General features: G+C 46.9%; 2 protein-coding genes across 2 annotated transcripts; both read right to left on the bottom strand.

Annotated features, from left to right (window-relative positions):
* Nucleotides 1–34,026: 34,026 nt before the first annotated feature.
* Nucleotides 34,027–34,455, bottom strand: LOC142772277 (uncharacterized). The gene has a single exon (XM_075874475.1). It carries the CDS (start codon nucleotides 34,453–34,455, stop codon nucleotides 34,027–34,029), a length of 429 nt encoding a protein of 142 aa, XP_075730590.1.
* A 3,911-nt stretch (nucleotides 34,456–38,366) lies between these two features.
* On the bottom strand, nucleotides 38,367–40,514 carry LOC142772276 (ABC transporter G family member 23-like). The gene has a single exon (XM_075874474.1). It carries the CDS (start codon nucleotides 40,449–40,451, stop codon nucleotides 38,367–38,369), a length of 2,085 nt encoding a protein of 694 aa, XP_075730589.1. The 5' UTR covers nucleotides 40,452–40,514.
* Between the last annotated feature and the right edge of the window lie 31,575 nt (nucleotides 40,515–72,089).

Here is a 72,089-nt window from a genome sequence, read left to right as displayed (position 1 = left end):
TTTATTATAATTGGTGGAGGTGCGGGGTCTTCTTACAATCCTGGAGTTGCGAAGCCGGATTCTACCTGCTGTCATGACCACTGCATCTGCCACAAGCTCTCCTCCTAAGGCTTCCCAGGCCATCGTGTGCTCCGACGCGGTCCGTCAGCGGGATCCTCCCATTATCAGCGGCACTGACGATCACGACGTCGACGACTGGCTGGCTACTTACGAACTCCTGAGTGTCTTGAACAAATGGGACGAAGCCACGAGACTGGCCACTGTCGGCATTTACCTCAGTGGCGTCGCCCACTTATGGCTTCGGAACCATGAGACCGACGTTCCCACCTGGACAGCATTCAAGGCAAAGTTCAGCGAAGTCTTTGGTCGTCCTTCTGTCCGCAAACTTCGTGCGGAGCAGCGCCTTGAGTCGAGATCTCAACTGCCTGGTGAGAACTTTACAAGTTACATAGAAGACGTCATTGACTTGTGCAAATGCGTCGATGTGAACATTACAGAGGTGGACCGCATCAAGCATATTTTTAAGGGTATTGACGAGGACGCTTTCCAGATGCTCATTTCAGAAAGCCCTGCTACTGTCGCCCAAGTTACCGAGCTCTGCCAAAGCTATGATGAGCTCCGCCGGCAACGTCTCGTCACCCGCCGTGCTGTCCCACACCAGGAATCGATGTACGGCTTAACTTCCTCGCAAGACCCCGTCCTCCTCTCGCAGATCAAAGATTTCGTGCTCGAAGAAGTTGCCCGCCAACTCTCGCTCATCTCTGGCCTACCGGAGCGCAGTGCACCGCTTAGCCCTACTCTACGGACTATTATACGAGATCAAGTGTCGGAGGTCCTTCATCCGCAGCTGGGGCCACCAGTCAATGCACCATTGTCGTACGCCGAAGAAGCAGCACGACCACGACCACAGACGTTCCAAGCGCCGCCTCCACTGCCTGCTCCTGTTTATGCCGCCCAGCTGCCACGACCTCCAGTTCGCCGAGTCCCTAATCCATGGCGCACTGCCGACAACCGCCCGATCTGCTTTTCATGTGGTCTACCTGGGCACGTCGCACGTCTGTGCCGCCGCCGCCCACTCCACTCACGTGAAAACCTACGTCCGTATGAGAACGATTACACGTACACTCAATACACCCCAGACCCCGAATTGTACGCTCCTTGTCCAAGCCACCGACCAGCTCCTGATCGCCGATCTCCTTCTACACGTCGACGCTCGCCCTCCCAGATGCGCCGACGCCCCCCTACCATCGACGCGTAAAACTAAATGACGCAGTTCCCGAGGCAAGAACTGCGTCCTCGTCGCAAAGCACAAGCCCTCTTCGTTCGCAGCCGAATGTAAATAATGCCGTTCTTGAAGGTGTACCCGTACTTGCCCTTATTGATACTGGTGCCGCAATTTCTGTCATCGCCGAAAAAGTTTGCCGTTCAATTTGAAAAGTGACAACGCCTTACTTGGGTTCATGTCTTCATACTGCAACTGCACAGCCTGTGCAGCCTGTGGCTGCGTGTACTGCCAGACTTGTAATTCAAGGAGTGCCCTACACAGTGCAGTTCGTAGTACTCCCGCACTGTTCTCACGACATCATTTTAGGTTGGGATTTTCTCTCCCATCACCAAGCCGTCGTTGATTGCGCCCGTGCCGAAGTCGCCTTTTGTCCCCTTGGTGATGCGCTACCAGTGCACAATTGCCCTTCCGACGCGAAGTTGGTCATTAGTGACGACACCCAAATCCCTCCACGCGCTACTGTCTTCGCACCTGTGTCGTGTTCCACCGTCGTCGACGCTACCGCATTCTTCACGCCTTCCGCTGCTTTCGTTCATCGCCACCTATCACCGCTCCCAACCGCTCTCGTTATTCTTCAAGGTGGTGCGACCAACGTGCCTGTGAAAAATCTATTCCCATTCACGATTACGCTACTTCGAGGCGAATGTATTTGTTCGATTGAATCATTCGAAACCATCGCTACACTTGACGTTCCTGATGAATCATCGGAAGTCAGCGCCCTCTCCTGTAGTTCCGTGAATCACCCTTCCACTACCGACATTTTCAACCGTGTCATCGACGAAGGCCTAAACCCACAACAGAGGTGTGAGCTTTTGAGCCTCCTTGACAAGTTTCGACCATCTTTTGGATAGTCACAGCGCTACTTTAGGTCGTATGCCACCAGATCGACACAGGTAATCACCCACCACTAGGGCCGTGTTTCGCTGACTGAACGCCGTATCATCGATGAACAAGTAGGTGACATGCTGAAGCGAGGCGTCGTTCAACTGTGAAACAGTCCTTGGGCGTCGCCGGTTGTTTTAGTTAAAAAGAAGGATGGCAAGATACGCTTTTGCGTAGATTATCGTCGCCTAAACAAAATAACACAAAAGGATGTTTATCCTTTGCCTCGAATCGATGACGCCCTTGACTCTTTACAAGGGGCAGAGTTCTTTTCCTCCCTTGATATACGCTCTGGGTACTGGCAAGTGCCCATGAATCCAGATGATAGGCCAAAAACTGCCTTTGTTACACCAGACGGCTTATACGAACTTAACGTGATGCCATTCGGGCTATGCAATGCGCCGGCAACATTTGAGCGCATGATGAACACTATCCTACGAGGCCTCAAATGGAACACGAGTTTGTGCTACTTAGACGATGTAGTGGTATTCTCGCCCGATTTTCCCACGCACCTTCGTCGCTTGGAACAGGTTCCACGCTGCCTCTCTGCAGCAGGCCTCCAACTCAACTTGAAGAAGTGTCACTTTAGAGCGCGCAAGCTCACCATTCTCGGACACGTCGTGTCGAAGGATGGCGTTCTTCCTGACCCCGCTAAGCTACGTGCTGTTCGCGAGTTCCCGAGGCCCGTGTCTCTCAAGCAGCTGCGTAGTTTCATTGGGCTTTGCTCATACTTCCGCCGCTTCGTCCGGGATTTCGCCTCGATCATGGCGCCTCCGACAGACCTACTTCCGGGAGACCGCAATATATCTGCGTGGTCTCCAGCTTGCGACAGTGCCTTTGCGAAGCTCCGTGAACTGCTTACAACACCACCCATACTGCGTCATTTCGATTCAAGCGCTCCCACTGAAATTCACACAGATGCTAGTGGTGTCTGTCTTGGCGCTGTACTCGCCCAACGAAAGCCTAGTTACCAAGAATATGCTGTTGCGTACCCGAGCCGCACTCTTACAAGACAGAAGCAAATTATTCGGCAACTGAGAAAGAATGCCTAGCGATTATCTGGGACATTACAAAATTTCGGCCTTATCTGTACGGCCGCCCTTTCGATGTTGTTACCGACCACCACGCGCTCTGCTGGTTATCCTCCTTCAAAGATCCCTCAGGACGCTTGGCACGATGGGCTTCACGGCTCCAAGAGTACGACATCCGCGTCATTTATGGCTCAGGCCAGAAGCACGCCGATGCCGACGCTCTTTCGCGTTCGCCTGTTTCTACTGATATTGCGAGTATCTCTATCCAAGACAACTTCCTTCCACTATCAGGACCCATCAACATGGCTGCGGAGCAGCGCAAAGATTCGTGTATTGCGTCTCTGATGGATTACCTATCTGAAACACTCACCCACCCGCCATCTCGAGCGCTACACCGACAAGCCTCTCACTTGGCCATCCGTGATGGAATACTTTATCACCGCAACTACTACCCTGACGGTCGCAAATGGCTACTCGTCATACCCAGGCATCTCCGCGCCAGCATATGTGCTGCTTTTCATGCCGATCCGCAGTGTGCGCACGCCGGTTTGTTTAAAACCTACGCCAGGCTACGTTTTTGGTTTTATTGGCGCGGCATGTACACATTCGTTCAAAAGTACATTTGATCTTGCACAGAGTGCCAATGCCGCAAGCACGATCCTAGCCGTCCTCCTGCACCAATGCAGCCGTTACCGTGCCCAGTGCGACCATTCGACCGGGTTGGAATAGACCTTTATGGTCCTCTACCATATACATCAGCTGGGAATCGCTGGATTATTGTAGCGATCGACCATCTCACGAGATATGCAGAAACGGCCGCTCTACCAGCCGCGACGGCACATGACGTTGCGTCTTTCCTGCTGCAACGTTTTGTTCTGCGTCACGGCGCTCCACGTGAACTTTTGAGCGACCGAGGCCGCGTTTTTCTCGCGGATGTTATTCGACAACTTCTTGCAGAATGCCATGTGATTCACCGCTGTACTACCGCATATCGCCCACAAACAAATGGCTTGACCGAGCGTTTCAACCGTACTCTTGGTGGCGTGCTTTCTGTGTATGTCGCCTCCGACCACACCAACTAGGATCTTATCCTTCCTTACGTAACGTACGCTTACAACACGGCACCTCAAGCGCCGACAGGCTTTTCTACATTCTTTTTGCTTTATGGTCGAGAACCATCATCTCCAATTGACACTATTTTCCCATACCGACCCGACTCATCCGAAGGCACACCAGTTTCCGAAGCCACACGGTATGCGGAAGAATGTCGGCAATTAGCTCGCACCCTTACAACACAAAAACAAGGGCTACAGAAATTTCGTCACGACGATGGATGGTCCAACTACCAATTTTCGCCCAACTCTCTTGTTTGGCTGTGGGTGCCCCCCAGTGCTGCTCCTGGTACCTCTACAAAGTTTGTCAGCAGGCACCATGGACCTTATCGCGTCATAGAACAAACTTCCGCTGTTCACTACCTCATCGAACCCCTCACGGCCACTGTGGACCTGCGTCGCCGAGGCCGCGAAATCGTACATATGGATCGCCTCAAACCATATCACGAACCACTTGTCCTCACGACACCTTAGAACACTTACTTGGCACCATCTTCAGCGAGGGGGGAATATGTAATGATGAATGTAGTGGGTCATGCAAATCTCGGAAAACACATTGTCAGTGCTAAGCACGAGACGCTCGGCCCGGACTGTCGCTGATTTCGCTAGCTAGGCCTACACTCCTACCTGGTCTCGGATAACAGTTTTGACTGTCTCCGTTCTTTATAATACATCTATCTAGTGACAAGTACCACCATCTAGCATCTCTTCATCTTATACAAGTACCGCCATCCAGTAAACATTCCAAGTACTAAATGAAAGGTGGCACGGCCAGACTAGAGACAACCGCTTACGGCCTGCGCTTCGTGTCTAGTTCCCACCTTTCACCACCACTAGTTCATGGCACTGTGGCCCAACCATTGCTAAACCGTGCTAAAACCAAGGAGGTTAAGCCCTGCGAGTAAACATGACAGCCCTTTCTGGTCAGATAGTGCTCACAGTGCGTCCTTCTGATGGAAGCTTTGTTTAGTAAGCATCAAACTCAAGGCCAATTTCTTTAGAGAGTAAGTCACCTATATTTGTCTCTGTACGTTTCTTCATCAGAAACAACAATTAATTTTTCATTTATGATTAACGTGCACAGGATTCTTCCTCAATTCAAAAGAGTGCGCGCATACCACTTTTCTAGTCCGGCCATGAAGGTGGCTACTTACTACTATGACTACTGTTACTACATATATCGCGGACACACGACCCACGGCTTAAGGAGCTTCGCCCCTAATAGCTCAGTCATGAATCACACTGTGGCACAAGCACATATTTCTGCCCTTTTCTTATTCCCTCTCCCACCACCCTTCTCCCACCGCCCGTGCGGAGCTTTCAGTGGACTCAGTGGTACGAAACAGCAAAACGCGCGAAGCCTGCGACTAATCCCACTCACACAACTCGTGCTTCAGAGATTTTGAAAGTTTTCGCGGCAGTCTCATGATGAGCCAATAGGCTCTTTCAATAAAATCATTCGATTATTATTTGAAAAAAGTGTTGCAGGGCCTCTTTTCGAATGTGTTCAAAAGTCGTACACTTTCGGGACGATCCGAAAGTGTAGGACAATTTGTGACAAAAGGTAATGTGACTACTCTTTAAAGAAAAAAGGATGTACGTCATGATCTCATAAGCAATACAGATATAGGAATGGTTCATTATCTTTCAAAAACACATATATTTAGTACTTTTGTAAGCCGTGGTCATGCAGAAAAAAACATGAATAGCTTGCTTTCACTACAGACCCTAAATTTCATACACAAGTAGCTTTGAAATCAATCAAATATATAATCAATCTCCCCACCAATTGATCAAAAGGTCCATCAATGGACGACTATTTCGATTTGATTGAATGATATGTGAGATTTATTGTCCCAAAACTACCGTATTATTATCAAAGATACCGTATTGAAGGGCTTCGCAAATTTCGACCTCCATATGTTGTTTTTACGTCCACCCAACTTTGAGACGACGAGCCTAAAGCTTTTCTGCTTCCATCGAAAACGCAGCCGCCACAGCCGGGATTTGATTCCGGGATCACTACTTTGTCTTCAATGAAAAGTACCTTTTATTTATCACCCGCTTAACTTCCAGTGATAGCAAAATATACGCAGAAATAGCAAAAAATAAAAAGCTCTGGCCACCGAACTGTTCGAAATCCACTTTGTGAGCAAAAAGAAGTTCTTTATTGTCAGACCACTCCGCAAAACGATTTCGCGGTGAATGTCTTAGATTTTACGACGCCTTCACGTGTTTCTATAGCGGCTTGCGACTGACCAGAGTGCTATAGACCAAACCGCAGTTACCATTCAAAGAAGTTTAATCAAGGAGCGCAGTCCTTTGTGTAGAATATTGGGTGAATATAAAACGAAAGTTTTTTCGACGGTGCAGAAAAGGCGCTGCCGAATTCTATCTTGCCGCATTTCAATCGGAACTTTTTTTCATTTGCAGCAAAATACGAGGCACGTGATTTGTGAAGAATTGCGTTAGCGGAGACGAAAACTTTTTTTAAAAAATCCCTAATGTCAACTCGTGCAGAAGCGCGCCGCAGCGTGCCGGACTCTTACTTGAGCAAACGCTGCTATCGCAAGTAATTTCCATTTTCTTGAAAAATGAGATATATCTTTGTTTAGAAAAGTGCAACAAATATTATAAATCCATCGCAATCGTGAATAGCAATTGTTTTCTTCGGTATGTCGCAATAACATGGTTAGTAAACGGCACATAGCATTCGCGAACTGTAGAATCCATTGACAATAAAACCGAAAAGCTGTTTGCAATGTGTTACTGAACGAGGAATAAGCACGAGAGAAAGTTTCTTTTCCCACTCCGTAAGGACAAAGGAAATTTTGTGACGTGCTTTTGTGAAGGCTTTGTGTAGTGCACACAATATTGGTCATATAATATTACAGCGAAAGCTGTTATGGGATCACAATTCAGGTCGCGCGTGACACCGTAGTTGTCCGCCGCCACCGCCGGTGTCCGTGATTACTATCGCACGAAATAAAAAAAAACTGGGTAAGTAAAAAGCACCAAGGACACAGCGGGATACTCAAGCGTGGGTCCGCTGCGTGCCAGCCCAGTATTGTACTACTGAGCCATGCTGGTGCTTGCGATTTGTTCGAAAACTTGCCTTAGACAGACTTGATGTCGGGAAAGGAATCAAGTTAGTAGGAGTAATAAAGTGTTTATAACAACTAAGGAACAACCAGGCATCACACGATGCGGATAGCGTAACGAGTAGGTCGTCTAATGTTCCAGCCCATTCCAAAAGGTTGTGCTTGTTCACCTAGTAACTGTAGCACATACCCACGCTTTAGCGATATCAGTTGATTATTGCCATTAGTTCATGATTATTTCTTTTACTATGTATTTAAGAACCTTTCCGTTAACCCGGTGTTGAAAAGTTCTTGCCTTCTTACTGCCTGCATTGAGCGCTTTATTCTGAGGATGAAAAAGCCACATGAAGTGCATGAACGAATCCAAACCCGGACCCGTGAAGTGCTCCGCACCTAAACCAAGTTCTGATAACCGTATTTGAATGTTGCACTGCTAATACTGAAACCAAATGTTCAACCTCTACCAAAACAGCCATACACTCCTACGGCTGGCGCGTACAAACTGACACCAGAGGAGATATTACGACAATGCCAATGCCGTGTCCGTGTCTGCATTGCTACCTTAATTTACCCCACATCGGTAACAATAACTTGATTCTCAGTCGTTATACAAGGAAGCGGCATGTGTGCGTCCTACGCGTTGTCATGGAGTGGCAAAAATTTAATGTTTTTTTCGCCCACTTTTGAGGAATACTATCTGGCGCTCCTGTTGCATTTGCTGTACTCTACTGCATCGAGCGCATAAGCTATGGCAGGCGGCATTTCGAGACTTTCTTCTCTGGCGCACTACATAAATGAAAAAAAAATAGCAGAAGAGCTTAACATCTTCGTGTGAATGTGGGCGTGAATGCGAAATACAATAGCCGAGAAACGCGTCTCACGAGACGAGCGAATAGACGACAATATGTAGAAGTGCACTCAGTGACCGCGGCAGAGAATACAGAACCAAATATGGCATCCGACGTACTAGGCAACGCCGAAGCCCACGCGACCGGAAAACTTCCGCCTTTATTAACGCCAGTCTATAACATTGGGGCAAGAAAGCGCTCCTTGTCCTTCGCGGGTTGACGAGTCTGTCCTCGACAGGCCCAATGATTTGGGCTTGGCCCCTCGAGGCACTGGCTTGCCTGGTCGGCGATTCTGCGAACTGCTCTAAGAAAACGAACATATACGAGGAAAGCGGGATGATTGCGACCTCCGCGCTACGCACAATACAAACTGCACATTGTGTGGCCTTGAAGAGACCGTCGAATAAGCATTCTGTATATTTCGATAAAGGTAATGTGGTTGAATGAGCGCATTCCTACTAGAAATACCTCAAGCATATAAAAAAGCTTTGGTTGATAAAATTCTTGTATTGAAAGTGAATAAACACAACGCTGCTCAACGGAGGATAATCATAATAAGCCGAAATGAGTAAAAGGTCAACCAATGTTAGCCAGCATCAGCCATAGTTTACTGGCCACTCTACTGTACGACGAAGAAGTGTCTATTTCATAGAACGCTTGTACCCTTGTCTCAAATTTTCTATTTGTTTATCCGCGAATTCTGGGAGCTGCTGCTCCCTCTTTGCAAGAATGGATGAAGAAGCCTCTCAGGATTTTCGAGGTGGACAACCGCTACGTCTGGCAGCGGCTAGGAAACGTGGGACCACCTCAAGTGGCACAGACAGCGAGGCAACGAGCTCTATTCCGACGGTTTCGAGTCATCGGATGACTACTACACAGTCGTCATGAGCCGCAATGCAAAACGAAGACTGCTACGAACGTCGTCGATGACGAGTATATCCACCGTGCACGCTACCGCGCAGCGTTGGCCACACACTATATTCTTTATGGCTGTGGACCCTTCAGCCAACCTACAACGGCTTAACAGGCAAGTCCTCTCTGCATACCTCGAAGAACTCGCTCCAAATGAAATTAAAGACGTCAGGATCAACTCACGGAAGAATCATCTGGCAGTTGATGTTCTACACCGTAGTGCACTGCAAAGCCTACAAAACATCTCGGAAATCGACAGAGCCACAGTTAAATCAGTGATCCCCACTGACTGTAAGGGCAGTGTTGGCGTCATTTATGACGTGGACATTTCCATTCCCGCTGACGATTTTCCAATCTTGATAAAGACAACTACAGACGACATCTTCACCAAGCACATCACAAAGCTTGGTCAGTCACGATGCCTGAAGATTGTTTTTGAAGGAGACAGTCTTCCCCCCCACGTCAAAGTTGGCCACGTTCGCCATCAGGTTCGTCCATACATACCGAAGCCCCTACAATGCTTCAGATGCTTCAAGATGGGACATGTCAAAGGAGTATGTACTAGCAATGTCGTGTGCCCGCGGTGTGCCGAACCTCATTCAGAAGACACCTGCCACGCAACTGCGTTCAAATGTTCCAATTGCCACGGCGCTCAAAAAGCGTCGTATAAAGATTGCCCACGAGTGAGAAATGAACGCGCGGTGCTGAAACGCATGGTGCGCGACAATTGAACGCACAGGGAAGCCGCTGCTTCTGTCAGGCGATGTCGGCGCCACCACAGAAGATCATCACGCAACGTGGCATCTGTCGATAGAGACCCGTCATCTCAAGCAAGAAGAACTGGCCCCCCGTCGTCAAGCTCTGCGAAGACGGATACACCGGAAACGGAATCAGGGTTACGACACCCACCTCGTGAAGAGTGGCCATCACTTCCACGAACACAGCCTGTTTCAGAGGTGCATCGATCCCCGCCAACCTCCACGCCATCACGAACCACTGATGAAAAGACAACTGAGGATCGCCAGGTCATCAACATGTTGCAGACCCTTATGAGTGCAATGCGCATGCTCCTAAGCAACTTGAACACCCCATAAGCACAGAGCGCATTTCAAGTGCTGGACACTTTGAGTCCGGTGCTTGCCACTCTAAGGTAAAGCAATGGCCCGCAACATGTTATCCTTTTGCGATGAGGTCAAGAACGCATCTGTCCTTCAGTGGAATGCCAGACGACTTAGGGCGCGTATGTCCGAGTTCCGGCAATATGTATTCACGAACCAGTTCTCCATAATTCTGATTTGTGAACCGAACCTGTCAGCCCAGATGAGACTGTCTGGATATGAGTACTTTATGTCTTCTACCCACGGAGAGTGCAGCAAGGTCATTGTGTTCATACGGCGCGAGTTAACTTATGTTCATCACCCTGTATCCCCTGACGAAGAAAACCAGTACGTTTGCCGAACAGTAAAAAACAAGAAGACCACATTCACCATCATCGGAGCCTACTTACATCCATCAAGTCGTCTAGACCGAGAATGCTTGCGCCGAATTTCGAATTCGACTCTCCAGCCATGGGTGATAACTGGTGACTTCAATGCCCACCACTACTTATGGGGAAGCTCCAGGGTCAACACTGGAGGTAGACAGTTAGTGTCTTTCGCTTCTGAATGTGAACTTATCCTCGTGAATGACGGCAGCCCTACTTATCTGCGCGGATCGGCCTATAGCAGTTGCCTGGACCTCACTTTCATCTCACGCTCGTTCACACGCAGAGTGCACTGGTTTTCGGATTTGGAAACAAGGGGTAGTGACCACATCCCAACATACCTGAAGATTAACGGCTTTCCAGGTCTCAAGTCCTCCAGAGCCGTCCAGCGCATCGATTGGCAAAAAATACAAGTTAATCATGGAAGAATATGTTGGCGCCTCACCTTTCAACCTAGAGGATGCAATAAAGAGTGCCCTACCGTCAACGACGCGTTCGCTTCCGGTGAGCTCATCTCGCACTGATATGGACATTGATCCCGAGAAACTCCGAGCGATTCGTCGTCGTGCAGAACGACGTTATAGACGCACGAGGTCACTTGATGATCTCAGAGTGGCCAGACGCACACAAAAGAAAATACAGCGTCACATGGACAAGCTGGACAAGCAACAATGGGTATCTTTTTGCGAGTCTTTGGATCTCAGAAAGCCTCTGTCACTAATCTGGAGAACTGTCCAGGGTCTTCGTGCAACCATTACTCAGCGCTGCCCATTAAAATCTCTGGCACTTCACTTACGCTGCAAAGAGATTGATGTTGCAGATTCCTTCTGTCGAAGGATTGCCTGCGGCTCAAATTCAACTGGGACAAAGACGCCCGACTTTTTCTGTATCATCACGTGATCCCCGAATGGAGATTTTGTTTTCAATGGACGAACTAAAGGCTGCGCTTGCTTTGTGTAGACGTTCTTCAGCGCCAGGACCTGACGGCATCTCTTACCGCGCTCTGTGTCACCTAGGAGATCAAGCTCGGCAGGCACTCTTGCAGCTGTACAATGACTCCTGGCAAACTCGCATGGTTCCACAGGAATGGAAGTCGAGTCGCCTGATTCCACTTCTCAAATCCGGCAAGTCACCCTTGGGCATTTCCTCTTACCGCCCGATTGCCCTCGCGAGCTGTGTGGGAAAAGTTATGGAAAAGATGATTTTAACGTGTCTGGAATGGTACTTAGAGTACTACGAAATATATCCAGATGCCATGTCCGGGTTCAGACGAGGCCGCTCGCCAATTGATAATGTAGTTGACTTGGTGACATATGTAGAACACCAGAAGGCTTGCAAACGGTTATCTGCTGCTCTGTTTCTTGACGTTAAAGGGGCCTACGACAATGTCACCCACGAAGCCATTCTCAGCGCACTAGAAGGAGTGGGACTCGGTGGCAGGATATATACGTGGGTTCAGAGCTACCTACAGAATAGATCATTTCACGTGCAGACAGAGAATGGCCCAACACCCGAGTATTACTGCAGCCGAGGAGTCCCACAAGGCGAAGTGCTAAGCCCGACGCTGTTCAACCTAACACTCATTGAACTAGTTGGCAAGCAACCAAGCAGTGTACGACTTTCCATTTATGCTGATGACATCTGTGTGTGGACATCAGGTGTCACTCGACTTCAACTTCGCGCTCGACTTCAGAAGGCAGCATCAGTGACATCGTACCACTTACGCAAACAAGGGCTTGAAATTGCAAGTGAAAAGTGTGCAGTCGTGGCCTTCACCAGAAAACCAATGTCCGCTTACGGCATATCAATTAACGGGCAGTCGGTGTCATGCAGCCGGAGTCACAGGTTCTTGGGAATCATAATCGACAGAAACCTGTCTTGGACACCCCACGTAAGCTACGTGAAAAAGCGGCTGACTGCCATTTGTCACTTATTCAGGTTTCTTGCTGGGAAAAGTTGGGGAATGTCTGTCGAGTCTATGTTACAGCTGTACAAGGCATTATTTACTGGATTCCTGCGGTATAGCCTACCTGTTATATCGAACACGTGCAAAACGAACCTGCGCACAATCCAGAATATTCAAGCCCAAGCGCTTAGGATATGCCTTGGTTTATGCCGCTGCGCATCGACAGCTGAAACAATTGCCATTGCACAAGACTACTCGATCGTGACGCACATCACCATTGAAACGATGCGTACGTACCTGAGGCAACATGCTAAGAATCCTTCCCACCACTTGGCAACCCTCGCTACTGAGAGGCCCCGCACGAAATTTAGTGCAATTGTCTGAGCTCATCGTGCGTCGTTTACGTCAGGTTTCACGCCTGCTGAGAAACTGGTGTATCCTCAGTCGTGCCTGAGACTTCCACACGTACGTGTTTCAATTCCAGGAATACAGAAAAAATCAAATTTGCCTTCATCAACCCTAAAACAATTAAGCTTGAGCCATCTGCACGAAATGTACAACAACCACGTGCACATATACACCGATGGTTCAACCACAGCGTCTGGTTCTGGTGGTGTGGTGGTGATTCCAGCTAGAGGAATCACTCTGCGAATCAAACTGTCACATGTCACTACGTCCACAACGGCAGAACTTGCGGCTTTGAGTGGCGCCATAGAGTACATCAAATCCGAAAGACCGAGTAAATGGGCTGCGTTTTCCGACTCAAAACCAGCCCTACAGAGCATGCAGTCAGTCCTTCGACGAAGTTGCCATGAACAATTAACTTACGAAGTTGTCAAGCTCGTTCACCACGTCACAGAAACAGGCCACGAGGTCAAGTATCAGTGGCTTCCTGGCCATTGTGGGATCAGTGGCAATGATTCCGCAGACAACGCAGCTCGCACATCGCACCAAGAACAACACATCCTTCCGATTCCTTTGTCAAGGACTGACGCTGCAAAGCAACTTTGTCACCTGGCACGTAGTCTGAGTTTGCAGGAGTGGAACACCCCAAGCATAAGACTTACGAGACTATACCAAGTAAACCCTCGACTGGAACTTCGACCTCCATCCGGACTTCGTCGACGTGAAGCTTCACTTCTTTGTCGCCTTTGGTTGGGGGTTTCCTTCACAAAAGCATATAGAACCCTCATCGGATTGACCGACAATGCGGAATGCGACGTCTGCTGCACCAAAGAAGACATCGGCCATCTGATATGCCATTGCCCTCAATTTGCCTCTGAAAGACAGAAGCTTTCGGACGCATTGCGACAATTGGACGATTGGCCACTCTCTGTGGAGATGCTACTGGAACACCGTCATCACCTTTCGTCGGCTCAAAAAGCAGTCAAAGCTGTCTTGTGCTTTTTGAGGACTACAGGCCTATTGACCACCTTTAGCTTTTGTGTAGTGCCACCGCTGCATACGCGCCAGCCAATTGACTGACAATCCTCCTTTTTTCTCTCTCTCTCTTTCTCTTCTCTTTCCTCTCTCTCTCATCTTTATGCCCCCTTCCTATTCCCCCAGCGTAGGGTAGCAAACCGGGCATGTGCCTGGTTAACCTCCCTGCCTTCCCTCTTGTTGTTTACGCCCCCCACTGAACGAGCCACAGTGGTCAAAGTACTTTACTGTTGACTCGAAGTTAACGCGTTCAATGCTGTTGACGGTTTTCGTGTTTTTAGAGAGCTGGAAAGCTAGGGGCCCGGGTATTGTGTGATGTCAGTGCATGTCAAAGAAACCAAAATGACTGAGATTGCCGGAGCCCTCCGACACGGCATGCCCCGCAATCATATTGTTTTTTTGGCACGTAAAACACCAGATACAATTGTTATCGTTAACGCAAATAACGTTGCCAACATTTTTTAGGGCTGGTAGTACGGTAATGAATGCAATAGTTGAATTGAGCCAGACATCGTGAAAGAGACGTTACGAAATATGTGTATTACAGGTCCACACCCCACAATGCCACTGTGATCTAAAGCATCCCGCAGCTCAAGCTAGTGTACGTTCGCATACACAAAATCGGCCGAAGGAACAAGCATACACTGAGCAGCCACCGCCATCGGACCGCCAAGCATGTAGACTAAAACAAAAATCCTGCCCAGAGTCTTCATAATCATTATCGCAGCAAAATTTGCGAGAGGAGTCATGCCCCCAACACCATACATTTGTGGTAGAACAGGTAGTAGTCACTTGAGGATAGGCAAGGAAATTACTTCTGCTTTGTAGGTGGGTGAGAAGGGGGAGTGGAGTGAAAGAAGAGAACAGGTGACCCTTCTGGAAAAATGACTATACCCATACAACGTGCGCTAGGCCATGATAACCCCCTTTTCATTTGAATCAACAGCTGTCGGCGCTCGTAGAAACACTGGAGTCGAAGTCACTCCTTCACGCCTTGGAGGACGATGCTCTAGAACCAACGAGCACACTCGTAAGCTCGCGGGCTGATCGCGGCCTTAGGCACAAAATTGCACTTTCACCCAACCACACCCCATCAATAAACGACGAACAACTCTCGACTAAGCGATGAATGTGACTCAATGTAGACCTCGATGTAGACATATGCGAGTCGTCTATCAATATTCAGGGCCGAAAGTGACGCTCACATTTCTTTTTGTAACCTATCTTCATATATTACAACTTAGTTATATGCGCAGTTATATTACCGTGATATCTAATCTGGCCTAAGGCGTCGTTATTGTTAATTAACCTTTTTCCTCGTTTTCTGCACCCTCCTCCTTCTCCATTGTTCGCCGTGCGGCCCGTTCCATGTCCGTTTTATGCAAGTCGGTTCTTCACCTAGGCAGTGTGCCGACTTTCCTCTAGGTCACTCCTAGGATCCCATACATTTGCGTCTTTAAAGTAATAACAAAGGTCGAAAAGTGCACTTGTTGGTAAGTATTGAGGAATCCGGTGCAGCGCAAACTCGACAACATTGATTGATCAATATGTGCAGTTTAACGCCCCAAACCCACCATATGATTATGAGAGATATCGTAGTGGAGGGCTCCGATAATATTTGACCACCAGGGGTTCCTTAACCTGCACCCGAATCTAAGCACACGGGCCTACAGCGATTTCGCCTCCATCAAAAAGCGAACTCGACAACAGGAAAAAAAAGAAAAAAAGACGACATATGAAGTGTTATCAGCAACAATACCGGTAATGTTTATTTTTCGAGACCCACACCCCCTCAAGTATAGAAATGCCTCAACACCGAACAAAGGTTGAGTTGTCGAGTTTGTGCTTCAACCGATTCCTCTTGAAATGGATATTTCGACAAAAGTTCGACTAATAGGGAAGAGCCAGGAGCAAGGTTAGGAAGCGAACTAGCTTGTATTTCATAAAAAAGGTTGTAAGTAAAGTGCAAAATGTACATAGCGGACAAAAAACGATGAGAACAATCGCTTACTTCCAACTATACCACTCAAAGCCATCAGGGTGATAAAACAAACTAAAAACCAAACAGCAGTGAAACTACGCTGAAAAAACAGGTGTCTGTGAATTTAAGTAATCGGGTAATTTGTTTAGGTGCGATCTATGGATTGCTAAAACGGCTTCTATTTGCTATCGCCACCACTTCAATGTTGATCCTAGTGCTTGCGTTAGGATGAGTAGCCGACACACTGGCTTCCTGATACAACGGCACGCTTTTACATTCCGTGCAATAAGTCACGAGGAAATCATCACAGCCTTTTCTTTTCACTTTTTCATTGTGCTCCTGCAATAGCACATTCAAGAATCTGTCTGTCTGTCCAACATAACTTCGACCACACGACAAAGGTACGTTTACACTACGCTTTTCACACACTCTACCATTTCATTTTGTTGCTCAATTCTTCCGCTCTTTGAAGGTATTACTAGAGGAATGCTTCTGGCACATAACTACAAGTTATTGGACGCAAGAAACACCACTGAGACTCCTTTTCTTCAACCAATCGTTTCTGGATTGTGCCATATGTCACGCAGGTATGGAATCACAGCCACCTTTTTACGCATGGTTGCCTGAAAATTAGTGCACGTGTCACTGATTTGCGAAAGCTTGCGCAATTGTTTTTACATAAAAGTGTTTTATGCCGGGTTCCACCACGATTCAGATGAGGTACTTCCGTCACGGAAGTGACGTTGAATAATATGTACTAAGAAAGCGCAAAAAAAGCCATCAGGCAAGCATCTGTCGCGTATAATCAAACCAACAACCTCTCGATTCTCAGTGTGAGGTGCTAACCACTATACGCCCCTGAGCGTTCACTGTCCGTGACACTAACAGCAAGCTATTTATATACATTGTATGAGATTTTGCAGTCGTCCTCAGAGCTTCAAAACTTTCGCCCGTTTCCGTTATCAGAGGTAAGGTGGTGCGGCAGGCTTGTGTTGGGTTCGGTCTAAACGTCATTGCTTCCAAGAAGCCGATAGTTATAGCGCGAGAACCGAACGAGGACAAAGAGACAAGAAGGACACGAAGAACAAGAAGGTCCTGCTTGTCTCTTTGTCGTCGTTCTGTTCTCGTGCTAAAACTATCATCATGTCATATTAACTAGCCCAAGCTGCCACAATTCCAGGAAACGCCAGATCTCCACACAGCTTGGTCTGTCCGGCGCGCGTTTACCAGACTCGTAATTCAGGACAGTATGAAGGTCACTTCACACGCTGCCAAGGCAGCGTTTACAAAAGAAGCCCGCTACTGTCACGCGACGCAGGAAGTATAGTGACAGTTGTTTGCGCTTGCCCTGGGTATACTTGTGCACTCGTTTTATGCGTTTTTTTTCTGTTTTTGGACAGCGGGCTTCAAGGGTTGAGCTGTGAGAGTTGTTAGTCTGCGCTTGTCCTGTGTTTGCTAATTTTGTGCGTGCTCTCTTCTTGAGGTGCACGCTGCAAGTTTGGAGCTGCTTGCCGTGTGTAACGTTACTTTGTAATTTCTTGCTGTTGCTGAAAGAAGGCACAATAAACGCTCCACTATCTCTGTAAAGACATGTTTCACTTTCACGAAATACCAATTCCAATATATCGGCAAATCAGGCACGTTTTGTTTTGTTGATACGAATACCAGCCGGTGCCTAAGTTATCCAGCTACCAGCATACCAGCTACAAGTTGATATCTAGCTGTGAATACGTGTCAAGAATATCCAGCTACCACGATAGCATCAGGTGCGTAAAATACAAACACACGTACGTACGCACGAGTGTGTGTGTGTGAGAGAGAGAGATTGAGAGAGGGTCCGTTTAACACAGAAAACGAGCTGCGCGATTCTCCTGTTGTCAGAGGCCAAAGGAGCTGCCTTAACAAGGTCACTCTCGTAACTTCGTTATTCGGAGGTGCTAGCTTCTCCTTTTATTACCCGCACTAAAAGAGCATTCACTGAACTGCATGATGTACTTTGCGTAAGGATGAAAAGGTGGGAAAAAGAGTTGTGATTTCAGTGAAAACAGATCACGGAGAGCTTTTGTTATTTTTGTTATTTGCTTTTTCTGAAACGAAAGGAATAAATGCTATCGTTCTTAGAATGGTGGCAGTAGCTGCGCGTTCGGCGGTCATGCGTTGCATTCTTAATCACCTGCATGTGTACTTGCTAAGAGCTGAATTAAATGTGCATGGCGCACCTGCTTGAAGGCTCATTATAATGACCCCTTAATGGAGCTGGGAACGCAGCGCAATGAATTTGTGCGGGGTTTAAAAGGTGGAGACGTTCCTACACCTTTCTTTTCTTTTTATGAAAACGGTGGCACGCGACATCCTTGCAACTTAGAAATGAGAAGTCAAAGCGAACTTAAAGAACTATTTCTTTTGTCGCTATTGCTCTTGCGTATGAATATTACACAAAAAAGCATTGGTAAAAATAAATACATAAATAAAAAGCGCCAAGCCAGCGCGCACGGACACAGTGAAAACTGAAAGAGTGGCCTTTCAGGGCCTTGCATTCACAGTCCTTGTTTAAAAGTTACACGCACAATTGCCGAGTGATTGATTGATTGACATGTAGAATTAACGTCCCAAAATCACCATATGAATATGAGAGACGCCGTATTGGAGGGCTCCGTAAATTCGACCACCTGGGGTTCTTTAACGTGCACCGAAATCTGAGCACACGGCCTACAGCATTTTCGCCTCCATCGAAAATACAGCGCTGACACCGGGATTCAATCCGGTGACCTGATGCTTGATGCTCTTTTGCTTGATGCTCTTTTGACGACGCGGCTACGCAGTGAACGTCCCCTTAAGTCTGCCACTATGGCTGTGGGGGAAGACACGCCTTCGCCACCTATCTCGGCAACGACAGTGGCCCGGTACGTCTCTTTACCGCAACCCCGTGATCCCGGTACCTTTACTGGACAGAACAACGCCAAAGTGGACAAGTGGCTCACTATGTACGAGCGCGCCAGCAAGCGATATGACTGGGGCCCAACCGTTAAGCTTGCGAATGTCATAATATGTCTTTACAAGACCCCTCGCATCTGGTTTGAGACCCACGAGACTCATCTAGTTTGAGACCCCAAACTGAAGGTGAAAAGGTTGACATTGTTGGTGAGCTGTGTTGTGACTGCGGACTGTATACTCTTATTTCCACGTAACAATATTAAGAATATTTCGCGTTTTACATGTAGAAAGAATGATAGTTGGCGAGGCATGCTGAAGGGTAGGGTGTCAAGCATTTCGACGCGTACGCTGCTTACGCCTTAGCGAACACTGGCATCACATGGTGCACTGGCCTCAAGTGCTCCACGTCCTTCAGAAATCAATCAATATGACTGGAATCGAACCCGCAAACTTCGGTTAAGCAGTCGAGCACCGTAACAGCTACGTCAGTGCGGAGTACAGGACCAAATACAGACCGCTGAGAAGAACCTCATTGCTTTGTTTTAACATTTGTGCCCATTACGTTGCTTGAAAGCTTGGTTTATGTGTGCAGCAATTCAGATGATGGCATCTCGTTCATCAACATCTTGTGCCGAGATCCCACTGACAGTTGAGTGGTCGGTACAGCCCTTCACAAGGCTGGCAATGCTCAGACTAGGGTAAATTTAATGAACAAGGTTCAAGTTATCATCAGTAGCAGGTTTATTCAAGAGGTAATCGTAATGCATTCTTATAATTGTTGAAAAGTAGCTCCGCAGAGGGCGCCACCACCCCGCTAAGTGAGCGATTGCCCCTCCCTCTGCGCCGCCTCTGCGTCGGCGCTGCGTCACTACGTGGCAGCAACTGGTAGAGGAAGCAAGTCTATGGTTTTCGCTGACAACAATGCCTAACTCAACTACAGTAACATGGGGGCAGTCTATAAAACTCAGCGAAATGTGGCAGACATGTGGCACACCATATTTATGTATCTGCCTAACAAGATTCTACTTGCCATGCCATTACCCTTATATGGCGCCCATGCAAACTCGCCCCATTATCAGGCCTGCTGAAAGTGCATATGTTCACTGTGGAACTGTCACTGAATTTCCACGGCTTACTGTGTGGAACAGGCTTTAATTGGAGCTCGCATGCCTGCACCGAAAAATTATTCTGCTCATCTCCTCATGAAGATCGTTTTGTTTTCTCTTGGTGCCAAGCAGTACGCAAAGTCCACGTTGTAAACTTCTACAATTACTCGAAGAATAGCTGTTTGGACTGACGAAGTATTTATTAAAAAGCATGTAAACTGCTGGAGGTTCTCAATCCAGTATTTTCAGCACTTCACTGGTCCTAATGGATCGCCCATGACCCTCTCCAAGGCCGCAGTTTCTCGGTCGCATGTCTGGACGCTTGGGTCTTGTTGGTCAGAGAAATTCTGGCCTTAGTGACTGACTGACTGTACTCCTTTGTACTTGCAGTGCTCTCCTTCTCTCCCCTCTTTCTCTTTTAATCTCCATTCTCTTATCTCCAGTGCATGGTAGAGAAACGAACGCTCATCTGGTTAACCTGCCTGACTTTCTACTTATTATGTTTTGGCGCGGATGTGACATTTAGGACAGGTCATTCCCAAATTCACGTTTGACAAGCGAGTTGGTGGTTACCCTCGCTCATCGAAGCTCGCGCCAAATAAAATAAGAAAGAAGAGAAGAAAAAAACGAACCGAAAAAAAATAGATCTCTCCTGTATACTTTTTCATGGTTTTCGTTGTTTTACTGCAACGCTCTTTTTAGAAATTTCTAGAGTCGTGGGCCTATGCAAGGGAGAAACGTCCCGAAAGGCGCAGCTGGATGGGGTGCTCAATAGCTAATCTTAGTATCTATCTATCTATCTATCTATCTATCTATCTATCTATCTATTTATCTATCTATTTATTCATCTATCTATCTATCTCAGCCATGCAGGCAAAGAATGCTGTAGAAAATATACCTGTACACACCCCCGGTAGCACATGTGCGCATGCGTCTATTATTAATCAACATACTTCCATGTAACCAACCTCAGTCAATGTACGCGTACCTCTCTATAGCGTGACTAACCCTGCAAGCTGTCTTTCTATAGAGGCTCACTCGCCGCCCTTTCATTCAGGCTAGCACAGCGTAGAGCGCCCGTGAGCGCGTTGTAGCCGTCCGAACGGTCTGTTGCAGCAGGGTCGATATAGGTAGAAGAAGCACGCACATTGTCAGCAAGGTGGGAATGGTCTCCGATGGGTGCTTCGGGGAAAGTGCTACTGGGTCATGCAGTGTTTGCTTATGTTGACAGCAAACAGCAAGCGGGGGGCCACAGAGTTCCGCAGCAGCTCGGCTTCGTTCACCAACAGGCTATACTCTCCGTCGCTTTTCTCCCTCTATCTCACTCTCTCACACCTGTCACGCTTCGGTGAATATGCTAGGGAAAGAGAAACCCGGGGTCTCGGGGCATTCGAGCCACCACATTTATTAAACTGCTCCCGCGACAGCAGCTAGGATAACGAGCACGTGCATAGAACTGGTATAAATGCACCAACGGTGCGTGCATAGTGTACAGCGCTAGGTGTTTTGATCTTTCCCCCTCCCCGCACCTTGTTGACGTGCAGAGTTCTTGTCCTGAGAGCGAGCTCTGGCTCTACATTTCGATTTACCTTGCCCTTAACGATGAATTGATGACAGCAGAGAAAGTTCACAGTTCCGGATGGTGTCACCACTCGTGGAAATCACGCCGCCTTCTCTCTAAAGTCGCTGAACATTTGTTTCTTTCTTTTCCCGTACGTTATCACACCGATTAGTGGTGTATAGCAATATTTATTGTCCAATAATCTCGGTATGATATGAGAAGAGAGTATGATAAACATAACTGATAGAATTTTCGGCTTCTTGAGTCTGAATTTGCTTTGCCGCTAGACGAAGTTCTCCAAAAGTTAAGCCGTTACGCTTCACCACTTTCGCCTTTTTATGCTCAGCAATTATAATCGGTGCACGAAGTTTACTACGGTCAATTAATTTATTTAAAAAAAACCGAAACAAAATAAAAAACACAGATACACGTTCATTCGAAGCCTGCAAGCACGAGGACTAGGCAACTACCCATTTTTCTCATGGTATAGATGAACGATTGCAGCGCCAGAGTCCAGATTGTGACTTGTATATCCCGACGTCACATGACAACGTAATCACGTGACTTTGTCAAAGGAATCATCGGTAGAACCACGAATCTTCCGTGTGTAATTCGCCAAGTCGAACATCGTGTAAAGACATCATGAGAAATACTGTATGTGTAATATAGAAAGCAACTTTTATTTCTTCTTCGAGACGATGGATGGATTGTGATTTCCCTTCATATATGACGACTTCATGTTCTGTGAAATGAAGGGTGAACGGTTCCTGTGTAGGTTGCAGTGAAAACTTTGCAAATACTAGGTCAATGCATGTTCCTCGGATCGTGGTTGGTTTCATATAGTCATAAGATATACATCCATGCGTCCATCAACGCATCCATTCGTCTGTCCATGCATCCATGCGTGAGTCCGTCCATCCGTTCGTTCGTGCGTCCATTCATCTTTACGTCCGCGCGTCCATCCATTAGTCTGTCAGTCTGCTAGTCTGTCTGTCCGTCCGTCCATGCGCCCGTCCGTGCGTCCATCTGGTGAACACGCCAAGTACCGCCATCTCGCATCTCCTGTCTCTTTGTCTGTCTGTCTGTCCGTCCGTCCGTCCGTCCGTCCGTCCGTCTGTCTCTCTGTCTGTCTGTCTGTCCGTCCGTCCATCTGTCCGTCTGTCTGCCTGTCTGTCTGTCTGTACGTCCGTCCGTCCGTCTGTCTGTCTGTCTGTACGTCCGTCCGTCCGTCCGCCTGTCTGTCTGCTTGTCTGTCTGTCTGTCTGTACGTCCGTCCGTCCGTCCATCTGTCTGTCTGTCTGTCTGTCTGTCTGTCTGTCTGTACGTCCGTCCGTCCGTCCGTCCGTCCATCTGTCTGTCTGTCTGTCTGTCTGTCTGTCTGTCTGTCTGTCTGTCTGTCTGTCTGTCTGTCTGTCTGTCTGTCTGTCTGTCTGTCTGTCTGTCTGTCTGTCTCTCCCTGCTCAGTGAGGCATTGAACTAGGCGGTCACAAACCACGACGAGCCAAGAGACAATTATTCACGGCTTTAGGAGCTTGGCCCCTGAAAGGCCAGCGCGTGTCCTCTCTGCTTGAATCGTCATTGTCAGCAGCCCTCGCGGGCTTTCCTTTTCAGATAGAACATGCTTTATCAATCTAAACAAAAAGAAAAAAACGCGCCAGAAGTGTCCGTATAGTATTCCTTGCTATGCAATGAGTTACGAGTGTCAGGAAAGGTAATAGTAATGAAAGTACGACACCGTCACGTATCACGAGCAACATTGTGGGAAAGGGAGGGAGGGGGGGGGGATGAAATAACTTTTCCAAGTGTCATTGTGTCGAAAACAATCGCCACTGATTTCTTCGTACTTTGTTTCTCTTGTCTGCATCGATCTCCCATCAACCGTAAACTCCGTGTGTTTCTTCACTTAATATACAGACCACAGACGTGTACACGAAAAAAAATATAATGCGATGCTCATCGAACTGCACGACTCCTCCTCGTCCACACCCCGCCTCGTCAATTATGCGCTCTTTGTAGCGTGAAATAAGAAACGTCCGAGTTCTTGCTAGGGATGGGTGGAAGAGGACGGGAGGGTGGGAGGGATCAATATGGCTGATATTTTGTGCCCTTTTTATGGCCGATGAATGCAGTGATGCGACAGACCGGGTCGTGATGACGTTGCAATAGTGCTGTCAGCCACTTTCAAAAGATGCTTTGAGTTCAACGGTGACGAAGTAGGAAATAAAGTTTTAGGTGTCGTTTGTATGATGGAAGAGGGGCTTCTGGTTAATGTGCGCATGCGTGCAGTCGTCTCGCGGGTACCCGAGGTAACGAGGGGAAAACAACACTAAAGTGATCTTGAATAAACTCGAATTTTTCGTGCCTCAGCTTCACACGCGCAAGTTATAACTATGGAACTAAAGCGAGAAAACCGTAAATTACGCTTCCTTAGCAGAAATATCAAGATTTGCTCTTGAAAGGCATTTGTCGGTTGAATGCGCAAACAAGCTCACAGTCACTCATCGTTACGTTCCTGATCATCGTCAACAACATCGTCTCTCTATACTCTCTTTTCCGCCCCTCGCCTTTCTTAACCCTAAGTAGCAGGCAAGAACATAGATTCAGGCTGACGTCTCTGCTTTTCTGTAAGAATAAACATTTTTATCTCTCGCTGTCCTCTTTCTTGGTAATATGTCGCTTTTTTTAGGGAGCAGCATGGTGGCAGTTGATCTGTAAATTCTTCCAGGACGTTTTACATGTTTTGTCGACGCCCTCATTCTACGGTTTTTGCATGACTGCTGATATCTCTACTGAAACAAATGCCTGCTCGTAATAAATAGTGGTTTGGTGTATTTCGAGCATTTTACTATCACCTGATTGTCAATGTGAATGTCGTCGATTGTTGAGTAGCCTGCTCGAAATCCAGCTTGATGTTTTGGTTGATTGAATCGTAATGTTGTCTCAATTCTGTGAGTAATTACCTATGTAAAAGCTTGTATACGACGGAGAGCAAGCTGATGGGCCTGTGATTTTTTAAGTCCTTGTCCGGATTCTTAAGAATTAAGATAATTTTAACATTCTTCCAAGATCCTGCTACACACCCCGTCATGAGGCACTTCATAAACAGGGTGGCTAAGTTTTCTCACACAATCTGTCCTCCGTCTTTGAGCAGATCTGAAGGTACCTGATCTTCCACCAACTTGACCTCAATTCACTCCCTCCAAGGCTCTCTTGGCTTCTGCAATTACTGGCGGGATGTAATTTGCGTTACTGCAAGTTCGTACATTAGTGTCGTGGCTGCTTCGGCTGATGAAGAGACCTCTTTATAGAATTCTATCCTTATTAAACCAATTACATCTTTCATGATGTCATGTGTACTAACGCATGAAGTAAGCTTCAATGTTCCCGTAGGAATTCTTTCGAAGACCACCAAGTGAACGGGAAAGGAAAGAAAAAGCACGAGTGCAGGGTATGTCAATCTCAGCATGGGTATCGGCACTCCGTGTCTCGACATCAGAACTACAACAGCAAGGTACAAGAATTTAGTCAATTCAAGCTCCACAATTTTGGCGCCACGCTCGCGCGGCAAAGCTGGGCGTTGCCGGGAATATATGCGGCCAGCGAATGCGGCTTTCAAAAGAGTTGACTCTGTGGCAAGTACCAACTTGCCCCGCCGCCAGCAAACGTGTGGCGCCAAGCCACCCTCAGTTTACGAAGGTGGCTTGGCACCAGATATTTGCGGGCGGCGTCAACAAGGCAACGTGCGCGCATGCCATGTTCATTCGGTCTGGATCACTGCTAGCCATCAACAGTTACAGTGTGACGCAGTTTGCAGATTTCACGCGAGAGCTCAGCGCGTGCTCGCAAGTGTGTGTGGCAGCGTTGTGGCTAAAAGAGTGCCGTAGGCCCCGCCGCGGTGGTCTAGTGGCGATGGTATTCGGCTGCTAACCCGCAGGTCGCGGGATTGAATCCCGGCTGCGGCGGCTGCATTTCCGATGGAGGCGGAAATGTTGTACGCCCGTGTACTCATATTTGGGTGCACGTTAAAGAACCCCAGGTGGTCTAAATTTCCGGAGCCCTCCACTACGGCGTCTCTCATAATCATATGGTGGTTTTGGGACGTCAAACCCCACAAATCAATCAATCAATCAATCAATAAAGGATTGCCGTAGATATTCCCAGTTGTGATAAGAGCAGTTGCGCAGCTTTACGTTGCTTTGGAAGCCAGTATACCAACAAAATATATCGTGAATACGCTCCAGAATGCCTTTCGTGCACGAAATTATCGTTGTGATTTCTCGTATACAACGGCAGTAATGGACTTCCTATTTGCGGAGAAATTCCTGTGCTCTTGTTTTATCCAGATCCTAACTGTGGTTGAAATGCGGTTTTGGACATCCCTCAAAGACATCACAGCGTTCAGGACCGCGCGTGTTGGCGCGGCGTATAGGAAGGGCGTATTTCGCAAAATTGATCCGACATGTGGGAAAGAGATTACTCCATCAGTCCTCCCTTATGCGTACCGTCCATATTGCGCAAAAAGCCATGTAGTTTCATGAAGGGTAGCTACACACGAAAGCAATTACAGACATTTTATTTTTGTCTGTGTGAAAAACTTGTATTCGTGGCGTGGCGTGTTAACTAGTGAATACACTGGTAAAGTAATTTTTTTTCAGGTGGAAGACTTAGATGCCTCAACAAGCGCGGAAATAAATTGTCGCAGTCATGTGATAAGGTAACCATATGATGTAATCATAGCACCACAGAATACCAATATTTCTGACATCATCATTAGGTCACTATTGTGTCCCATGCCGCACCATCGTATGGCGGCGGCTTCACAAGACACCGTCGCTTGGTAAAAAAGGGGGCATATCACTGAGGGAGTGTAAAAGCCAGGAAGGGGTGTACGATTTCGGAGGCAATACAAAACCACGTTAGAAGCAAGAAGCTTTGAGAAGTCGTTGCGAGAGGATCAATACATCAACTCAAAAGATCAGGAAGAAGGCTTACTTTTTCTGGTGGTCTCATTTTAGCGCATAAGTAAACGTGTGTTTTTTCTCGTACCAGCAAGACCAAGCCTGAGCGATACTCTTCTTGTCGAGACAGATACTTAGACCAAAATGATCTCAATCGTAAGCAAGGAAAATGAAAGCTGTCCGCTCCCCTTGGTTGCTGCAGGAATAAACGTTGATTCTCTATATCTCGCTTCGTCCAGAGCTGGGGTGACTTCTCGTAGGCTGCTTACTCACTTATCAGTTTTAAATATTATCCAATAAGTAACCGATGTATTATGAACGATTATCATTTAATTAGTCTAACATGCCTCCAGTCATAACGTATTAAGACGCAATTATTAGGATGGCATCAACAGCACAAAGACAATAAGAAAAAGGAGAGGATGGCGAGACGCAAGCTGCGCTCTTTGCCTTTACGGTCTCTCTTCCCTGTCATCGATGCGCTGTTGAATTGCTGTTAATGAATCGTTACCCATTCACCCGAGCTCCAACTCTTACAGGCTAGGAAAAACGTTTATGATGTTCATGAAAGCCAGTGTTCGTCAATCGCGTCCTGAATAAAAAAATGTTCTTAGTGCTCTTTTCTGGTGTTGACGGACTGGATAAAAAGAGGTTTTGTAAGCTGCAACCCCATGATTAATCACAATATGTAACCTAAAATACAAATACATAGTGGTATCCAGATAACCACGTGTTTGTGAGAGCGCAACGCCCAGATGCGAGCTCTGCGCAAACAGCGCTTACTCACTTTTGTCAGTGCAGGTTGTTATCGCATAACCTTCCTGGATACTTAAATGGGCTAACATCGTTTATTGAGATGTTGGTTACTAGTAAATTCAATTATTTAAAAGGCAGGATATTAGAGAGCTTTAGAATACCCCACGCAAAGATTGTGGATGTAGCGTTAGCGTTCGTCACTCAACGGCAGCCCGCAAGAGGTTAGCGTCCGATGCACGCGCAACGCAAACGCAACACCTTGCGTTAGACTGTTATTAAACTCTCTTTTGTTGCACCTTCTAAATACAACCCGCTTCGACCACTGGATCTTCGGACCTTTCCACCTGTTGCACCTTACACGTGAAGCAAATTTGTCTGTGTATTATTGATACCGCGAGATTATACAAACAATCAGGCTAATAAAATAAAAAAGAAACACGAAATACTCATTTTTTCACGTTACTTTTAAGTTAATTTATTAAAACATTGCTACCCTTGTCTCAATGGGCCATCAAACTACTCAAAGGCGAAAATTATTAATGGTGTTGGCGTCGGGCAGGAGTTTATAACGAACACGTATTCGCTAAAGGAAGTAAAGAAGAGGACAGAGAGGATAGGCAGGGATGTTAATTAGATGAACCAGTATGCTACCCTACACAGGAGAAAGGAATGAGGCAGTTTTAAAGATGAAGAAAGAGGGAGAGAGAGAGCACACACTAATTCTCACAACTCACAAATTAAAACGCCATCGGTCTATAATCACCAGTGCAAGTCTGATGACTGCAGCAAATTTAGCATTGCCTTCCTCACCTTCACCCACAATGACTTCTCAGGACGACACTGAAGAATTGTTTCGGCCGTCACCGCAAAGGAAGTGATTTCCTCTATGCATTGTAGTGAGCAAAGTTGCAGAATATGAGCTGTAGTGTCTCTTTCTTATCACAGTTGTCACAAAAATGGTTGTAAGTCATTTAGATACAAAAGAAGGATAGCTTCGTCAAGGGCGTACCAACCTTTGCGCGAGTTGTGGGGGGGGGGGGGCAAATCTAAGTCACTCGCCAGCCTCTATATATATATATATATATATATATATATATATATATATATATATATATATATATATATTGACTACTTATAAATCACGTAAAACATAAGACAATCGAGTATTTTCGATACGGCATATTGTTGTTTGCCATTGGTTCTTCAGCATTTAAAATTGTCTGTGTGCCATAAAATCGTCTGCTTCTTACATGACGTCCCGAATCCGTGAAATGTCGTGGTGTTCATTATAGCGCATGCATAATAAACAAGGCATTCGTGCGCTGAAGAATATCTAAAACTTTTTTGGGGTAGTCGGAGAGAATCTTCTTCTAAATATTATTTAAGTAGACTAGCCGCTGGCCACATTATCAGCGGCTACTTATCGCAGCTGGCGAGATGAAACAATATAAGCATAACAAAATATATTCACTTGAAGAATCAAGGCATTTAGCAGCTGGTGCGTGCACACATCTCTGAGCTCGTCCTTGTTGAGAGAGAAAGAAAGAGGGAATAGATAGAAATAAGCAGCGCTGCGTGTGCGTAGTTCTTTGCTGTCCAAGTTGTACTTTGAGCTGCAAAACATAATTCAAGTTCAATGAGAACCTATGAGCCCCACTCTCAGTTAAGCCTACATAGTGCTAAAAACCATAGTCCGTCACCTTCTCCTTGGTCCGGTGAATCAAGCTAAGGGGCAAGCTTAAAAGTTGAGCTTCCCACTGTGCTAGAGTCCACCGCTTTATTCGTCACCACTTTGAAAGCTATCACTATCGCTCCAAATTACCATAAGCAAGGCGGATCAGGTTTATCAGAGACAAAAGCGGCCCCCTTTTTTCCCGCTTCCAGGTAAGACTAGAACATTGAAGAATATTCGTAACATTCATCAGCTCACAGCAGCTCCGACAAATCAGCGATGATAATAATGTTTTGATCAAAGAAAATAATTTTCCTGAAGCAGGAGATCATTTGGCCACTCCATAAAAAGTTTGCTCGTTCGCATCCTTAACTGCATCAGCCAGTCACTGCAGAAATCAAGCGTGTACAAGTTATGCAATGTTCTTGGGCCCCTGTTGAGCGCTGGCATGCTCTGCAATGCTACTGCACAAAGTGCGAACGCGCCGCATATGCGCCCCACACCGCAAAAGCCCACAAGGAAAATCGTCACCGCCAAAGTGTTGGAGAAATTTCACTATATTGTAATATTTCCTCGTAAAACCATAAGTGTTTACGGTCACTGGGTAAATGAAAACTTAGCCTTAGTGTTTGCTTTCCCCAGCATGCAACTAACAGTGACCACTGTCGAAAGTGGGGTGGGAGGGCTCAGCCCCTCTAACTTTTCTTAGTGTGTGTGTGGGGGGGGGGGGGGGGTGGCTTGTGCCTCTTTTGCCTCCCTGGCTAGTACGCCTATGCACTTCGCGAAATGACTCACCTCTGAGTCATAAACAGCAAAGCAGAGAGGCATCACTGCGGTGATATCCAGTAGGTGTCTGTAGAAGTAAAGTGTTCGGGCTGAGATGGTGCTGATTGCGCAGTCAACTTGTTGCATTCAAAGCGGGAAAAGTAATTTCTTGTGCGGTTACTCGAAGTTGGTGAGCAGCGTCGGTCCTTGATAACGGTATCTTCTCAAGCCTATCGTCCTGAAGCTTTTCACAGCTAGAGCTTCTCGAAATGGTGCCGCAATGGCGGAGATAAACGAGTTTAATAATCGAAATGTGTCATTCTCTCATTTCACTCTAACATCAAATCTATTTTTTATTTTATTTTACCACTGAATGAGAAAAAAAAACTGGAAGTGTACTTAGCCTCAGGCAGACAAGTAGGTTATTTCTGCTACTGACAAAAGTTGAATCCCGTGCGGACGTCACGACTAACTCTGTGCATACCAAAATGCCTGCAAAGGAGCAAGAGATTGTTTGCATTTTAAGGTGCCTCCACGTTACGTGGCGCTGCCACACTTCACAGTCTTGATGATGATGGCATTCTGAATACTCGGGATATATTGTCGTGAAATAAAAGAAAACTCATATGTTGGGTCAAGAAGTTCGTTAAAAAAAGTCGATCAATTCATATAGCGTCTGCTCATGGCAACAAAACCACTCAGTTCATGATTACGAAATGATGTGCGCACAATAAAACACTATCACTACCATTGTTCAACACTAAAACTACGACATGCTTGCGCCACGAGTTTACGCCACATTACGACAGTTTGCATGACTACTCTGCATGCACAGTTTGTACGCACAGTTCTTTTTGACAACGTTGGTGCAGTCAAAATAAGCTCAGGCGCTCTCATCCATAACCACCCTAACACCACCCTCTTTCGCAACCCTTGTGACAGTGGAGCCCGGAGTTACTTATAGCTGCCTCTAATAGTCAAGAAAAACGAGGCGTTACCGTGCTATAGCGTAGCCAATGAATTGCTATGACAAACTGCCAAGTCTGCCCACTGACGCTTTCGCTGTGCAAAAGTGTTATCTGTCTTTTCTCCTTGCCCAATGCTGACGTGTCCGTTTCTCTAAACCCTAAGTACATCGTCCATTTGTGCAAAAACCCGGTAATGATGTGCACGCGTGCCTCCATAATATCCCGCAATCACCGCAGACATCACTGTCCTCGCGAAGCGAAACGCAACATCACTGTCGGTTGCAGAAACGAGACGAGACAGGCGTGGACTGCGTTCAATGAGAATTAACAGCAGAAATCTTCCTTTTTTTATTTTGCTTATTCACACGCGCGCTCTTTCGTCTCTTGTTTTTTTCTTCTCTTTCTCTTCGGTGAGTTTCAATAGCTTCTGGCCCACATAAAGTTTTGTTCTCCTCATTGGAAACAACCTTCAAGTTGGTAGATATGTTGTACAGGTCTCCGATGAGTTTTCCATTTGTTTTCAAAAGGCAGGAGCGTATTTTCTTGTCGACTCCCGAATAAACTTCCATGACTTTGGCCAGGTTCTGAAGTGATCTAGAAGTGCGTGAACCAAGCAATACGATGCCTCCTAGGTTCACTCTCGTTTCTTGTTTACTTACATAAGGTAAGCTTGCTCTCTGAATTCCTTCAGATATTCCTTGTTCTATCTTTTCCACCAATCTTTCATGATGTTTTGCCGCTTTCTCCAGATTTCTTCAATGTTGACTTCGAATTGATCTCCATCATTGCCGGTAATTCTATGTTTTCCACCTATTATGGCAGCCGCTGCAATAGGTAGCGGCTCATCTGGTACTCTGTGTACATAGGTTAACGGCCTGTTGTTAAGCACCGCTTCAACTTCAGTGGCTATTGTCTCCATCTCTTCCCTGGTTAGCAGTCTCTTTCTGATTACTTTTCTCATTGATGATTTCATGCTTCGTATTATTCTTTCATAGAAGCCTCGCCAACAAGGCGCTTGTTTGGCGATAAACTACCGCTTTATTTATCTCCTTGGTTAGTTCATTTAGAGACTTCTTCTAACTCCTTCAGCATACGATAGATTTCTCTGTTGGCTTTCTTAAAGTCCTTGCGTTGTCACTATATATTGTGTGACATAAGCCTCTTCTCGCTGTAAATATTTTGAATGTATGTAAGAATGACTCTGTTTTACAGTTGTCGACAACTTCGAGATGTACAGCTCTTGTTCTTGTACACACGAATACTGCGATGTACAGTTTTGTCATGCCTTGCACGGAGTCTTTTATAAGCATCGGGCCTGTAAAATCTACACCAGTCACTTCAAATGGTTGTCGGTGTTTTACTCTGTCAGCAGGCAGGAGTGCTGTGTCTTGCTTAATTGATTTAGCGTCAAATCATTGGCACTTTAAACATCCATGAGTAATCTTTTTCACCAGCTGACTTCCTTCGATTATCTAATATTTCGTTCTAAGCTGCGACAGTGTTGCACTAACTCCTCCATGCAGCGCGAGTTGTTGCACATGTCGCACTAGCAGCTTTGTAGCAGCCGTCCACTTTGGTAGCACAATGGGATGTTTTTCATTGTATGTCAGTCAACTTTGAGACAGACGACCCTTGTGCCTTATTAGTCCTTGTTCATCTTCAAAGACTTCCCTACCACAAACAAACATCCTTGTTGTCTTCGTCGAATTGATCTAGTTGAGTATAATATGTTCCCGTATCTTTCGTTGCTCCAATTTTATTATTGCCGTCTCTGCATTTTTTTAGTTCATCAAAACTTAGACCACCGATTAACAGCTTTTTTTATAATCTGTATGTATCTCAGAACCCAAGCTGTTACTCTGAGCAATCTTATGTAGGTTTCATACTTCTCTGCGTTGATCACGACCAGAATTGACGTGTATGTGTTAGTTGCATAGTATTCACAACTCCCAGTGTCTTCTTCCGTTTCCGTCTCTCTGTGGTCTTGTTTTCCGTAACAAGTGACTTTGGACCAAGCCACCGTAGGTCCGACTGTATCAAAGCCTTTGTGCTTACACGTCTGGTCATAAGATCAGCTTGGTTCTCTTCACTTGCAATGTATTTCCATTCTCATAGCTTCGTTTTCTTTTTTATCTCCTTCACCCTATTCTCTACACATGTGTCTGGTTTTTTCTTTCCGTGTAGCCAACTAGGAACAATGATCGAGTTCGTCCACTATCTTGTAGCATTTATATTCCTTACAAATCCGCTTCTGATGTATTTCGAAATGGGTGCAGACAGCAACGCAGCCATCAACTCAAGCCGTGGTAACGAGATTTAATTCATCGGTACAACTCTTTCTTCTGCAATTAGTATTTCAGCCTCCTTTTCTTTCTCGTAGCGATTTATCAAATAGGCCACTGTTCCATATACATATGAACTTGTATCTGAAAACAAGTGAAGTTTGAATATGCTTCCTGTTTTGTCTTACATCAAACCATCGTGATACACTGAACTTTTAAATCGATTCCAGCTCTTTAATCTATCTTCTCCAAGTCTCCGTTTCATCATCTGGCAGTGAGTTGTCCCAAGACGTCCCTTTCCTCCACATGTTTTGTATTGCTCGCTTGGCTGTTACTGTAAATGGAGTAAAGAGTCCCAGAAGATTGTACAATCTAGCAGTGAGCTGTAACAGTTGGCTTTTCATTAGCGCACCCCTGGTATTGATGCTTTTTTGTCAAACGATGGTAGGTACAGCCTACTTTCCTTGAAGTTCCATCTGATGCCAAGTACCTTTATTTCGGTAGAAGCCCCGAAGCTTGCGTTTTCCTCTTTCTTTAAGTTTTGTTGTAATCCAGGCTCATTTGTGTTGAACATTTGAGAGTCATTGACGCCTCTTGAGAAATATTCTTCCATTTCAAGTAAACTTTTTCGGCTTCCATGGGTGATTCGGCTTCCATTATTATGTGATCGAGATAAATGTTTCTCCTCAGCTGTTTTGTTTAATCGTCTCCGGAAATTTCTCGTCCAACTTGCTCAGGTGGTGCTGTACTGTTGATGCGAGGAATAAATACTGGAGGATGAGCCAAACGTCACTTTTGACATTTTTCATGTTACAATCTTCGCATCGCTTCCACTCTGAATTCTATCCCACCAAAGGAGACTGCAGTGCGTATCTGTCTTCCTCAATTACTGAAATCTGTAAGAATGCCTTCCCAATATTAGCTGTCATTTCAATGCGATGGTGTCGGAAGATCATCAGCATGTGCACGAGATCACAATTGACATTTGGTCCCGTTTTGAAGTTATCATTTAGAGATTACTCTTTGTGGATGATGATGACAGATCAAATACTATTCTTATCTTTGTTGTTTGACAATCGTCCTTGATGACGGCTTGATTCGGCATGTAATAGCAGTGTGTCATCGGTGCCCTTTTCTTCGGCCACTTCTGCCACTCCACTAGTCAAGTACTCTCTGATGGCATTCTCGTAACATCGCAATACACTTTCGTCTTTCTGTAACCTTCGAGTGAGTTGCTTCAATCTGGTCATTGCATTACCCTTGTTTTCATCGAGCTCCACAGTATCTTTCCATGGAAGTCGTACTGAGTATCTTTTCTCTTCACACTTTAGGTTCTTGCTAAAATACTCCATCACACTCTCTTCTTTCATTGCGTCTTGCTCAGTGCCCTTTATGCCGATGGTTTCTATGTCCCAGAAATGCCTTAGCTTGGTCTCTATGTCGTACTTGTCCACTTTATCCTGAAGTACCATAACGATTGACCCTTTCACTAACGTTGCCGCTAACTTAGCTTTACCATGCACCGTACAACCGAATATGGTATCGGTTGCTGTCAGCTTCTCTTACAGTTTTCGGATGATTCCGGTCATTATTTGCAAGTACTGGTCTGATTTAACAAGGATTCTTATTTTTCTGCAGTTTATGCTTGTACATAAACCGTCAGCCAACTTTAATCCGTCGTCTTCATACTTCTCCTTCAGTGAAACTGGCAAGAGCGGTATTCTTTCTTTTGATACAACGTCAACCTCGAGTGCTTCCAACAAAACCTCTTCGCCACTATATGCGCTTCTAAGTTTGACTTCAACTGAATGCATAGTCTTTTCCTCTTGTCCTTCTCCGAAAGAGCCTATGGTCAGTCTTTCTTTTCTGTTGACCATGCAACCAGGCTTCTTTGACAAGCTCCTAAAGATATATTTTCTTTGGCTACCAGTGTCCATCAGAACCCGACAATAGCACGACTTGTTTCTACCTTCTGCCATTTCCATTGCAGTCTACAGAAAAATGCTCGACAATATATTCATACATTGGCGGATTGACCCTTGTTCTTCCTGATTTTTATTTTTACCTTGAATGGTTGCTGTGCCCTGCGCTTTGAGTTCTTTTCCCTTGCACATAGACGTTACGTGCCTCTTCCCGCATATCTTGCATCTTATGATTGCCTTGCATATTTTGGCAGCATGTCGGGGCCTCGTGCAACGCTAGCATCTTTGAAACACTTTTAGCTTCAATTTCTTCTCTTCATATGCCATATTTTTTCTGCAGTCATCAGAATAGTGGATATTAGTCTCACAAAAATTGCCAAACTTTGTCATGGTGCTTTGGAAATTAACCGTTATATATTTGGGCATCCTATATAATGACGCAATAAATTGGAGAAGTCACATTGATGATGTGTACTCCGAGGCAACAAGGGCCATGGGGTGGCTACGGAAGCTCGGAAAAAAGGGGGTTTAAGAAGAGATGTGCTAATAATGATATATCAACTTTATGTGCGGCCCATCATGGAATTCGGATGTGTATCATTTTCTGGCAATGCAGCTTATAAAATGAGACCCCTAATACTGCTGGAAAGAGAAGCGTTGCGTTTGTGTCTGGGTCTACCAAAATTTGTTGCAAATAAAGTGTTGTATTTGGAAGCTCGCCTACCTTCTCTGCTAAATAGGTTCAAAATTCTTACTGTGCAAGCAATCTTAAAGAAATACAGTTCACACCAAAGACTCTCATTTTACGCTTTCATTCAAGAACCGGCTTTATTTTTCGAAACACATTGGTCGCGACTACACACCCCGCAAATAATATTTGCACAAGCGCTACTACAGCAAATGAATGTAAAAATTAAACATATTGGTCCAATACACAATCTAAAGTCAATGCTTAGCGTACAATTTGATGATATATTTCCTCATAACGCGAAACAATTGGCACATAGGTACCTAAATGACCAGTTAGCATATTATCTAGCTCACATAGAGATAAGCAATATCATCGAGACTGTGCATCTGTGTCAAAAGAAAAGGCTGGGTTTGGCACCTTCTCTCCTTCTTTTGACTGGTCCTTTTCGATTCGACTCCTAGATTATACCCCTGTATTCATTGCAGAATTACTGGCTATTGTTCTTGTCCTACGCAAATTGCCCTCAAGCGAATTATTAGCAGTTATCATTACAGATTCGTTATCAGTTTGTAATGCACTTTCTGCGGCAGTAAATTCAGAGCTGATGAATACGTTTCGGCATTTAGTACCGAAAAACGTAAAAAAACTGCATTTACTATGGGTACTCGGCCACCGCAGATTATACTTGAACGAAATGGCGGACTCTTTAGCAGCAGTATCCCTGAGAGGGCACACCATCCCAGTTTTGCCAGATATGGCTTACGTGACAGCGCTAAGGTTCCGAAATGCTTGTCTGCAAAGGTGAAGGGTAATTTGGATAAATTCCAAGATTTCGAGCATTTGAGGTATTGCTGCAATAAACAGTGGTATGTATCGCGCCAGTTAAAGGTCACTTATACCAGATTGCGCTGTGCAGTTCCACAACTAAATTATTACTTTAACAAAGCTCGACTCAAGGCGTCACCCCTATGCATTTGGTGCAACTAAATAGAAACAATTGAACATTTCTTTTTATTCTGTCATCGTTATGCTTATCAGAGAAAAATATTTTAGCAGCCCCATTACAAAAGCTAGGAATTCAAGTAAATCTACCATTAATTTATCACTTGGCGGAACTTCATTTGGTTACTGCCACAGGCATATATGCTCCACTGTGTTAGATTACATCAACGCAACTAAAAGATTACCAAGCTAGTGAACCCTAACCTTTTCAAACCTTTAGGTTATAATTCGTAGCTACGTCTGCCAAAAACAAGAGATGGTTTGACCTCTTCCTCAGCAAACATTTTTATTTATTGGTAGTAATATTTCTAAACTACTTTTCAGATTGACTTTTTTTGTTTTAGTTTCTTTTAAGTATCCTGCCACCCGGTTCATAGCTCATCCCCCTCTGTGGGTGAGCGCCATCCATCAGAGGTCATCATTATTATCATCATCATTACCGTTCTTTTACGTTGCCTACTGTGAAATTTGTCACCATGGCTTTCCTTGCGCTCTACGAATTACCCTCTGCACTCCACTTGGTCTTCTATATACCTCATCAAGCGCTTCAGAGTTTCTCCATGATGTTTAGTTGCATTCTCATCTTGATCTGAAAACCTGCCGGCCGATTCTCTTTGTTTCGGCTGGAGCCCCACGTGCATCTCCGCAGATAATGATCTTTTCAATACTGGTAGTAGCATCGATGCATATGACTCGGTTTTCACGCCTAAGTATTCTAGCCCACGTCTATGCACTTGTACCTTGTCTGACAGTCTTCTTACTCCTTCATAGCCACTGCAGCTTGCTACTGTACTCAAGTTAGTTAGATCTTTCATGTGCATTTCTATAAGTGCTTCATCTTTTCGGTATCGCTGCTTGAGCATGTCGATAGCTTTCACATAATTACTGTCTGAATATTGAAGTACCTCCACGACAGCTGCCGCTCATCCGGTTAGTGATGACAGAAGGTTCGTGAACTTTTGATTCTCGTTTCATTCTGTTCTTTCGTGAACGGCCGATTCGAACTGATGCCAGAATCTCTACCATTTCCACATGTCACCATCGAACTTCATTAATTCTACCTTTGGTAGCTTTACTGGATTTGCTTGCGGCGCTTGCCTGGCATTTTCATTTGAAGGGACCTGTAACCTTACTGGCTCGCGCCGTTCTTGTCGACAAAGGTAGGCATTCATGTTAAGCAGAATGCTAATCGTCCTTAGCTTGTACTCAGTGGTCCTCGTAAACTCAACATCGGCTGTTTTCGGCGTTATGAAGTGTTTCATTTGTTCGTTAACTGTATTTAACATGTCGGCGATGCCTCTAATCTGGCTGGCTATCAGTGATATTTCCATAGGGTCTTCATTCTCATGAAGCTTATTTTCTGCTTCTATTACTAGGTGGGTTATTTGCGTTCTCGGCGTTTTTCTTTTCTCCGAAATTACTTCCCTGTTCATTTTGAAGAATTGAGAAAATGGCTGGTCGCTCACAGATTTCAGCGGCGAATCTTCACCCGTGGCTGTGTTGTCTTCCGTGTCTGTGCCGCTCTCTCAGATTTCGATGTCCTGTCTCGCTGCCGTCGGTTCGCACTGCGCCTCCTCGTCGTCCATCCTGTGTGGCCTGTCTTTCGTCCTGGTATTCCGTGGCCAGTGAGAAGAGGAGAAGCCGCTATCTTAGTCACGGCACCATGTCGCAGAAACAAGACGAAGCAAGCGTGGACTGCGTTTGATGAGAACAAACAGCAAGAATCTTTCTTTATATATTTTTATTTCAAATTTTGATATAATTTATTTCACTTTGAAAGCGAGTACATGATCATGGCGAAAGCCATGAAGGCCAGCGTCCAGCCGGTCATCACTCCCGCAGCCCGCACAACATGCACGTTGTCGTACGTATAGTTCCTCAGCATGACGCCGCGCATGGCATGTGCCGGAAGGGCCTGCGGTACGGCCCAGCTGAAGGGACGCAGTACCTCCGGGGCGCCTTCGACGGGCCATAGCACACCTCCCATGAGAAGTGCTGGATAGAGGGCGGCCATCGAGAGCAGCAGGGCCGTCGCCTCGTCCTTAGATATCGACGAAGTCAAAAACCCGAAGTTCATGCCGCAGAGTGCCATCAGCACCGGTATAAAGAAGGCCGCGCAAAGGCTTCCACGCACAGGAGTGTCGAAGACGCTGACGAACACCACGAGCATGAGTACCGTCTGCATGTACGCCATGGACATCTGAACCACCGCATGGCTTGTGATCACCTCCACCGGTGTCACGCCGGCTACGATGGATCGTCCACGGATTCCTTCCTGGTTCTCGGCTACGAGCAACAGCGCCGTCAAAGACATGGACAAGGCAAAGAGCGTAGCGACTATGAGGCCAGGGCTCATGAACTCTCGGAAGGTGAAGTCGAAGGCCTGGTAGAAAGGATCCGTAAACCGTATTGTTTGAAGGGAGAAATTCAGGCTGGTCAAGTTGTGGGAGAGCACCTTCAGATACCTGGTGTGTGCTTCCAAGATCTCTAATTGCAACGTGTTCCGGATGGTGTAATCGGTCGCGTCAAGGAAGAAGTTGACCAAGAACCCCTTGGTGTATCCCCTGAGCGATTTCGAGTGCACCCTGGAATTCAACTCCTTCGTGTAGTTTGGTGGTATGTGGATGGCGCCCCAGGCCTCTTCACCAAGCACCGCATCAAAGGCCTGGCGGATATCAGGAAACGGCTTCTGCGTTACGGTCTCATTGGAGATCTCGGCGAGGAAGGCTTTGCTGAATGAGCCGTTCTTGTCTTCGTTGACGACACCCACCGGTAGATAGGAAGGCTTGCCTCCCACGAAGAGGCAGAACACGACGCCCACAAAAGACGGCACCACCAGCTGGAACAACACCGTGATAACCTTGCGCATGATCTTGAGCAAGTTCTTGACTACCAGCGCCCTCACACGAAGGCAGCTTCGCACTGGTCCCCAGTTGGTCCACGTGAGCAGTGATTCCGGTATAGGACACGGCTTCACGGGTGACGCAGGGGCCAGCCGAGGGCGCCTCATCGAGTTCGGCTTTTCGAGCACTGGCCGCGTCTTCTTGACCTTCTTATCAGCGTTCGTCAGCGCCTGTTTTTCAGTGGGCGGCAGAGTAAAGTCCAGTGCTTGGCACACCTTTAGGTAGGACTCTGCCAGGGTAGCCGTGCCATACGTCTGCATGAGTTCGTCTGGTGGCCGCTCACACCAAATTTTGCCATTCTTCATCACACCCACCGTGGCAGCCTCGGCGATTTCCTCGATGAAATGCGTGGTGACGAGCAGGGTCACGCCGTCCACCTTAGATATCACTAGGAAGTAGCGCCAGATGGCCTCGCGCAGCACCGGGTCCAGACCCACGGTGGGCTCGTCCAGGATGAGGAATGGAGGCTGGTGCATCAGTGCCACAGCCAGGGACACGCGCCGCTGCTGGCCGCCGCTGAGGTGCTCGACAAATCTGTTGGCGGGCAACAGCTGGAAGAAAGAGCAGAGGAAGCTGATCCGCTCATAGATCTTCTCCAAGGGCATACCGAGCAGCTGGCCGAAGAAGTACATGTTCTCGGCTATTGTGAAGTCAGAGTGAAGCGCTAGCTCCTGTGGCATGAATCCGACGCCCGGACCAGGCACCAGTCCTCGGTGCAGCTGCTGACCGAAAATGAGCACCTTGCCCGAGTCCGGCTTGCACAGACCGACCAGGCACTTGAGGAGTGACGTCTTGCCGCAGCCACTGGCACCCAACAAGCCGTAAATGGCTCCCTTGAGGATGGTCATATTGGCCCCGTCGATGACAGGCGGCGAGTTGCGGCTGTAGCAGAGCCTCAGATCGCGCACCAAGACGGCCGCCAGGTTGCTGCCTACGGATGGAGGTCCCATTTCAATGGCGATCGATGGTATTGCGGCACTCGGTTCTCGAGAATGAGGCACCCTCCCACGAAGCGAAAAGGTTACAGAGTAGTTGCACGCTCACGTCGTGCGTTCAGCGACAGTTGCTCAAGCCCTGATTCTTACGGGAACACCGCAGAGAGATATGCGAGCGCGCGCTTTTTGGTGCCCCTTGTCTTCTTCTTCTCCTTGTCTTCAGCGAGTTTCAATACTGTCGCTAGAGTGCGCAGACCACTAGTTAAGGCTTCAAGATCTCTACAGCAGTGTCGTTTTCTCTTTCTATTTCTTGCAGCGTGGAGCATAACTACAGTAACCACTCCAATTTGTAGAGTACAGCTGTCGTTTTATCGTACGCATTCAGTCGGCGCCTCTACTTTAACCTTCCACTACTAACGCGAACACTAAACTGAACCGTTCTTGTTACTTGGTATTCAACTGATTACCATGCTTTTTAGGTTTCATAAAAAGGCGAGAACCGCAGCTTCTGAGAACAGCCACTGTGGTCTGATTACTTTTTTTTCGTAGCTGTTGCACCGAGCTTGTAAAATTGTAACTTTCAAAGTCAATATTACGATTTCAAGGGGTCTCGCGACATCTTTGTGAACAATAATGTAATGACTCCATCAAAAAAGGATATAGCCTCACAAATAGACTGTCACAAAATATTTCAGTTTCGGTCGAGTAAGGTGGTGTCACGGGAATTCGTCGCACGTTCCTAGCACATTCTCTACCCTGACGTATTTGCCAGAGCACTGAAATCTACGCAGAGCAGAAATGACCAGAGTAGAAAGGAGGTGCCCATCGTAAACGCGAGCACTCTATTTTTTTGTTTCTTGCTTTTGTTTCTTTTTTTGTTTTTCTTAGTGCACGGCTTGCTTTAATTATGATCACAAGTGAGCATTCAGCACGTGCTGGGATCTTATGGTGGCCTCGATAACAATGCATCTCACGACGCTCAAACTAGCTAATGGCTGTAGACTACGAAGCTGTGGCGCGGTCAATTTTGTCAATACCATCATTTGTAGAGATAAGAGAGAACAATTCCGAAATAAACTTTAAAATAATTTTAAACATAACGTTTCGTGCTTAGTGATAGTCGTCTCGCCTGCACTTGTGAGCTTCGTGTACCAATCGCAAGCCTTTTATTTTCATGCTGAATAAGCGTCAAGGTGCTCCTTTTAAAGCACCGTAAGTTTTTCTCCCTCCATTGTAAATCGTCGAAATACGTACCGTGACAGTCCTCATGTAGTGAAAGGGGAAAACAATGCATTTGGTGATTGGTGCTTCTGTAAATTAGCTAGTTGGTGGAAGGCTTCTAACGGTACAGAGGTGGCCAGTAGCCGTATATTCTGTGCCCAAATCTAGGCACGACTAGGGCCTCTCTCACACTGCCAATCTATCATCATTTACAGCGAATAACAATAGCTGAACAGAAGGTCATTTCGCCTGCCTGCTGCCAAAGAACGAAAACACATCATTTTAGAAGGATGACCAAAACCTTAGCCTTCGGGAGCCGTTACTCGGGGAGAAATGAGAATCTATCAAACATTGCTTGTAACATGATACTAGTATCGAAAATAAACTTTCACCACTAAAAAGCTGCTCTAAGATTATAAACGCAGTTGTTTTGCATGAGTTGACGTAGCTGCTCGACCTAAGTGAGATCAAGCAAGGAGCCAATTAAATCCAAAATCAATCGTGGAGAGGTGGTGCATGGCTGACACAACGGCTACAAAAAAAGATCATCATCATCATCATCATCATCATCATCATCATCATCCTGACTACGTCCACTGCAAGACAATGGCCTCTGCCATGTTTCCCCAGTCAAGTCGGTCCTGTGCTTGCTGCTGCCAATTTATACCTGCAAACATCTGAATCTCATTTGCCCACCTAGCCTTCTGTCTCCCTTCTAAACCGCTTGCCTCCTCTGAGAATCCAGTCAGTTACCCTGGATGACCAGCGGTTATCCTATCTACGCGCTACATGCCCGGCCCATGCCCATTTCTTCTTCTTGATTTCAGCTTTGATATCCTCAACCCCAGTTTGTTCCCTAGTCCACACTGTTCTCTTCTTGTCTCTTGAGGTTACACCTACCTTTTTCCAGAAAGGAGATGGTGGGTGCTAATTCATTTAGTTAACATTTTTACCCCCATTACACGTGAAATCACATCATCAACACCTGCGATATAGGCAATGACGACAACTGAGTACAACTGAAACAAAGCTGGCGTTCGGCCACCGTTTCAGCCGCTGTAGTTCAGAACTTCAGATCAGAATTCTTTTAGAATCTATCGCTCATAAATTTCAAAATTTGTTGCAATCGTCGTCAAATCAATAGTTTAATTATTCTAGCATAAAAAATGTAGGCGCAAAATATAAGTTACTTGTGTGCTAGTCAATAACCATCTTTTTAACGGGTTTGAGTGCATGTTAAAGAACCCCAGCTGGTCTAAATTTCCAGAGTCCTCCACATGGCGTCATTCATAACGATATGGTGATTTTGATGCGTTAAATCCCACAAGTCAATCAAAAATTCTCATTAAAAGGCTCCTGGCATCCAGACTACGCAAAATTGAGTGCGAATGTGCTTCGCGAACTCATCAGAAAGGTTATGTCGTTTTAATACAATGACATTAGTTTTCCCGAGCCCCACCAAACGAACTACCTCGAGAACAAATGACACTCGCTGTAAATGGCGTCAGATTCAACGTGTGACACAGGTATAGGTTTCGGGAAAACTGATTTCTCCAGACATTCGCGAATGTGTGCGGCCTAACTGCCACGTAATGCTATCAGTGCACTTTACAAAAAGATGAACATAGGAAATCAAGGCTGCTGCTTACCGATGCAGCAGTCATAATCAGCTTTTTTTTTTTGCAGCTGTTAACACAACACGCGTCATCAGCGCCGTAGTTGGCCGCCGCCGCCGGTGTCCGTAACCACTATCACACAAAATCACAGCGAACGAATGACATTAAGAGCGAATGACAATACCTGACATTGCCACCAAATAAGAAACCCTAAGGACATTTGGTGACATACTGAGATTAGAGCCCGGGTCCACTGCGTGCCAGCCCAGTACTCTGCCACTGAGCCATGCCGGTGCTTGGGATTCGTTCGCAAGCTTCCCTTAGGCAGGCTTGATGTCGGGAAAGGAATCGTGTTAATATGAATAATAACGTGTTTTCGAACAGCAAAGAAATCAGGCATCACACAATGCGAATCGCGTAACGAGTGGATCGTCCGATTCTCCAACTTATTACAAAAGCTTGTTCTTCATCACCTAATAACTGTGGCACATGCTGATTCTGATGCCGATGACCTCAGATGGATGGCGCTCACCCACAGAGGGGGATGGGCCAAGAACCGGGTGGCAGGATACTTAAATATTCTCTTCAGGCGTAATTCTTCATCGTCAATAGCCACTAAATGGAACAGAAAATTCGTTACGTGTGTTTAGCGAATACCACGCTTCTCTGAAAAATGGCGAAGGGTAGCCTAACAAATGGCCGCCTACTATGCATAAATTATCATTATAAAGGCGTAGTGGGTACCCAGCAAGTGTGCTTGTAGCATTTAACCGAAGACTGCTTAGAAAAGCCTCTGAAAGACACCTCTTCTTCTTTTCGCTGTGACTGTGCTGCGCCTCTCACGCAGGCCTGGCTTTTTTTTTCTCTCTCTCTCTCTCTCTCTGAAACTTTGTCAGTTCTCTGTACGCCTCTCGCGATATGTAACTTTTTCTACCATGTAATACAAACAAGTAGATATACTAAGTTCCTCTACTGCTTATTCAACGAAAAGTTTATACGTCTAATGGAACAGCCAAATATTCATTCACCAATATCATTGCGTTTTTCGCCACGCATTTTTTATGGATATTCGCAACCGCCTTCACGGAACGTGTAACAAGGACATCGTACTAAGTCTCATAATTTTTGCGGTGTTTACTAAACAGGCTGTTGTCTGCCGAATACTAAAAGCATGACTTGGCTGTCTAATCTCGGCTTCTTTGAAATCATGTGAAATCTCTACACACGCGTTGAAAGATATCATCGAATTATCACTCAAACGTTTTGATGAAGTTCCACCTCGTTGAAACACTATTGCAAAGTGATCTCTCATTCGAGTTTACTTACTCGTGACACAGATACACAGGAAAAGTTGCAGCGATTGCCTAAGTGGCCGTGCACAAGCGGTCATGCATTCGATCCTTGATTCAAGTGGTGGACAATTTTTTAATGTTGGCGTGAGACGTTAGTCACCCATGCGCTTGCATTATGGCGCACTTTCAACTTAGTACGGCTCATCAAAAATTAATCCGAAGTCCTGCTTCACGGTGTGTGTTGGGATGATAAATAACGTGGCTTCATTGACGAAGAGAAAATGACCGGATGTATGTGGTGCGACGTGGAACTTGTATGCCAAAAAAACAGGAAAGCGTTTATAGTGGGATACAGCGATATTTTGTAAGCCATCACCCACGAGAGCTCTGACGTGCTTGAAAATCTAAGATGTGTTAAATAAAGAATGTATGCGGCTAGTAAAAGAAATGACTCATAAGATGGGGGGTGGGGGATCCTAGAAACCTAAACACCCCTACGTAAGACCTCGTTTTCCACGGCTTGAGTGAGTTTGTTGGTTCAGGCATTGTGATTCATAGGCAAGAATAGAAGAACCCTTGAATTAAACCACAGGAAGAAAGAAAAAAACATTTTGAACAAGCTGGCACTAAGCTTGATGAAGAAACTGCGCGCTGATTGTGTTGAAAGCAGTATTTCGTCATGTTCGTACCATACAGTATAACATTATGGGAGCGGCGTAGGAGAAGAAGCTCAAGCACTGAATGAAGAAGGAGCTCGTTAGTGTTCAAAGTTCTGCTGGATATAAAATCCGAAGGTTAAAAGTTGACTATGTGGTCATTCCTGCGCTATAGCCCGACGAAGTCATATTTTCAAATAAATACCTGGTTCCCCGTATTCTGAGACAATCGGTTGTCGACATATCACTTATAAATCGTTTTCCGTACGCGTTGATTGACTGTTTTGACGAATTGTGTCCAAGTAGTGGCGCCTCTCATTGGAAACGCCGTGATTACGTCACAACTGACGTCATCAAGGGCGATGATGATGTTGTTTTTTTCGTTAGTCGTGGCCATTGAATGTTCTAGTTTGAGTTGGAGTAAAGTTTTTTTTGTTTGGCGAGAAATCCAGGGCTTCTTTTTTAGTGAACGCGAAAGCTGCGCACAGTCCAACCTGTTCACTAGTTCTGCTGAAGTCCCACAATATTAACATGCCCTAAAGAGTTTTTCCGCGTCCGTTTACAGTAGTACAGTTCCACTTAGAAATCATTTACGGCAGCGAACTTTTACAATATATCTAGTTTACTCATATACCCCCCCCCCCCCCCCACCACCGCACATGCGGTCAACACACATTTTAGGGGACCTGTTTTATAAGGTACATATCGACCGACGCATTGAAGAACAAAAATCTCTCAGTGCCCCTTATGTAATCACTTATATTCTAAGGATGGATGAATGAAAACTCCTTTATTGAAAAAGAGGGAGGCACATGTCCTCTGGAGGGGCAAGGGATAAGCGGGGCTTTCAAGTTGCAATATTTCATAGTTTCATTGGGTTTGCACTTATTCGAGTCACAATCATTTGTACTGAGACGGTGTGTGGTCAGTAATGACGAAAGTCATATGTCATCATTCAGCCGATGTATTGATTGTGTTCCGCCGTCACCCAATGCCTTTCTATCTCCTAAGGTGTTTTAGTACTGTGCCTTGTTAACCTCCCTGCCTTCCATCTTGTTGTTCACCTCCTCCCCACCCCCGCTTCCAAGATCAAAGGCACCTCAGCTAGTTCATCATTGCCCCCGTGACCGGGCCACCTTCGACCAGGCGACGATGTCACGTGGTGATACCGTCATGTGGCTGCACGTAACGTAAACTCACAATAACGTCATAATGACCTCACAAATTCTGTTGAGCTGTGACGTATCATGACGTTGAATGGTTACGCCATAACGCGACGATGATGAATTTTCGCGTCACTCATTCTGGACGCCGTGAAACGCCAACGCGGATGGTTGGAGTTCCACGTTCGATGAGGCGTCTAAGGCGCTCGCCTTAGTGTCCAAAAACTAGAACACATGGGGGCAATGTTGTCGCGCCACTCTGCAGCGGAAGGTGTAATGCTCGTAGTACCACCGTGAGCCAACCAAGTTCTCGTGTGTGTTTTGGTTGATTGATAGATATCGTGTGAAAGTAAGTAAGGCTATATCAGGAAGGAGGAGGAGGAAGAACGTTTAAGCGGAATCACAGGGAAGTTAGCCAGTTCTCAGACCGGCTGGCTACCCTGTGCTGAGGAAAGGGGTGAGGGGAAAAGATGATAAAAATAAATGTTGTGAAGAGAAAGAGAGAAATTACAAAAAGTTACAAAAAATTACAAAAAATTACAAAACTATAAAAAAATACAATAAAAAGGCTATGTCAGAGATACCGTCGTAGAAGACTGCAGAAAATACCACCCGTTTTCAGTTATTGAGCGTGCGCTGACATTCAACAGTACATCCTACTCAAGCGTTTCACGCGCTTCGAAAGGTGGCCGTCGCGGCAGAGGTCGAACACACGTCATCTAGGCCGCAGCTAAGCCCTTTGACTTTACTGAGATGCTGAGTCGGCCTTGATCATCTAGTGTGTTTGCACGTATACAGCTAACAAGGTAACTACATGCCATCGGCGTAGTATACACACAGGGTGTGGTGCACCTATTTGCACGCACTATTTCAATGAACAAGCACAATGTTTGACGGACCACTTTAGCCAGAATTCTTTGTTGCTGTATCTCGTCAAGTGACGGGAAGGCACCACCCATCTGACAGCTATAGGCTTATCTGTCGGATGTCTTGAACGTAACGCACGAGCCAACAACGTCCTAACGTGCAACATTTTACGAGTTGTACAGTCCCCCAAATCCTAGTAACACTCCTAAGTGCTAATCTTTTATGTATTATCACCTCAAGACTCAATTAGGTTCCAAATTCGAATTCAACATGTCACGCGCCACCCGGAACAAGCACAACAAAACAATGCTAATGCCTTTCACGAGAACAAACGCTCACCGTCTATCCTTTTTTCCGAGAACGATAGCAGAATGGAACACTTTGCCACGCGACGTTACTAACTTAACTAATCAAAATGCTTTTTCAACGGCTATTCAAAATTGTGTTTGATTGGAAGTGCTGGTTTTGTTCCCCTGTCCTATTGAACTAACGTATTTCACGCGTTATCTTGCTACCATGCCACAACGCACACTGCTTGTCTTTTTCGTTTGTTTGTTTGTTTGTGCAATATCTTTTATCTTCACATGGCAACATCCGATTAATTTTTTTTTCACGCTTCCTGGTCAATGCGCGTAGTGTACTTTGTGTGTTTTGCATTAGACTAGCATTGCCGATTTTATTGTATATTCATGTAGCTATTTGTAACGAGAATTGCTGCTGCTTTGCGAATCGTGGGCCGTGTTACTGATTGCGTGCGCTTGTGTGTCGTGACAATCTGTAAGCTTACTGCATTATTGCTTCCCTGTGGTCGCGTGTAAACTTTGTGTTCAAACTCTGCACTGTACCACTCCTGCCCTGGCTGCCAAAGGGTGGCTGGCAGTATTGAATAAATAATAAAAAAAATAAAGTTAGCGCAAGTGCAGCTGATATAAAATGATCCTGTTACAAAACAATTTTTTTTGGCAACTGCATTCAATCATGAGGCGCTAACGCAGAGCGAATTGATTGCTGTGCAAAATAGCTCAATATTTTTGGGCGAAAGTACATCTTTTCCGCGTCTGCGATCGCTCCGCGCTATAAATATGAATCGGTACCGTCACAGGATCGGCACTTTGAAGTTCGCATGCAACAAAAAAACAACACATATTCTGCAAAAGTGCTCCTGTTTCGCGACCACAAATGCGGGTAGTAAACAGAAAAAAAGAGGACAGCGTCGTCAGAATTGCGGTGTAAAATCTACGTATAGGCCAGGACTACAAAAAAATCAAGGAAGCATACGCACGCCGGGTGGATGTGCCGAAAAGTGAATTCGCTATGACACCCGAACTCCCGGCTTGTCTCGCATGGGGTCAGATCGCGACCACTTAGGCAAAGGCAGTCAGGTATGTCGCATTACTCATTGTGTTTGCGATTGCGGGCCCGTATCGGGTGTCTGTCTCGGACTCCATGCCGTCCGCCTGCTCTTCCGCCATCAACACCGTTCATCCGAAGAGAAACGACAGAACGCCGGTTCCTGCTTCTGCGCGCCTGTTTCTGCACGCCGGTGCTCACAGGAGAGCAACGTGGCGCCGCAGTGGTCGGTGGTGGTAGTGTCGTCAACGTATATGACGTCAGCGGCTCGCATGCTCACACCAACACAAGGCAGGAAGTGTCGCTGACGTCAGAGACAAAGAGCCGGAAAGACTCGAGCTAATACGAGTGGTGCTCCATCTACGTCGGAAAAAAAACTAGCTCGATGCTTGTTGCATGGGCCGCAGTTCGCGGAACACTGTCAGGACGAAGCTTGACATTTTTTTTTTCCTTTTTCACCACTATACCCTAACGAGTTTTTTAAGCGCTCACGTTACTTATTTCTCGGGTAAGACGTTATTATTTCTCTCTTTTTCTGTTGAATATGTTTTCCCAGGATCATTTGAAGGGGAGAAATTTAGTGACTGTATGCTGATGTGCCATTTTGAACTACAATAACGTCGGCATATCTATCTATCTATCTCTCTGTCTATCTATTCTCTCTCTCTCTCTCTCTCTCTCTCTCTCTCTATATATATATATATATATATATATATATATATATATATATATATATATATATATATATATATATAAAGGGCCTTGCCATTATTATGCAAATCATTACTCAGCAGGATTAAAAAAAGATCACCAGCGTTAGACCAAGATAACGTGTTGCATATCGTGTTCCCAGTAAAGTGAAGCAATGGCTACTAAATTCTTGTTACCAAAACTCACTTGCCTTCTGTATTTTTGCATCATTAACACATCATTATCTGCCGTATATTCAAACACCCTATTATACATGGTGACTGAAGTATCATTTATGCGCACGATATCAAGTCATCTCTGTAATGTCTAAAATATATCATCATGCACACCAGTGGTAAGTGGTCCCGCATCAGCCTATACCTGAGACATTCAAACAACAGCTTAAATGAAGTGTAATTTACTTGTGCTGGTAAATAATATTACGGTCATGTCTAATGATTATCACAAGGCGAACACGCCACCTCAATGCTGCTTAGCAGGACACTGACAGCCCTATAATTCGGCCCCTTGGGACTAAGAAGAGGTTCAATGTAACCTGCACTCTGGTGGTACAGGGGGGGGGGGGGGAATACTGTTTCATAAAGAAAGCGCTACTGTCCATTTTCACGTTATATAAAGCAGTATTACTGAAACAAATGACAAGGAGTTGTACAATATGCATTAATCACTACCGAAAAGCTGCCGTTGGAACCTGACTTGCTGTGCTGTGAAGGTTAGGCAAAGACAGGCGTAGTACTTCTTTTGGCTGTTCAGTTGGAAATTTTATTTCTCTGTTGGAACAAAAACTATTCTTTCAAAACTCACTCATTATCTTACCTACAGTCGGTACTATTCAACAATGTCAAAGGCATTATTTTACTTGGACCGCTGCATTGCCGAAATTAGGGTGAAATATGAGTGTAAATGCTGTTATTATTTCGAAATTTGACGCAATCTTTCGGCTATTCTTGCTTCATTTGCTCTGTAGCGTTTTAGTCAGTTAATATAGAAACACAGAAAGAAGGAAAGGATTATATATTACTGACTAAACAATGTGTGATTTCTCTAAAAAACACTACACATGCAATAGCACTGACAGTTGGGTGAGTTGGTGTTGTTTCATAGTTATGAACTATGCTACACGTGCAGCATATGTGAATACTTCACCAAAGCGAAAAAAAAGCAAATTAAAACTAAGAATAATAAACTATCATAGTCATGAATAAGTATAGCTACCTTGAGATGAACGAAAAAAATGTTTCGTAATAAATACTCTAACCAGTCATACTATGGAAAAATATTAAGCGCGACACAGTATCACTGGAGTGCGAAAAGTTTGAAGCGCCCTCTAGGCCACACTAATTTTTTGGGAACTGTAACGCCCTATTTACAACTTCTTCCTGTAACCCTGTAACATATATCTCGGCATGATCAGAGATTGTCAAAAATTGATCGGGTACGCTTGCAATAGAGTAACCCATATATATAAATATATAAATAAATATATATATATATTGTCACGTTAAAGAGACAGGAGACGTTTTTAAGGCGTCCTCACAAAAGTCCGAAGAGCGGTCGGCTCAGCGCAGCCAAAAACAGAACAATGGCACGAGGGGAACTGCCACTTCGTCTGCCTCTTTTGCGCTGGCAGCTCAAGCGCGCGGCACTGCCCCTCCTCCCTGAAGAGCATCGCCTCGATGCTAAACGAAGCGTGTATCGTAAAAAAAAAACATTGTCACAGTGTGTGGTACGGTTTTAACCGCACCACGTGCACAATCTCGGGTCGTAGCTGTCGGCGTCGGGGTGGTTGGCTTCCGTCCGGAAGGACTTCGTAATTGACGTCGCTCACTTGTCGTAGCACTTTGTACGGGCCAAAATACCGACTGAGAAGCTTCTCAGAGAGACCTTTGCAGCGCACAGGGGTCCAAACCAACACCTGGTCACCTGGTTTATAATCGACTTGTCTGTGGCAGCGGTTGTAGCGCTGTGCATCGACGCCTTGTTGTTTCTTGATGTTTACGCGGGCTAGTTGACGTGCTTCCTCGGCTCGTTGCACGAAACACTCAGCATCTTCGTCGAGATTCTCGATGTTGTCAATGTCGCATGGGAGCATTGCGTCCAACATCGTCTGAACGTCCCGACCGTATAGAAGACGAAACGGAGTGAATCGTGTGGTCTCTTGCGTAGCGGTATTATACGCGAATGTTACGTAAGGCAGTATTTCATCCCACGTCTTGTGCTGTACGTCTATGTACATAGACAGCATATCAGTCATCGTTTTGTTAAGCCGCTCGGTCAGTCCATTTGTCTGAGGGTGATACGCTGTTGTCTTGCGATGCGTGGAGTAACTTAACTGAAAAACTTGTTCAAGGAGCCTTGCTGTAAACGCTGTTCCTCGGTCTGTGATGACACAGGATGGAGCACCGTGGCGTAATACAATTCTCTCGATGAAAAACTGAGCAACTTCACAAGCCGTGCTTTTAGGAAGCGCCTTAGTTTCAGCATAGCGGGTTAGATAATCTGTAGCGACGATTATCCACTTGTTGCCGGAAGATGACAAGGGAAACGGACCCAGGAGGTCCATGCCGACTTGATCGAAGGGTGTTCTGGGTGGCTCGATAGGGTGAAGTAATCCCGCAGGCTTAACAGATGGGGATTTTCGGCGCTGGCATTCGCGGCAGGCTTGAACGTACTGTTTAACGCAAGCGGCAAGTTTCGGCCAGTAGTAAGACTTTCGTACCCTAGCGATGGTTCGGGTGATGCCCAGATGGCCCGATGGAGGCTCGTTGTGGCAGGCAAATAGAATTTCCTCACGCAGCTCTGCGGGGACGACCAACAGGTAAGTTTTGTTGCTGGCGGCTGCGTTCTTCTTGTACAACACGCCCTGTCGTAAGCAGAAGGATGACAATCCGCGAGTTATATGCTGGGGCAGTGATACGTTGCGGCCCTCTAGATGTTCAATGATAGGTCGCAATTGAGCATCTGCTCGCTGCCGTAAAGCCAAGTCTGTTACGCTTACGGAGCCAAGGAAAGGGCAGTCCTCTTCGAAGCTCTGAGCGGCAGGCTCAACTGGCGCGCGTGACAACGTGTCCGCATCTTCGTGTGCACGACCGGACTTGTACACGATAGTGACGTCGTACTCCTGCAGACGTAGGCTCCACCTTGCCAGTCGTCCGGAGGGGTCTCTGAGGTTCGTAAGCCAGCACAGCGAGTGATGATCCGTCACTACTCTGAATGGACGGCCGTAAAGGTAAGGTCGAAACTTAGCAATTGCCCACACGACAGCAAGGCACTCCTTCTCCGTGGTACTGTAGTTTGACTCCGGGCGTGTTAGGGTTCGGCTTGCGTAGGCGATGACCTTTTCAATTCCCTCCTGCCGTTGGACGAGTACCGCGCCCAGACCGACGTTACTGGCGTCGGTATGAATTTCTGTTTCGGCTTCCTCGTCGAAATGTCCAAGAACAGGTGGTGATGCCAGGCGAAGCCGAAGCTCTGTGAATGCTGATTCTTGTTCAGCACTCCAAACGAACGGCGTATCGTCTCTAGTGAGTCTAGTTAATGGTTCGGCAATTTTCGAAAAATTGCCTATAAAGCGCCGGTAGTACGCGCATAGACCAAGAAACCGCCGCACACTTTTCTTATCGGCAGGAGTCGGGAAGGCTGCGACAGCGGCGGTTTTCTCAGGGTCAGGACGGACGCCTTCTGCACTTACGACATGTCCAAGGAACTTTAGTTCTTCGTAACCGAAATGGCATTTTTGCGGCTTTAACGTAAGGTTAGCCGTCCGAATCGCCTCAAGTACTTGTCGTAGTCGCTTCAGATGTTCGGAGAAGCTGGTTGAAAACACGACCACATCATCCAAGTACACAAGGCAGCTTTGCCATTTTAAGTCAGTCAACACAGTGTCCATCATGCGTTGGAAGGTAGCTGGCGCAGAGCAGAGTCCGAACGGTAGCACCCGAAATTCGTAGAGGCCATCCGGCGTGACAAAGGCGGTTTTTTCGCGGTCGCGCTCATCAACCTCAATTTGCCAGTAGCCACTCTTTAAATCCAGGGAAGAAAAATACTTCGCTCGTCGTAGTCGGTCAAGCGAGTCATCAATACGCGGCAGCGGATAAACATCTTTTTTTGTGACGTTGTTGAGCTTTCTGTAATCTACACAGAAGCGAAGCGTACCGTCCTTCTTCTTAACCAGAACGACCGGTGAGGACCAGGGACTGTTCGAAGGCTGGATAACGCCGTCGTCGATCATTTCTTTCACTTGCTGCTTGATAGCTGCGCGTTCTGTCGGCGAGACGCGGTATGGCTGTTGGTGAATAGGTCTTGCGTCGTCGTAAGTGATTATCCTGTGCTGTGTAATTGGCGTCTGACTCACTTTAGACGACTGAGCAAAGCACGCCCTGAATTCAAACAATAGCTCTCGCAAGGCCCTCTGGTTCTCTTCTGGCAGTGCACTGTTCATGTCAACATCTATTACGGTTTGTCCATTGCGGCTACTGTCTTCACAGGCAAAACACTCAATGACGTCCTCCAAGGCTTCAGCGTAGGCGACCGCAGTGCCCCGGAAAAGGTGACGATGCTCATTGGTGAAATTTGTAATCATGACCTCGGCTGTACCGTTCCGAATGTCAATGATGCCTCGTGCCACAGAAATTCCAAGCGCCAGCAGCAGGGAGACGTTGCACTCTGCCACTGTTTCACCGTCACTGGTTCCTTCGGAAGTCACCTGAATTAGGATACTTGCACGAGGTGGTATTGTGACACTGTCGTCGGAAACACGGAGAGCGGTTGTACGGCGGTTGGAGTCCCTTGACGTAGCGTTGACTGTCGAAAAGGAAATGCAGCGTCGCCGTAGGTCGATTACGGCGCCATATTCCCGAAGAAAATCGAGGCCGAGAATTAATTCGCGGGAGCAGTCACGTAGCACGATGGAGCTGACCAAAAACGTGCAGCCTCGTATTTGTAGCCTGGACGTGCACAAACCAACCGGCGTTACAACATGTCCGCCAGCTGTACGTACATGCGATCCTGTCCAAGGCATTATCACTTTCTTCAAGGTACGTGCCAATTGTCCGCTAATAATCGAGTAGTCAGCACCAGTGTCTATTAAGGCAGTTAAATTGCGACCGTCGAGCAGCACAGGTATGTCCATTGAAAAGTCGCTCAGCTGGGATACAGGCGCCGGCGTAGTCGAATTTCCGTTGGTCCGATGTCGCGTCGATTGGAGGGCGAGGTCTTCATCACGTCGAGAATCAGCGGCCTCGCCTCGAAAGGTCGCTGGCGTTAGTTTTCCAGGCGAGGGCTCGGAGACCGTCCTTGCGGCCTTCGATTTCCGTTGCCTGAATAAGATGACGACCGCGGTGACGGTGAGCGCGACTGACGCCTGAGTGGGACGTTCTGCCGAGCGATAAAATCTTCAATTTCTGGTGGTCTCTGTCCAAACCGGGGGCGGGGTGAATTGGCAGGAAAACCCTGCAGCCCAAGTCGGCGGTACTGGCAGTCTCGGTAGAGGTGACCCGCTTCACCGCAGTGGTAGCAAAGCGGTCGTCGGTCGGGCATGCGCCATATGTCGGATTTACGCATGACGGGTCGAGTGTCTGCAAAATAAGGGACCACCTGTGCGGACTGCAGTGTGGCGTACGGGGTTGCGGCTGGTAGTGGGACTGGTGCAGGTGCGTTGTGTTCGAACGTGTCGGTATAAGTGGTGCGCTGGAAACCACTCACTGGGGATGGTGTCGTGGACGACGGAACGGTGCGTCTCAATACGTCTGCGTAGGTCACCCCTAGAGGTTCACTTGAAGTTGCGAACGCCTGAAGTGGTGCAGCAACCTGCGTTGGTGTCTCGCGGCGAGGTGTGCCGAGCGCATGCTGAACTTCGTCACGTATGATGGTGGCGATGCAATTCGTGGAAGGCTGCTGCTGCGCCTGGTTCAGCTGTTGCAGCTGTTGTAGCTCGTCACGAACAACCGAACGTATCAGCTCGCGAAGCGCTCCCACGTCGGTCGGGAACGAGCCTAGCCCGGTGGTATAGGTAGCATTCACTTGCCGATCGTACTGGTTCCGCTGCTGCAGCGCCTTTTCCATGGCGACGGCTTCAGTGAGGAACTCCGCGACCGTTCTAGGCGGACTACGAATGAGTCCAGCGAAGAGCTGCTCTTTCACACCTCGCATCAAGTGTCGCAGCTTCTTGTCTTCCGGCATGGTTGGATCGGCGCGAGTGAACAGATGAACCATATCCTCCACGTATGTAGCCACACCTTCATTAGGCATCTGCATGCGGGACTGGAGGGCCCTTTCAGCGCGCTCTCGACGATCGAGACTCGAGTACGTTTCGCGGAGCCTGTGACAGAACTCATGCCACGACGTTAGGAGGCCCTTGCGGTTCTGGAACCATGTGCGAGCACCATCCAAAAGACTAAAGTACACATTCTTGAGCTTCGCTACTTCGTCCCACCCGTTGAAATCCGCTACGTACTCGTACTCAGCCAGCCAATCTTCCACATCTTCATAGAGGCCACCACGAAAGGGACTCGGAACACGTGGTTTTTGTAGCGTGTAATGAGTGGGTGCAGCTGCGGGTGCAGCGGTTGGAGCAGCGGCGGCTCCAGCGGTAGGGGAAGCGGTGACAGCAACAGTATTCTCCATACCAGTCGACGTACTTGTACTGTGAGGCACAAACTCGGGGGACAGTCCTCGAATCCTCCGACTGAAACGGTGTACCGGCGTAAGCTCTGGGTTTTGGGTCACGTTCCGGCTGCTAGAAGGAGTCTGTTGCATAGGGGAGGTTACCCCGCACCTCCACCATTAAAATGTCACGTTAAAGAGACAGGAGACGTTTTTAAGGCGTCCTCACAAAAGTCCGAAGAGCGGTCGGCTCAGCGCAGCCAAAAACAGAACAATGGCACGAGGGGAACTGCCACTTCGTCTGCCTCTTTTGCGCTGGCAGCTCAAGCGCGCGGCACTATATATATATATATATATATATATATATATATATATATATATATATATATATATAACGCGTTATTCGAAGGTCGTAGGCTCGATTCCTGCTCACGGCTGGTTATTTTAATTCCAGTTTTATTTCTTATTTACATTCCATTGGTTCTAATAACTTCCCCTGTACATTCCTTTGCATTACTGTCTGTTAGATCTCATTAATATTGTGTTAAAACACGGAAAAACGAGCCCTTAGGTATACACTTCTTTCCCTTATATATACATATATATAAAACGTGGGATAATATATATATATTGCAAACGAAAACAAGCAAACAACTCTTTTTTTGTGGCAAATACAATATATGCATTGTGGAACACTAATGTCGACCGTCGTCCTACGACGTCAGCGCGAATGATGCCAAAAGTCATCATCACAAAATGACGGCAGCAAACCACGTGATCATGACGTCACATACTGAAAAATTTGTGACGGTCACGTGACGTCTCGATGCCACTGTCAGCGGCACTCGAGTTCGCACAGCTGAATTCTCCGGCAGCGTCTCATTCTCCGGCAGCGTCTCCGTGCTTGCTCGAGAAACGCTGCCCTGCGTTAACGTGGATTCCGAGCCCTGAGCGCGTCCACTCGACGCAGTTTCCCATTTGTTTAACGAACATTCAAAAAACAGAAGTGAGCCTTCGAGCCGGGACCGCATAGCAACGCATCGCCAGAGAGAGGAGAACGAGCCGAGATTCGAGCCGGGACCGCAGAGCAACGCATCGCAGAGCGAGCCGAGACGCGAGTGGCGTCGGACGTATCCGATCGAGCTCCTGCACCGAGTCCAGTTTCCTTATGCATGTAACCACTGCCGGTTCACCTGTAACTTAGCACAATACAGTTTTTCTCAAAAGTTGAACCTTTCCTTGTTTCCTTGACTACCTTCATTCGGACATCGCTGACATGGCGCAGCCGACAGGATGTGAATCGACCGAGCTGCATGCGGAGGAGGAAACGACGCCACGAGAAGGAGCGACGCCACGCCGTACATCGTCTCGGGACTCCGAAACGACCATCGTCGAAAGCGTGTTCACGACCCTCGACCACAGCACGATGGCCAATGCAACGAAAAAGCAACTCGTCGACGAGCTGAGAGCCCGAGGTCTATGGTGCTCCGGGCGAAAGGACGAGGTCATCGCAAGACTCATCCGCGACAACATCACTCGCCAAGCCCTAGAGCCGACAGACTCGTCAACGAAGGACCAGGCTGCCTACGACGACGACAGGCAGGCGCACCTGGAGACACTGTCCGCCGACAACTCAAGGCTCTGCGCCGAACTGAGCAGCCTGCGAGCCCAGCTCAACCGTGCGGCCACGAGTGAACGTGAGACATATCACGAAGCCCATCAGAACGCTTCACTGCCAACGGAACGGGTGACGACTACAACCCTCGGGCCGCACCATTCCGTCCCTGCTGACGTAACGATGTCCTCGGGTTCGACGCGGCCACCGTCACGGAACGACGGCACCAACCAAGACGCGGCACGCCCCACCGACCGTTTCAACGCACGAGGGAGAACCTTCCATGGCCCAGGTCCTCGCCGCGCTCGTGAACACACAAGCCCTGCTCGCCAACACGCTGTCGAGAGGTCCACCGACGATGAGCCCGATCCAGATTCATTCCACAAGCGACACGTCATCCTCAATCCCCTTGTTCGATGGGACGCCGCAACAAAGTGCTCACGAATGGATTACGCAAGTGGAGAGAATCGCAGCGCTCGCTCACTGGACGCCATCGCTGACGTTGGTGACAGCAGCAAGCCGCTTGACAGGATCTGCCAAGAATTGGCACAGCGCCTACGGCTCACAGTATGACACCTGGGAGCAATGGAAGGAAGCGCTCATTCTCAGATTCAAACGAAAGCTCACAATGCAGGAGTTCCTCGAACTGCAGACGAAGCGACGCCTACAGAGCCACGAGACCATCGTGCAGTACATGTACTCGAAGAACGCCATTCTGAACAAGGCGTCGTACCGTTTAGCAGAGGAAGAACGTATTTCCCTCATTCTCAGTGGCATCAAGGACGACACATGGGCCAACCCACTCGCAGCGCAGCTGTGTGGCACAGTAACCGAACTCATTGACAGAGCGGCTTTGCTCGACGCGAGGCGTCGCACGACCGTGTGTGCCGAGAACGACAAGAAACCGTCATCGTCTACAGCGAGCCGTGGTCAGTGTTCGAACCAGCGGGTGCTAGCCAGCAGCTCTGCCAACTTGCCGAAGGCCAACCCGCGCAGCGATTTCTCGGGAGCTCCACACCCGCGGCCCATCTCTGCTCGTTCGTGCTTCAACTGCGGCGACATCGGTCACCTGTTTCGTGGTTTCGTGACTGTAGAAAGCCGAAAATGCCAGCAACGATCAGAGCGGACGAGAAACGAGCGAAGAGGGACAATACCAGCCACGAAATAGGCACTACGTCACCTAGGCAAACGAAATGTTTTTTGCATTCCACGGGCGGCACATTACCAATAGTGTCCGGTACTGCTAACAACCGACCCGTCCGCGTGTGCATTGACAGTGGCACCAACTTATTCATCATGAGTGCCAATGCCTTGACGGACGAAATTCCCACGCACGCATGGGTATCGCGCGAGAACATTGAAGTTCTCAACCGCAGCATATGCCCAACTCTCGCTGCAACGCTCGATGTGACACTAGGCACCACGAATGTGCGACTCGAAGACGTCGTGGTAACGGAACTTCCCAGCGGCATCGACCTGATTTTGGGATCAGGCTGGCGACGAGTCGCGAACGTCGACGTAACGTTTCACACGTCAAACGATGAGACTATCGTTCCAGTCGAGCCCTCCAGAAAATTTTCATCGTCCGAAGTGCCACCCCCGAAACAAAGCACACCACTCCGCACCGGGGAAACGCTTATTGCGACGTTCTGCCGGCAATCGGACGAGAGTGTTTCTAAAGACGAAGGGTACGTGCGCCTCAACACGAAATGTCCCGCACCCGACGAAGACTTCACGAGTCTAGTCGAAGACGCCACACGGAAGATAACGAAGGGTGCCACTGAGGCAGAGAGGGAACAACTTCACGCAATTCTGTTAAGGCATCACGAAGCGTTCACCTCCAAAAACGACACTTTGGGCGTGTCTCCTCACACCGAACACAGCATCGAACTCAGAGACAATATACCAGTGTCATCGAGGCCGTACAGGTGCTCACCGGCTGATCGCAAGTTCATCTGAGAACAGGTGAATGACTACCTCTCCAAGGGCATCTTAAGGCCGAGCGAAAGAGAGTACGGTGCCCCAACGATAGTCGTCGACCAGCCGCACCACCCGACGACTCCACGAATAATGGTACACGACTATCGCAAGCTCAACGAGAAAACCATCAACCCTTCTTATCCAATGCCCGTCATGGAAGACGTTATTGACGATGTCATGCGCGACGGATCGGCTTACTTCACTGTGTTGGACGTGAAGACGGCATTTCTGACTACACGAATGAAGCCAGACGACGTACACAAGACCGCATTCGTCACTCCAGACGGAAAGTACGAATACCTTCGAATGGCCTTTGGGTTTTGCAGGGCCCCTCAGACCATGCAAAGAGTCATGCGTCGCACGTTCGATGGCTTACCTAGGACAGCTACGTACATGGACGATGTCGGACAAGGAGCTACAACAGTGAGGGAGGCTTTGGATTTGCTGAACGAAGCACTCAGGAGAGTCGTGATGAACGGCTTGACTATGGATCTCCGGAAATGCCAGTTGATTAAAGACAAAGTCTCTTTCCTGGGTTACGTGATCTTCGCCGAAGGACGAACACTGGACGAATCCAGAGTTGCCGCTGTCGAGAAGTTCGAGCCACATTGCAACGCAAAGAAGCTGTACTCCTTCCTGCAGTTCGCTAACCACTACCGAAAGTTCATACCGGAGTTTGCAAAGGTCACGCACAAGCTACGGCACCTTCTGGCGAAGGACGTTCCTTTCGTATGGACTGACGCTTATGAAGCAACCGTCAACGCCATAAAACACGCCTTGAAGAACCCGCCGATTTTGGCGAGCTTCCGCCCAGACTGCCCGACTAACGTTCACGTCGATGCTTCGCAAACCGGGCTGGGTGCAGTGCTTTCTCAAACTCAAGACGGAAAGGAGCGAATCATAGAGTACGCAAGCAGATCATTAAATGAGCACGATTGTGGTCTACACTTTAATATGCTCGAGTGCATGGCGCTCCACTGGGTGACCACTGAGACGTTTTCGGTCTACCTGAGAGGAGGCCCTCGTTTTACAGTGTTCGCGAACAACTTCAGCTTGTCATACCTCGTCCAGAAGGGAGCCAGCAACCGCAGATTTGCGAGGTGGACGCTCGACTTAGCAGAGTACACCTTCGACGTCAAGCACAAGCCAGGACGCCAGAACTCCGCTGCTGACGCATTCTCGAGGCAGTCGGAATCTGCAGAGGCTTTCGACCAGGGCGTTTCGGCCCGAGACCTCCACTGCTACGCAGTAGTGGTCGGCAAACACAGTCACCTACGCGAGTTTCAGGAGAAGGATACTGACTGCAAAAGATTTCGGGAGGAGGCCAAGCACAAATTTTCAGACTACGAGATCGAAAACGATATACTGGTGAAGAAATCTCTCGAGGGAGGACGGGTCCGTCGGAGGGTGATCATTCCCGATGTCCTCCGAAGCAGTGTGATTATCGTTTTCCACGACAACAACGGCCACCTAGGCGTCGAGAAGACAAGAGACCTGATCCAGCGAAAGTACTGGTGGCCATCGATGAGAAAGGACATACGCGAGTATGTTGACTCCTGCCACACGTGCCAGACTATCAACGCCCACACGACACGGAATGAAGGTTGCCTCATCCCACGCGATATTCCTACTGAGCCAAACGCGGTGATATCCCTGGATCACATGGGTCCGCTAAACGAGAAGGGAGACCACATCCTCGTGTGTATCGACCACGCCACGAGATACATGGACGCCGTGACCGTACCGAGCACTTCGTCGACGCACTACCTTGACTTCATGACAAACCGGTGGATTCCGCGATTTGGAGTTCCCAGCGTCATTATTACGGACCAAGCCAAGGAATTCGTGAACAAGAGAACCAACCAATTCCATCACATACTGGGAATTGCTCATCAGAACTCCCCAACGTACTGGCCACAATCAAACGGACTGATTGAGCGAATGGTAGAAACGTTGAAACAGGTGCTACGCAAAATGCTAAACAAGGACAAATGGCAGAAGGAACTACCCCGAGCAACGCTAGCAATCAACGCCACGAAGCATCATCACAGTGGCCACAGCCCATTTCGACTCATGCACGGCTACGACTCAAAACTGCCAGGAGAGCTCAGCCTCGCCTCAGTCGAGGGAGACATCGACGAGTCTCATAGACTACACGACTTGGCAAGGGGACGTGCGGAGACAAGAGAGAGGCTACTGCAGAGTCAGCGCAAAACAACGGTCCCATACGACGAGAAGCGGCGAACTCCGAGGTTCATAACGGGGGACCTCGTCCTGCTTGAGTTGAGTGCTCGAGGCACATTAGACCCTCGCTGTGAAGGTCCGTTCGAGATAACGGCCCTCGTCGAAGGAAACAGGGCCGAGATCCAAAGAGTACCCCACACACCGGGCATGATCAACCAAAAATTCATCAACGTGGAGCAGCTTCGTAGATATAAGGAGCCGCTCCTAGAAGTTACGGAACCATCGGCATCTAACGACACGCATGCCTGAGGACAGGCGCAATTTTCGGGAGGGCCGTGTCAGCGGCACTCGAGTTCGCACAGCTGAATTCTCCGGCAGCGTCTCAATCTCCGGCAGCGTCTCCATGCTTGCTCGGGAAACGCTGCACTGCGTTAACGTGGACTCCGAGCCCTGAGCGCGTCCACTCGACGCGGTTGCCCATTGGTTCAACGAACATTCAAAAAACAAAAGTGAGCCTTCGAGCCGGGACCGCATAGCAACGCATCGCCAGAGGGAGGAGAACGATCCGGGATTCGAGCCGGGACCGCAGAGCAACGCATCGCAGAGTGAGCCGAGACGCGAGTGGCGTCAGACGTATCCGATCAAGCTCCTGCACCGAGTCCAGATTCCTTATACATGTAACCACTTGCGATTCACATGTAACTTAGCACAATACAGTTTTTCTTAAAATTTGAACCTTGCCTTGACTACATTCATTGGGACATCGCTGACACCACATAATTTGACGTCACATGACTTCATCCAATCACATCGTCGCTCAGTAAATGGTGGGCCTATCCTGGACGTTGTGCAAAAGAGGTTTATCTTACCTGTAGTCTTGCAATACCTCCGCTACTGAAAGCAGTGTTAAAGAACGTTAGGTTTGAAAACCTCTCCGGGAGGCGAAGGAAAATAAGACGGCTTTCACCTATCTAACATTTGAAAGGACTCAAAACTCATATAACCAATTCTTGGTCAATCCCCCTGAGTGTATATGAGTCATGGTTGAGGCACCATCATCATTATCATCATCATCATCGTCATTATCTGCCTGTCGTCTTCAGCAAATGCACAAGGAACCCTACGAGTCTTTTTTTTTCTGTCATTTGAGTGGTAACCAATGACCTTACCCTAAATCCATTCGTTGCAATTTGCCTCGATTTATTCGAGCCAAACTACTCGAGGGTGAATGTTGGGGCCTAAAGCTGCTTATCGATAACCATCAGATGGTGCTCATCCCACGCGTACTCCGACACATCGCAGGCAACGCAGCGCTTCGTTTTTTTTTTATTTTTGGGGACTACCAACGTAAAATTGTTGGTCTGTCTGTCGGTACAATTGTCTGTTCGTCCGCGCTAAACGGTACCCCAAATGACATCAAATAATACCCCCAAACGGCGGACCCTATCCGCAGCGCCCACTAATATTGCTCAAGCTTTAGCGTTCATACTTGTGTGATTGTCGATCCAAAACCAATCATTGCGCATATCTGAGGCACCATAACAACACGTCAATATTTTCATGTGAGGCTTAATACTAGAGAAGACATACTTAAGTAATTCTAAAGACCGTAGCGTTTACCACGCTGCGATGACAGTGCAACACGATACTCAAAAAGGCAAGTGTTTCCAACGCCTTGCTAAGACCACACGGTGGTGGCACATACCCGTCGTCTTGTGTTCTGCACCTTATCGCCGCCAAGACTGGCACGCACACCGCGCTCTTCGTTTTCTAAGATAACTGCCAGATAGCGCTCATGTCTCACGTGTGACGTGACCCGATGCTCTCGGTCACCTCCGCTGCATGCTCGAGGCACTCTGACGCAGCGCCTCCAGAATACCATTCACCAGTTTTCGTGCCCAGAACATCAATACACGTTTTTTTTTATTCTTTCCAGATGTCAGACTATCGCCTTTCGATGAAATTTGCAGCATAACATGCAGATACGGGGCCACTTTTTTTTTCCTCCTTCTCATAACTTGTCTTTGTGTAAAGACGTCCCGTTTAATTTGCTTCGATTACCCTCGCACAGTGCCACACGTCTATAGACAAACCCGCAGGAACACTGTGAGGAATGCGGGGCCCCTACAGGCCGTTCGAGAGTAAATATTAACAGATCATACTGATTGTTCATCCGTACGCCTGCTTCGATAGCAACTTCCGGAATCATCTGTTCCTTTTGATCTCCCCGAGTGCGTTCGAGAATCCCAACAGTGTGGTCCTACTGAGCAAGGTTCTAATGTGTGCATCTGTTCAATATCGGTATATTTTCCACCATGAATTGCATTACTCTGCTCTCTTTCATATGGAGCAGTGACGGAAGATTCGGTTGACAAGTTTGTATATATCATGCATTCGTGTGACGCAGAGTGTATTAAAATATACGAAAAAAAAACACAGGACAATGCACTTGGCTCTTGGTTGTCTCTTAAGGAATCCTTTGATCCAGCTTCCGTGATAGGAAAGGGTGAAGCATTGCCGCTATCGGTACTTTTGGGTATATTTATGCAATATTACATGCGAAAGCCTTGATTTTCATAAATATTCGAGTACGCGAAGATTTTACATAATCAACATTTTTGTTATGGTCGGCGAAAATATTTATCTACGTTCTAGATCCTGCCATGCGTCATGCGCTCTCTCGTGATTTGGTTGTATGATGTAAATTTAACACAGTATTCTATGTCCCTCGCGGTGAACCAGTCGTGGCGGTGCTCAGCTGCTGACCCAAATGTCGAACGTTCTATCCGGGTCGCATGTTGGATCACATGTTCGCAGGTCGCATGTTCGAATGACAAATTGAAGTTCAAATACATTGAGCCTTCTTTCTTGTTGGCAGCTTTGATTGCCTCACACACAGCTACAGCGATCTCAGCGAGGAGCCTAACGGGAAGGCATTGCACAACTATAACTTATATTGCAGGATCGGCTCGTGCTCAGGGTTGAACCCAACGCAATTGTTGCTGACTCAATAGATTGTGCTGAAAATCAGGTTTAAAAGCACTGAAATTTGGCCGAGTTTGTACTTGAAAATCGTGTTTTTCTCTCATTTTCATGCCTGCTTATGCCTCTTTTTACTACGATGTTCAAGTACTAACTCGCCCAAATTTCAGTGCTTGTGAACTTGATTATAAAATTTAAGGTTCTTTCATGCAGTCAAAAGACCATTCGTTAGTGTAACTCTGCCTCTAGTATGTTGTCTGCTTACGCGTTCGTGTTACCACTGTATTGTGCTGCGTCTAGCACTAGGTGAGGCTGGCGCTGTCAACTGCTATGCTCACAGCGCCCTTTTCAACGGGTTAATGGTAAAGGCCATCGTCGCGTAGACAACTCTTTAGGGAAGCACAATTCCTTGTGTATGCTGTACGAGTGCGTCAAAAGACGAAATGCGACTTGACACTTCACGTGCACAAGTTGTGATAGTGCACATTTTTGGCTAGCCAGGACTATATCAACAAATTAAGTGACAGAAGGCTCTTCTACGGAAGCATAGCCGAAGGACACGCAAGTGTTTAGTTACGCTGAAAGGCCCCACGAGGCTTACGGGGCTTGGAAGGCTGATCATATTAAAGGAGCTCAGTAGTGCACAATCTAAACGAAGATAACTGAACCAACATGAAAAGTACAATAGTGACACCTGTCTGGTATTCCCAACAGACAGCCAAATAAAAACAGAGGGCACAATTAGATATCGTTGTGTCCCGTTTCGGCTGCGTAAACGTGTGGGCTTCAATTGTGATGGTTCGCTGCCTTACTTTCCAGCAGAGGACTTTGTTTTTTTGATTTATAGTTCTTCAAGTATACATTTCTTTATTTCATCCACTGAAGCAAGTACCATCTTAGGTGAGCTCAAAAAAAACAGAATAACGAAAAAGAAATAAAGCGATTACGGAAGTATCAAGGTCCTCAGGGTGAACTATTCAAAGTACACACATCGAACTTCCTTTTGGTCTGTTAATACCATTGGGCCGGAGATGCAGCTATTCATGAGAAACTAAATATAGTACAGATCAAATCTGATAAAGTGAAAGCGAAATTGGATCTTTTTTTGTTACGCCAGGGGGATGCATGTCGTTGATGTCTCCCAGGCGATACGTCTTGCTTGCGTTTCTAACAATGAGATATGGAGAAAAAAGGTCATGAGACATTACTAAATTCCAAAGCCTATGTTGGTGTGCGCTTTCAGAATAGCAAACATTTCTCGTTCTCACGACGAGGAAATCGGCCGCCCTTCACATTAATTGGTGTTGACAGTCTAAGACATTCTAAACACATTTTAGACAGTTTGTAGACTGTCAAAATATTTTTGGAAGGCCAAACCACATTTTTCGCACAAAGGGAAGCCTAAACTGAACGCCAACAAAAAACAATCTTGAAGAGAGAGAGAAAAAAAAGAATGAAAGAAAGGCAGGAAATTTATTAATGGCTGAGCCTGATAGGCTACCTTGCACTGGGGAACACTGATTTTATTGATATGTGAGGTTTCACGTCCCAAGACCACCATATGATTATCAAAGACGCCTTAGTGGAGGGCTCTGGAAATTTAGACCACCTGGGGTTCTTTAACCTGGACCCAAATCTGTGCACACTGGCCTACAGCATTCTCGCCTCCATCGAAAATGCAGCAGCCGCAACCGAAATCTGATCCCGTGACCTGCGGGTGAGCAGTCGAGTACCTTAGCCACTAGACCACCGCGGCGGGGCCCTTGCACTGGGGAAGGAGATGATGAGAATAAAGGTTAAAGAAAGATAATGTGAAAAAGACGCTGCTTCTTTTGATTTAATGGCAGTTCTGTGTCTAACATTATAGACGGCGAGTCCCTCCCATGGGTTATATATCGTTATATATCGCGGAAACTTTTTACCAATCAGTTTAGGAACTTGCTTTTCTGATCGCGTGGTGAATATACTAATGAACTGGGCTCTTTCTTGTGTCTTGATCATTTCCTGTACTTAAAGATAAGCATTAGATGCAGGTCTGTCTGGTTGGTAAGTAAGCTGAGAAAAACTTCTTTATCTTCAACCAATGTAAAACACGTAAAATACGTAAAAGCCCGACGTTTCCAAAACGTCTCGCTTCCTTCCTCACCAAGGTTTGTGGTGAAGTTATAGTGGTGTCTTGAAGGCGCTCGCACGGTAGGTTATGACCCCACGTTTTTACGGGTTTTAATTTTTTTGGACACAAAATACTTTTTCTCAATTTTCTCTACTGTACCACGCATTCCTGAAAATCAACAATTCGGAAGCGGTGCATATGTGACAGCGATATCATGTATCTAGTGTGTACTTCAACCACTCCATGCACACTTTTTCGTGCGTGATATTACTGTGCAAGCTTATATTGTAGATGACAATGTAATTGATAAATTTGAAAGTTGCTTGTGTGAGTAAAGCTTTGGCGTTTTGGCTGCTTTTTGTGTAGATGGTAACATGCTCTAAACCACGAGAAAATATGTGGTGAAGTGTTTACGATATTTAAATGAACACACTACGGCGTTTTAAGGGTATACGTGCAGTAACGCGTGTGTCTTTTGTAATGAAAACCTGCTTTAAACCACGAAGTCTTTATAATAATCCCATGTTCTGATACCTAATGGCAATGTACGCCTGTACCAGCATTATTGCTGCGATATTACCTGTTCTGTTCCGTTCTGTTTTAACTATTTTGCTGTGGAGAGGTTGAGGTGCCTATTGCCTCGGCTACTCCATATCACAAAGTTCTGCAGCGAAAAATAAAATAATAATACAGAACGGCACCCCAAAGTTAACAATACGAAGAAAAAACATAATAGCACACTGAAACCAGTTCAAATATCATGCCAATACACAGTTTTCTTCGCGCAGTTCACACAGTCAAAAATACTTACACGCAAACCTTACTATTCTAATGTCAGCGATATTACTTGTATTGTGAAGCCGGTATACAAGATACATGTGTTTCTAAAGCCTGACGTTATTGTCACCGCATTTCCAAGTAGACAAAGATATTTTCAATGTTTTTCCAAGCAGACGCTTGGCTGTGTGGTAGAACACCTGCTTGCCACGCAAAATGCCTGCGTTAGAAGCTTAGGCATATGCAGAAATGTTTAGGGAGTTTTAGAATAGCGCACCCCGAGCTCTTGCGGTGCGGTCACTTCTACTGCGCATGCGTCGTAACGCGAGTCGGCGTTCGCGTTCGCAGCCCGCGCGTAAAAAATACGAAACAGCATGCGGCGATCATAGCCCGCATGTGGCCCGCAAACACTGGATTCGAGGCTACGATGTCGCTGCGATCGTGCATTGCGGCTTGCAGCAGGGCAAACGCTATTCTAAACCTCATATGGCGCCCACTACGCCCGCGACGCCCGCAGAGCTTGCAAACGTTATTCTCAAACTTCCTTTTGTTATTAAAGACGATAGCCTTTCTTGGGGTGCTTCGACGCAAAACGTTTGGTTTGTCTGTCTGTACACTTGTCTGTTCGTTGACCCTAATGATACCATAAACGGCACCAAACGATACCCCAAACGGCCAACCCCATCCGCCGCGCCCACCAATATTGCTGAAGTTTCAGCATTGACACTTCTGCGATTGTCAATTAAAAAGCAACTATCGCGCATATCTGGTGCCTCAGATATGCGCTGACGTCAAAACACCAATATTTTGTATGTGTGGCTTTATACTGGAGAAGGCATACATAAGTAATTCTAAGGACCGTAGCGTGTATCACGCTGCGCTGACGATGCAACGTGATGCTCAAAAAGGCAAGTGTTTCCAACGCTTTTCTACGATCACGACCTACTGTACTCCTGACCTGCCTAGATGGCAAGGTTCCTATGGAAGCGCATGTCCCCGCCCTCGTTCAACCACTCATTATTGGCGGCACAACCTATAACCTGTTCACCTGCTACTTTATGGTTGTTTTTATGACGCTGGGGTAAGAATGTCAGCCTTTTGTGGTGAACTGCTAGCATATATGGGACTATTTCTTCCCTTAGATGGCTGGTCAAGTAAGCTGTTCTGTGCGCTTAACTATTTATTGCACACTGGTCGACAAACGTGGGAACCCGTAGACGTAGATGGTATACGACAGCCTGTGTGGTGTCGCATCCTTTTAATTTCTAAAAAAAATCTGAATGACCTTCAGCATATCGACTCCTGAAATATTTTTTATTTGAGCATAATAATTACGTACTATAAGTGCTCTGTTGGCCAAAATATGAGCACAAATGCTGAAGGTGAAATCAGTGAGCAGGTGCTGACTTCCGCCACGCCGTTCCTAGGTTACAGCCCTAGTGGCAGAAGGTATGAACTAGAACGTGGGCGCTGGAGAGGGGTTTTCTGGGCAGGTCAGGAGTAGAGTAGGTCATGGCTAAGATGAGACGGTGGTGGCACGTGCCCGTCGCTTTGCGTTGTATACGTTATCGCCACCAAGACAGGCAGGCGTGCACGCCTTCCTTCTTTTTCAAAGATAACTGCCAGATAGCGCTCATGTCTAACGTGCCTCAATGCGCTCATTCGCGTTCGCTGCACGAATGAAGACTCTGTAACTTAGCGCCTCCAGAATACAATTCACCAATTTTCTCGTGCAGAACACCAAATGAACGTTTTGTTCACTATCGCAAGATTATCGTCTTTCGCTGACTTTTGCATTGAAACGTGCAGATGTGGGGCCACTTTTTTTTAATTTATCGGTATCTTCCTTGATGTTTTAGTCATGGTCAAAATGACAATTTTTCGCTCAAAACAAATGACGCACACGCCGGAATTTCTGCAAAACACGGCCGACGAATGGATTAGTACAGTTCTACGTGAGCTACGAATGAGATTCACGTGGAGAGGCAACGAGTATCTCTCGTTTTGATGTCATGACATCATTAGATCGTGTAATCAAAGGGGAGCGCAGATTACTTGATCAGGGGAAATGAGAAGAATTTCCGATCATAGGATCCACATGAAGTGCCGGAGGTGTCCAAGAAGTAAACATGCTATCAGCGGACTCCCCAATACAGGACTAAAGATTGATTGATATTAGGGGTTTAACGTGCCGAAACTACCATATGATTATGAAAGACGCTGCAGTGGAGGGTTCCGGAAATTTCCCACCCAAATTTGAGCACACAGGCCTACAGTATTTTTGCCTCCATCGAAAATGGAGCCGCCGCAGCCGTGATTCGATCCCGCGACCTGCGGGTCAGCAGCCGAGCAGCCACTAGACCACCGTGGCAGGGCCAGATACACGATTAGAGGCAGCATGTCGAGCCGGAGGAGCTCACGAGAGCACAAAAATAGCTTTTGTTCTAACAATAGGCATACTAAGAACGTCTGTTCCAGGACAGGTGAGATGGGCATAGAAAAAAAATCGAACCGTTGTTGCATAAAATGGAGGAGGTGTTACTGACTGCGGTTCTGTGTTAAGATGCACATTGGTCATCGCATGCTGGAAGTGAGCGCCGAGAAAGTAATATGCAACAGTTTGCACGAATAATTCATCCCTTGGTATGGGATGAAAGAGCAGGGCAAGTAGCCGCCATCATATGGACACGGAAGAGAAAGCAGTGCCTTCCTGAGAACGATGCTTCCTATAGTGCCACACGCAAGATAAGCTCAGTGCCACTAGACGAAAAGAGATACACAAAGCTGACTACAACGATCGCGTGATACGCAAAGGTGGTCTGACGACGTGTGCAAAGAATCAAGCACGACCGCGAATAGTACTCTGCACAAGGTATCTTCACTCAAAAAGCGGAAAGTTGAAATCCCATGCGTCCTCAAATTTTTGCCTTAGTTCATCGAGAAAGTTTAACCAAACGGTTTCACAAATGCTGTAGTGGTTGTATAAAATACCTGAAATACGAAGGAACGTGGCCAGCTGTATCGGTGAAACAGATGTAAGACTAGGATTAACCAGCAAATATATTATTTTGTTCAGAAGGAACGTTCCACGATTCATGGTATGGTTTACGCCACTATGGGAGAGCTTTGACCTTTCTCGGTAAAGCGGTAGCTGCGAAGGTGTTTAGAAAGCGTGCTAAATGATTTAGCATACATCGTACTCAATACTGGGAGAGCAGTTAGCCGTCCCTAAAATCTGAAAAAAGTGTGTTTAGAAAAAATGTTTAACAATTTCGAGTACTTCGTACTCAACTATGGGAGAGCACTGAGCCGTCCCACTAAAAGAACACAAGAAAAAAGTCACCGACAGGACCTACGTGCTTTGAGAGTTCCTACGTGTTCGGAAAAGCACGTGAAACCTATGGTTTGTTTTGCAACCACCGAGTGTGTTCCGGCCACGGATGAATTTTTCACCGAAATTTTCTGTAGGAAAAATTGGTATCAACAGAATGCGAGAACCACTTAGAAACGTAATTATACGTTGGGCGTCCGCTTTTTAACACAATTCTTCATGCGAGCAGACGTGCAAAGTAATATTGCGAAGACAATGAGCCGTACAAGATAATGGCTTGGCGAAAACCCGTTTTCGCTCATGACTAAGAAGGAAGGGTGGGTTGCGGCCTGAACTTAGACATGAAATTTGTCACTGACAATTATGGATTTGCCTGAAACTATCGAATGCGACATATATGTTGTAGGGGCGAAGAATTTTTCGGTCAAGCTTTGTCCCTCCTTCCCCTCTTTTCCGTAGACATGGTTTGGACGAAGCCTCAGATTTGAGCGCACGTTAAAGAACCCCAGGTGGTCGAAATTTCCGGAGCACTCCACTACGGCGTCTCTCATAATCATATGGTGGTTTTGGGACGTTAAACCCCACAAATCAATCAATCAATCAATGGTTTGGACGAAGCCCACTATGGGCGCTGTGGTGCCAACGGTCGCTACCAACGCATGCTCTCGGCTGCATCCATGTCCTGGCACTGCATTCAAGAACTAAGGTAGTTTGTACGTAAAATGTGACTCATGACTACGCACCAATGTCTGCATTTCAACAAATCTGCCAGCACATTCAAGCATTCTTATTTCTAACTAGCGGCATGAAGATGTGTTTGTACCCACGAGTACTGTTGAAAAAATTCCAGCATATCCACGAGCTGAATAATAATGAGTGGGGCGAAGCGCCCGTCAGTTCGTCCACGCTTCCATCCGTGCGTTCGTTCTTGCTTCCGTCCGTCCGTGCTTCCGTTCAATCGTCCGTATGTATAACTGTTCGTCCATCCGTGCGTTCGTCCATCCGCGTCCGTCCATCCATGCGTCTGTCCGTATGTCAAACAGACAGACAGATGACGGACGGACGCGGCCAGCGAATGATTCACGGTTTCCCCTATATAGTCCTCCGAAGCTTCGCCCCACTCATCATTGTAATTTCCATGGATATGCTGTGAGGTGGTTACTGCATAATCATCACCATCAGCCTGACTACG

Source organism: Rhipicephalus microplus, chromosome 9 (assembly GCF_043290135.1).
Source record: "Rhipicephalus microplus isolate Deutch F79 chromosome 9, USDA_Rmic, whole genome shotgun sequence".
Lineage (NCBI taxonomy): Eukaryota > Metazoa > Arthropoda > Arachnida > Ixodida > Ixodidae > Rhipicephalus > Rhipicephalus microplus.
This window is presented reverse-complemented; position numbering and strand designations above follow the sequence as displayed.

Coding starts and splice junctions, on each gene's coding strand:
- LOC142772276 (XM_075874474.1), bottom strand. CDS start 40,451: ATGGGACCTCCATCCGTAGGCAGCAACCTGGCGGCCGTCTTGGTGCGC.
- LOC142772277 (XM_075874475.1), bottom strand. CDS start 34,455: ATGGTACTTCAGGATAAAGTGGACAAGTACGACATAGAGACCAAGCTA.